The following is a 72,089-nucleotide window of genomic DNA, read 5'->3' as shown; positions in this document are numbered from 1 at the left end:
AAAGATGAGCCCTTCGCTTGTCGGCCGCTGCATCCCCCGGCCATTCTTTCATAACAAAGCTTTGCTGAAGCCTCTCGACAAAATCGTCCCAGTCTTCCCCAACATAGTACCATTCCTCTGTGCTACTGGTGGCCATTCTCGTGAGTCATAAATTCCCGTTTCTCGTCGCCAATGTAAAGTCCTTACTCTACAGTATGAAACCACACGAGGCACATTCTGGGGACAAGGTCACTCTGTGACCTTAACTCTTTATTCACAGGACTCCAAAGATGATGACCCTGCGTGGGACCTTCCTTTTTATACCTGTGTGATCAGGTAAGGAGTGTGCATCTAGGTTGAGTGTATACAGTAATACAGTGGTGTTGCATTGTGGTTACATACGTGACAGTTAGAAGACACTTCTTCACACTCAAGGGGTGCTAGAAGTGTGGAACTCTCTTCCCACAAAAAAAACAATAGATGCCAGTTCAATAAATAATTTAAAATCTGAGAAGCATATATTTTTCTTAACCAAGGGTGTAAAGGTACAAGGAGCCAAGGTGGGTGGGTGGAGTTAACATACTGATCAGCCATGGTATTTAATGGTGGTACAGACTCGAGGAGCTGAATGGCCTCCTCCTGTTGCTCTGAGTCTCGACTTCAGCAAAGCGAGGATGCAGGGGAGTGTGTCGGACAGAGGATCGGCAGTTTAGGACGAGCAAGAGAGGAAAGTTCTAAAGAACATCGGCACAAAAAGCATCGATCAAAGTGAGGGACACAGAAGAAGAGTAAAATGGAGCGGGGGAAAAATGAGAGACTCAAATTATCTTACAATTGTAAGAAGAGAGGCTGAGCTCAGGTTCCAACATAATGTGGCCAAATGTATTGGAAATCTAGGGCAGATGCAGGTACAAAGGTGCCATGATTGTCCCATTATTCATTTGTCAAGATACGGTCAAGTTCCTTTCATTCGGAACTACTGTGGAAAATTACCAGATAAATTGCTGGGCTAATCATCATCATCGTAGGCAGTCCCTCGGAATCGAGGAAGACTTGCTTCCACTCCAAAAGTGAGTTCTCAGGTGACTGAACAGTCCAATACGGGAATTACAGTCTCTGTCACAGGTGGGACAGACAGTGGTTGAGGGAAAGGGAGGGTGGGACTGGTTTGCCGTATGCTCCTTCCGCTGCCTGCGCTTGGTTTCTGCATGCTCCCGGTGACGAGACTCGAGGTGCTCACCACCCTCCCGGATGCACTTCCTCCACTTAGGCGGTCTTTGGCCAGGGACTCCCAGGTGTCGGTGGGGATGTTGCATTTTATCAGGGAGGCTTTGAGGGTGTCCTTGTAATATTTCCTCTGCCCACCTGGGGCTCACTTGCCTTGTAGGAGTTCCGGGTAGAGCGCTTGCTTTGGGAGTCTCGCGTCTGGCATGTGAACTATGTGGCAGATCGAGTGTGGTCAGTGCTTCAATGCTGGGGATGTTGGCTTGGACGAGGACCTTAACATTGGTGCATCTGCCCTCCCAGGGAATTTGTTGGATCTTGCGTAGACATCGTTGGTGGTATTTCTCCAGCGACTTGATGTGTCTACCGTACATGGTCCATGTTTCTGAGCCATACAGGAGGGCGGGTATTACTACAGCCCTGTAGACCATGAACTTGGTGGCAATTTTGAGGGCCTTGTCTTCAAACACTCTTTTCCTCAGGCGGCCGAAGGCTGCACTGACGCACTGGAGACGGTGTTGGATCTCGTCGTCAATGCCTGCTCTTGTGCCTTGATGACCCCGAGATGCAGAATGCCCACAGCGCTTGGTCTGCCCTCCAGGCCTCCATAACCAGTGCCTGCAAAGAGACGCTCAGCCACTCAACCAGGAAACACCAGGACTGGTTTGATGAGAATGATTAGGAGATCCAAGAGTAAATAGATTGCAAGCGCTGGGCATTTATGAGCCTTAAACAACAACCCAACTCGGGAGCAGCAAAGCAGCATTACAAACAGCTCAAGGCTGAGGTCCAACAAAAAACCCGGGACCTAAAGAACAGGTGGTGGATGGAGAAAGCACAGGAGATACAGGAACTGGCCGAAAGCCATGATGTCCGAGGATTCTTCATCGCAGTCAAGGCCACCTATGGTCTAAACATCCAAGGCCCCACCCCACTGCTGGCCAAGAATGGGGAAACACTCATCAAGGACACCGAGGCAGTCAGGGCTGCCTCGGTGAATGGAGCACTTTGAAGATCTCCTCAATCCAGACTCTGCCTTTGACTCGTGTGTTCACAACTCCATTCCGCAGCATGCTACCCGCCACCACCTCAGTAAGACCACAACACTGCATAGAAACATAGAAAATAGGTGCAAGAGTAGGCCATTTGGCCCTTCAAGCCTGCACCACCATTCAATAAGATCATGGCTGATCATTCACCTCAGTACCCCTTTCCTGCTTTCTCTCCATACCACTTGATCCCTTTAACCACAAGGGCCACATCTAACTCTCTCTTGAATATATCCAACGAACTGGCATCAACAACTCTCTGCAGTAGGGAATTCCACAGGTTAACAACTCTCTGAGTGAAGAAGTTTCTTCTCATCTCAGTCCTAAATGGCTTACCCCTTATCCTTAGACTGTGTCCCCTGGTTCTGGACTTCCCCAACATCGGGAACATTCTTCCTGCATCTAACCTGTCCAGTCCCGTCAGAATTTTATATGTTTCTATGTGATCCCCTCTCATCCTTCTAAACTCCAGTGAATACAGGCCCAGTCGATCCAGTCTCTCCTCATATGTCAGTCCTGCCATCCCGGGAATCAGTCTGGTGAACCTTTGCTGCACTCCCTCAATAGCAAGAACATCCTTCCTCAGATTAGGAGACCAAAACTGAACACAATATTCCAGGTGAGGCCTCACCAAGGCCCTGTACAACTGCAGTAAGACCTCCCTGCTCCTATACTCAAAACCCCTAGCTATGAAGGCCAACAGGGAAAGGGTCCACAGCCAGATAGGGAATGGAAGACCAACAGGAAGAGCAGTGCAAGGAAGGTAGTGCAGGAGTCCCCTGTGGTCATCCCCCTGCAAAACAGATACACAGCTTTGGGTACTGTTGAGGGGGATGACTCATCAGGGGAGGGCAGCAGCAGCCAAGTTCATGGCACCGTGGCTGGCTCTGCTGCACAGGAGGGCAGGAAAAAGAGTGGGAGAGCAATAGTGATTGGGGATTCAATGGTGAGGGGAATAGATAGGCGTTTCTGCGGCCGCAACCGAGACTCCAGGATGGTATGTTGCCTCCCTGGTGCAAGGGTCAAGGATGTCTCGGAGCGGGTGCAGGACATTCTAAAAAGGGAGGGAGAACAGCCAGTTGTCGTGGTGCACATTGGTACCAACGACATAGGTAAAAAGAGGGATGAGGTCCTACGAAACGAATTTAAGGAGCTAGGAGCTAAATTAAAAGTAGGACCTCAAAAGTAGTAATCTCGGGATTGCTACCAGTGCCACGTGATAGTCAGAGTAGGAATCGCAGGATAGCGCAGATGAATACGTGGCTTGAGCAGTGGTGCAACAGGGAGGGATTCAAATTCCTGCGGCATTGAAACCGGTTCTGGGGGAGGTGGGACCAGTACAAACCGGACGGTCTGCACCTGGGCAGGACCGGAACCAATGTCCTAGGGGGAGTGTTTGCTAGTGCTGTTGGGGAGGATTTAAACTGATATGGCAGGGGGATGGGAACCAATGCAGGGAGACAGAGGGAAACAAAAAGGAGGCAAAAGCAAAAGACAGAAAGGAGATGAGGAAAAGTGGAGGGCAGAGAAACCCAAGGCAAAGAACAAAAAGGGCCACTGTACAGCAAAATTCTAAAAGGACAAAGGGTGTTAAAAGAACAAGCCTGAAGGCTTTGTGTCTTAATGCAAGGAGTATCCGCAATAAAGTGGATGAATTAACTGTGCAAATAGATGTTAACAAATATGATGTGATTGGGATTACGGAAACGTGGCTCCAGGATGATCAGGGCTGGGAACTCAACATCCAGGGGTATTCAACATTCAGGAAAGATAGAATAAAAGGAAAAGGAGGTGGGGTAGCATTGCTGGTTAAGGAGCAAATTAAGGCAATAGTTCGGAAGGACATTAGCTTGGATGATGTGGAATCTATATGGGTAGAGCTGCAGAATACCAAAGGACAAAAAACGTTAGTGGGAGTTGTGTACAGACCTCCAAACAGTAGTAGTGATGTTGGGGAGGGCATCAAACATGAAATTAGGGGTGCGTGCAATAAAGGTGCAGCAGTTATAATGGGTGACTTTAATATGCACATAGATTGGGTTAACCAAACTGGAAGCAATACGGTAGAGGAGGATTTCCTGGAGTGCATAAGGGATGGTTTTTTAGACCAATATGTCGAGGAACCAACTAGGGGGGAGGCCATCTTAGACTGGGTGTTGTGTAATGAGAGAGGATTAATTAGCAATCTCGTTGTGCGAGGCCCCTTGGGGAAGAGTGACCATAATATGGTGGAATTCTGCATTAGGATGGAGAATGAAACAGTTAATTCAGAGACCATGGTCCAGAACTTAAAGAAGGGTAACTTTGAAGGTATGAGGCGTGAATTGGCTAGGATAGATTGGCGAATGATACTGAAGGGGTTGACTGTGGATGGGCAATGGCAGACATTTAGAGACCGCATGGATGAACTACAACAATTGTACATTCCTGTCTGTCGTAAAAATAAAAAAGGGAAGGTGGCTCAACCGTGGCTATCAAGGGAAATCAGGGATAGCATTAAAGCCAAGGAAGTGGCATACAAATTGGCCAGAAATAGCAGAGAACCCGGGGACTGGGAGAAATTTAGAACTCAGCAGAGGAGGACAAAGGGTTTGATTAGGGCAGGGAAAATGGAGTATGAGAAGAAGCTTGCAGGGAACATTAAGACGGATTGCAAAAGTTTCTATAGATATGTAAAGAGAAAAAGGTTAGTAAAGACAAACGTAGGTCCCCTGCAGTCAGAATCAGGGGAAGTCATAACGGGGAACAAAGAAATGGCGGACCAATTGAACAAGTACTTTGGTTCGGTATTCACTGAGGAGGACACAAACAACCTTCCAGATATAAAAGGGGTCGGAGGGTCTAGTAAGGAGGAGGAACTGAGGGAAATCCTTATTAGTCAGGAAATTGTGTTGGGGAAATTGATGGGATTGAAGGCCGATAAATCCCCAGGGCCTGATGGACTGCATCCCAGAGTACTTAAGGAAGTGGCCTTGGAAATAGTGGATGCATTGACAGTCATTTTCCAACATTCCATTGACTCTGGATCAGTTCCTATGGAGTGGAGGGTAGCCAATGTAACCCCACTTTTTAAAAAAGGAGGGAGAGAGAAAACAGGGAATTACAGACCGGTCAGCCTGACATCGGTAGTGGCTAAAATGATGGAATCAATTATTAAGGATATCATCGCAGTGCATTTGGAAAGAGGTAATATGATAGGCCCAAGTCAGCATGGATTTGTGAAAGGGAAATCATGCTTGACAAATCTTCTGGAATTTTTTGAGGATGTTTCCAGTAGAGTGGACAAGGGAGAACCAGTTGATGTGGTATATTTGGACTTTCAGAAGGCTTTCGACAAGGTCCCACACAAGAGATTAATGTGCAAAGTTAAAGCACATGGGATTGGGGGTAGTGTGCTGACATGGATTGAGAACTGGTTGTCAGACAGGAAGCAAAGAGTAGGAGTAAATGGGGACTTTTCAGAATGGCAGGCAGTGACTAGTGGGGTTCTGTGCTGGGGCCCCAGCTGTTTACACTGTACATTAATGATTTAGACGAGGGGATTAAATGTAGTATCTCCAAATTTGCGGATGACACTAAGTTGGGTGGCAGTGTGAGCTGCGAGGAGGATTCTATGAGGCTGCAGAGCGACTTGGATAGGTTAGGTGAGTGGGCAAATGCATGGCAGATGAAGTATAATGTGGATAAATGTGAGGTTATCCACTTTGGTGGTAAAAACAGAGAGACAGACTATTATCTGAATGGTGACAGATTAGGAAAAGGGCAGGTGCAAAGAGACCTGGGTGTCATGGTACATCAGTCATTGAAGGTTGGCATGCAGGTACAGCAGGCGGTTAAGAAAGCAAATGGCATGTTGGCCTTCATAGCGAGGGGATTTGAGTACAAGGGCAGGGAGGTGTTGCTACAATTGTACAGGGCCTTGGTGAGGCCACACCTGGAGTATTGTGTACAGTTTTGGTCTCCTAACCTGAGGAAGGACATTCTTGCTATTGAGGGAGTGCAGCGAAGGTTCACCAGACTGATTCCCGGGATGGCGGGACTGACTTATCAAGAAAGACTGGATCAACTGGGCTTGTATTCACTGGAGTTCAGAAGAATGAGAGGGGACCTCATAGAAACGTTTAAAATTCTGACGGGGTTAGACAGGTTAGATGCAGGAAGAATGTTCCCAATGTTGGGGAAGTCCAGAACCAGGGGACACAGTCTAAGGATAAGGGGGAAGCCATTTAGGACCGAGATGAGGAGGAATTTCTTCACCCAGAGAGTGGTGAACCTGTGGAATTCTCTACCACAGAAAGTTGTTGAGGCCAATTCACTAAATATATTCAAAAAGGAGTTAGATGAAGTCCTTACTGCTAGGGGAATCAAGGGGTATGGTGAGAAAGCAGGAATGGGGTACTGAAGTTGCATGTTCAGCCATGAACTCATTGAATGGCGGTGCAGGCTAGAAGGGCCGAATGGCCTACTCCTGCACCTATTTTCTATGTTTCTATGTTTCTATACCATTTTCTTCCCCGCCTGCTGTACCTGTATGCCAACTTTCAATGACTGATGTACCATGACAACCAGGTCTCGTTACACCTCCCCTTTTCCTAATCTGCCACCATTTAGATAATATTCTGTTTTCGTGTTTTTGCCCCCAAAGTGGATAACCTCACATTTATCCACATTATACTGCATCTGCCATGCATTTGCCCACTCACCGAACCTGTCCAAGTCACCCTGCAGCCTCTTAAAGTCCTCCTCACAGCTCACAACGCCACCCAGTTTAGTGTCATCTGCAAACTTGGAGATATTACACTCAATTCCTTCATCTAAATCATTAATATATATTGTAAATAGCTGGGGTCCCAGCACTGAGCCCTGCGGCACCCCACTAGTCACTGCCTGCCATTCTGAAAAGGAGCCATTTATCCCGACTCTCTGCTTCCTGTCTGCCAACCAGTTCTCTATCCACGTCAGTAAATTACCCGCAATACCATGTGCTTTAATTTTGCACACCAATCTCTTGTGTGGGACCTTGTCAAAAGCCTTTTGAAAGTCCAAATACACCACATCCACTGGTTCTCCCTTGTCCACTTTACTAGTTACATCCTCAAAAAATTCCAGAAGATTTGTTGAGCATGATTTCCCCTTCATAAATCCATGCTGACTTGGACCGATCCTGTCACTGCTTTCCAAATGCGCTGTTATTTCATCTTTAATAATTGATTCCAACATTTTCCCCACTACTGATGTCAGTCTAACCAGTCTATAATTCCCCGTTTTTTCTCTCCCTCCTTTCTTAAAAAATTATGTTACATTAGCTACCCTCCAGTCCACAGGAACTGATCCAGAGTCTATAGACTGTTGGAAAATGATCACTATTTCTAGAGCCACTTCCTTAATACTCTGGGATGCAGACTAACAGGCCCTGGGGATTTATCGGCATTCAATCCCATCAATTTCCCACCTAAAAAGGATATCCTTCAGTTCTTCCTTCTCACTAGACCCTCGGTCCCCTAGTACTTCCGGAAGTTTATTTGTGTCTTCCTTCGTGATGACATAACCAAAGTATTTGTTTAACTGGTCTGCCATTTCTTTGTTCCCCATTATAAAGTCACCTGAATCTGACTACAAGCGACCTTCGTTTGTTTTCACTAATCTTTTTCTCTTCACATATCTATAGAAGCTTTTGCAGTCAGTTTTTATGTTGCCAGCAAGTTTCCTCTCATACTCTATTTTCCCCCTTCTTAATTAAACCCTTAGTCCTCCTCTGCTGAATTCTAAATTTCTCTCAGTCCTCAGGTTTGCTGCTTTTTCTGGTCAATTTATATGCCTCTTCCTTGGATTTACTATCCTTAATTTCCCTTGTTAGCCATGGTTGAACCACCTTCCTCGTTTTATTTTTACTCCAGACAGGGATGTACAATTGTTGAAGTTCATCCATGTGATCTTTAAATGTTTGCCATTGCCTATCCACCGTCAACCCTCTAAGTATCATTTGCCAGTCTATTCTAGCCAATTCACGTCTCATACCATTGAAGTTACCTTTCCTTAAGTTCAAGATCCTAGTCTTTGAATTAACTGTGTCACTCTCCATCTTAATAAGGAATTTTACCATATTATGGTCACTCTTCCCCAAGGGGCCTCGCACAACAAGATTGCTAATTAGTCCTTTCTCATTACACATCACCCAGTCTAGGATGGCCATCCCTTTAGTTGGTTCCTCGACATATTGGTCCAGAAAACCATCCCTAATACACTCCAGGAAATCTCCTCCACCGCATTGCTACCAGTTTGGTTAGCCCAGTCTATATGTAGATTAAAGTCGCCCATGATAACTGCTGTACCTTTATTGCACGCATCCCTAATTTCTTGTTTGATGCTGTCCCCAACCTCACTACTACTGTTTGGTGGTCAGTACATAACTCCCACTAACGTTTACTGCCCTTTGGTATTCCGCAGCTCCACCCATACAGATTCCACATCATCCAGGCTAATGTCCTTCCTTACTATTGCGCTAATTTTCTCATGAGGTAGAAAAAGCCATAAGACAGCTTAAAAGGAACAAGGCTACGGGTGCGGATGGAATCCCTGCTGAGGCACTGAAGTATGGCGGAAAGGCACTGTTGGCACGAATACATGACCTCATCTCTCTCATCTGGAGGGAGGAGAGCATGCCGGGAGATCTCAGGGATGCGGTGATAGTGACCATCTTTAAAAAAGGGGACAATTCCGACTGCGGCAACTACAGAGGAATCTCCCTGTTATCAGCCACTGGTAATCATTTTAAACACTTCAATTAATTCACCCCTTAATCTTCTATACCCAGGGGTATACAAGCCTAGTCTGTGCAACTTGTCCTCATAATCATGGCATGATATCGTATAGGAGGCCATTCGGCCCATCGTGCCTGTGCCGGCTCCTTGAACGAGCTCTCCAGTTAGTCCCACTCCCCCTGCTCTTTCCCCACAGCCCTGCAAATTTTTCACCTTCAAGAATTTATCCAGTTCCCGTTTGAAAGTTACTGTTGAATCTGCGTTCCAGACCACTGCAACATTTTCTCTTCATCTCTCCCCCTCTGGTTCTTCTGCCAATTATCTTCACTGCGTGTCCTTTGGTTACTGACCCTCCTGCCGCTGGAAACCGTTGCTCCCTTTTACTCTACCAAAACCCATCACGGCTTTGAACACTTCTATTAAATCTCCTCTTAACGTTCTCTGCTCTGAGGAGAACAAGTCCAGCTTCTCCAGTCTCTCCAGGTAACTGAAGTCCCTCATCCTGATCATCATCATCATAGGCGGTCCCTCGAAACGAGGATGACTTGCTTCCACGCCAAAAAAAAGGACGAGGTCACAGGTGTTTCGAATGAAGAACCCGAACTACATCCTGAAGGGTGGAAGATGCCTGTGGGTGGATTTTCTGAACGTGTGGTGGCCGTTGCACACCAGCCACCACACGGGCTTGACAGAGCTAGGTCTTGGTCCAGTGGCAAGGGTTATCCAAGACGACTGGAGACCAGCTCTGCTGCACGGACCTAGTGCGCGCACATATCGCAGTGTGGGCTGGGCCCGTGCTGCCCCTGGGCCCCTGTCTCCAAACTCACGCCTCCCCTGGGCCCCGATCACATCCCTCCACGATCTCTCGCCGCTCCTTCGCCCCGATCTCGCCGCTCCTGCTGCATCTGCCCACGCTCCAATCAATGACCTGGACCTTGCCATGCCTGGTCCAGGCCGGTGAGGTAACTTTCCAGGTACCGTTCCAGTCAATCTCCTCCGCACCCTCTCCAAGGACTTTGACATCCTTCTTATAGCGCAGTGCCCAGATTTGGGGACAATATTCCAGCTGAGGCTTAACCAATGTTCTATAAAGTTTTAGCATAACCTCCTTGCTATTTGAACTCTATGCCATCTATTTATAAAGCTCAGGATCCCGTGTGCCGTTTTAACAGCCTTCGCAACCTGTCCTGCCACCTTCAAAGGTCTGTGCATGTGATTCCCCCAGAACGCTCTGTTCCTGTGCCCCCTTTAAAACTGTAGCACCAAGTTCCCCGCTAAGCTGCACTGCATCTTGACTTGGGCATATTTTCTTCCCTTTTCTCCTGAAGGTGCTGTCTCTGGTTGGGGTAGTCTTGCACAGCTGTGGTTTCTAGTTGTTCTTGACGTCTGGTTGACATTGGCAAGGCTGCTTTCATTGGTCGATCCCCAGTTGCTGTGCAAAGATGGTGTTGGGCCTTCACCTTGAATCGCTGGCAGTTCTTGCGAGGATGGTGCTAAGTAAGGTGTGGACCTAACAATGATGAAGAAACGTCGATATATGCTCAATCAGGGTGGTGTGCAACTTGGAGGCGAATGTTTATAGAAATACATAATGCACGGAAACAGGCCATTCGGCCCAACGGGTCTTATGCTCCACTCGAGCCTCTTCCTAACGCTCCTTCATCTCACCCTATCACCATATCCTTCTATTCCTTTCTCCCTCATCTGTTTATCCAACTTCCCCTTAAATACATCGATACTATTCACCTCAACCACTCCCCGTGGGAGCGAGTTCCACATTCTCACCACTCTCCTGAGTTTCAGTGTTGCTCCTGAATTCCCTGGTGGATTTATCAGTGACTGTCTTATATTGATGGCCCCTAGTTCTGGTCTCCCCCACAAGTGGAAACATCTTGGGGGAGAAATTCGGTCGTGCCTTATAGCAACATAGAAACATAGAAAATAGGTGCAGGAGTAGGCCATTCGGCACTTCGAGCCTGCACCACCATTCAGTAAGATCATGGCTGATCATTCACCTCAGAACCCCTTTCCTGCTGTAGAAACATAGAAAATAGATGCAGGAGTAAGCATTTGGGACGGTGACCCAGACGGAGCGGCAATAATAGCGCCGTGAAAAAGTTTGTGCCTCCGTCCAGAAATTGGTGCGAATCAGTTGAAGAGCTGACAGGGGGCACTAAATCAACGGTTGCACACCAGAGCTGGGGGGGGGGGGCGGGTGGCAAAGAAAATGCCAGCACTAAATTTTACCGAGTCACTGCGCATGCGCCGAACTCTGATTCAGATCCCGGTAAAAGCCAAATCTTGAAGGCACGGCATAGTAATGAACCCATTCGAGTTTTCAAACACACTTTTTCTCAAGCTGAACTCTTATGTCTGTCTGCCGCTGCAAACTGGGAGGCTCACACACCGTGCTCTGTGTAAACGTGGCACTGACTGTGACCTCCGAGGGAAGCACTTCCTCATCCCTTTACGTAGCCGCCAGTTACCGACTCTGCAAGCCCGGACCGACTGTTTTTCCAGACGTTGTTATTGGCGGGGGGGGGGGGGCTCAATGAGGCGGCCGCACCGAATTTACCGTCCGGGGCGCAAACGTGGGCTTTGCACCAGGACTGATGTCAGGATCGGAGCGATCGTCAGCAGCCGGGCGCAAACGGTTTGTGCCCCCGGTGAGCCGCCAATGAATTTTCGGGCGGGGCGCTAAACACTGCGCGCCCGGTCAGTAACCTCTTACACTCTCGCCCCCACTGGCCGCTAACTGAGGCATTAGGCAACCGGAAATCCTGCCCCTTCTCTACGTCTACCCTATCGAACCCTTTCATAATTATAAAGACCTCCATCGGGCCTTCTCTTTTCTAGAGAAATGAACCCCAGCCTGCTCCGTCTTTCAGATGGAGGGCACTGTGGGACTGTGCCGACTGGGGAGCTTCAGCAATCATGAAACACAGAAAGTTAGTGCAGCAAGTAATCAGGAAGGCAAATGGAATGTTGGCCTTTATTGCAAGGGGGATAGAGTATAAAAGCAGTGAAGTCCTGCTACAACTGTACAGGGCACTGGTGAGGCCACACCTGGAGTACTGCGTGCAGATTTAGTCTATGTATTTAAGGAAGGATATACTTGCATTGGAGGCTGTTCAGAGAAGGTTCACGAGGTTGATTCTGGAGATGAGGGGGTTGACTTATGAGGATAGGTTGAATAGGTTGGGCCCGTATTCATTGGAGTTCAGAAGACTGAGAGGTGATCTTATCGAAACATATAAAATACTGAGGGGGCTCGACAAGGTGGATGCAGAGAGAATATTTCCACTGATAGGGGAAACTAAAACTCGGGAGCATAGTTTCAGAATAAAGAGCCAGCCATTTAAAACTGAGATGAGGAGGAATTTCTTCTCTCAGTGGGTTGTAAATCTGTGGAATTCTCTGCCCCAGAGAACTGTAGAGGCTGGATCATTGAGTATATTTAAGGCAGAGATAGACAGATTTTTGAGCGATAAGGTAATAAAGGGTTATGGGGAGCGGGCGGGGAAGTGGAGCTGAGTCCATGATCAGATCAGCCATGATCTTATTAAATGACGGAGCAGGCTCGAAGGGCCAAATGGCCTACTCCTATTTCTTAAGTTCTTATGTTCTTATCCTGATGGGATTTTCAGGGCCAATGGGAATGTATTTCGCCTGAGGAGGCTGAAAAATGCAGCGTTGGTGGCAAACCAGGACTTCCCCCCTCCACGCATGGTGTACCCACAAATCTGTACCCCTAACGGCCTCGCTGACCTTTGTTTTTCTTCGTTCATCACTACCAGATGCAGCAGTCTCCTTCCTTGGGTGCAATCCGTGGCTCAGTGGGTAGCACTCTCGCCTATGAGTCCAAAGCTTGTGGGTTCAAGTCCCACTCCAGGGACTTAAGCACTAAATCTAGGCTTACACTCCAGTGCAGTACTGAGGGGCTGTCTTTCGGATGAGATGTCAAACCGAGGCCCCGTCTGCTCTCTCAAGTGGCTGTAAAAGATCCCACAGCCACTATTTCGAAGAAGAGCAGTGGAGTTATCCCCGGTGTCCTGGGCCAACATTTATCCCTCAATTAACAAAGCTAAAACAGATTATCTGGTCATTTATCTCATTGCTGTTTGTGGGAGCTTGCTATGCGCAAATTTGCTGTTGCGTTTCCTTATATTTGAACAGTGACTACACTTTAAAAGTACTTCAGTAGCTGTAAAGAACTTTGGGACATCCTGAGGCTGAGAAAGGCGCTATATAAATGCAAGTTAATTTGTTCTTTTTCTCTCAGCAAACGCTGCACTATCCCACAGGGAGTGGGTCTGGTGCATGGTGCTTGGGGAACTTTAAGACCAATATCCCAGGGGTAAGAAAACGGACTGGGACGATCCAGGGGGAACTGCTCATCACTTTTTTCCAAAGGTCAGTTGCGATCTGCCGAATGTCGAGACACACGGTTATGCATTTAATGAGTAGGGTTCATAAGAACATAAGAAATAGGAGCAGGAGTTGGTCATTTGGCCCCTTGAGCCTGCTCCGCCATTCAATAACATCATGGCTGATCTGATCATGGGCTCAGCTCCACTTCCCCACCCGCTCTCCATCACCCTTTACTCCCTTATCGCTCAAAAATCTGTCTCTCTCCGCCTTAAATATATTCAATGACCCAGCCTCCACAGCTCTCTGGGGCAGAGAATTCCACAGATTTACAACCCTCTGAGAGAAGAAATTCCTCCTCATCTCAGTTTTAAATGAGCGGCCCCTTATTCTGAGACGATGTCCCCCAGTTTTAGTTTCCCCTATGAGTGGAAACATCCTCTCTGCATCCACCCTGTCGAGCCCCCTCATTATCTTATATGTTTCAATAAGATCACCTCTCATTCTTCTGAACTCCAATGTGTATCGGCCCAACCTACTCAACCTCTCTTCATAAGTCAACCTCCTCATCTCCCGAACCCCTCAAAGCCATAACCACACGGCCGTGACCAGCGTGTCTCACGTGTCTCAGCGAGTTGCTCCGTGCAGTCTCCCCGCCACCGCCCAGTGAGCTGATTATTTCCCTGGTTAATGTGAGTGCAGCTTACCCACTCTCCATTACGTCAAGTAGCTGCTGTTGAAGAGAAATGTGGAGAAACACACTGCTCTAAGTACTGAGCCAAGCGCACTTCATGCTGCACTCAAAGAAGTGAAGAGGAGTGACTGGGGCAAACAAGAACTCTCTTCTGAAATTGTAGTCTTTTCTGATTTTTTAAAATGTTTATTTCGAAACATCAGCAGGAAATACACGTTAAAGTGGATCCTTAGCCAAGGAAGACTTGCATTCTTATAGCTCCTTCCTTATCCTGTTTCGATTTAAAAATTCTCCTCCTTGTTTTCAAATCCCACCATTGGCCTCGCCCTCTCCCTATCTCTGGAACCTCCTCCAGCCCCACAACCCCCCGAGATCTCTGCGCTCCTCCAAATCTGGCCTCTTGAGCATCCCCCGATTTCCATCGCTCCACCATCGGCGGCCGTGCCTTCAGCTGCCTGGGCCCCAAGCTCTGGAACTCCCTCCCTGAACTTCTCCTATCTCCTTTAAGACACACCTTAAAACTTTGACCAAGCTTTTGCTCACCTGCCCTAATATCTCCTTATGTGGCTCAGTGTCAAATTTTGTTCCTGTGAAACGCTTTGGCACGTTTTATTACGTCAAAGGCGCTATATAAATGGGAATTGTTGTATGTTGTCTGACAGATATGTCTTGAATCGCTTCACGTTCTATAAACTACTTTGAAGTACAGACTGTGTTGTCTTGCAGGCCGGCGCAGCGGCTGATTTTCACACAGCAAGATCCCACAAACAGCAAGGCGATGAATATGTGGTTAGTTTATTTTTTTGGTGTTGATTAAGGAATGTTGAGCGGGGCACCTGTCCGCTGCCCTTCAAACACCGCATTCCCCTGAACAGGGCCTCGGTCAAACACCTTGGTCTGGAGTTTCCTGCCTGGACGCAACCCGGAAGTTAAGCAACGCCTTGCTTTCAAAATTCTCATCCTTGTTTTCAAATCCCTCCATGGCCTCACCCCTCCCTATCTCTGTAATCTCCTCCAGCCCCACAATCCCCCGAGATGTCTGCGCTCCTCTAATTCTGCCCTCTTGAGCATCCCTGATTATAATCGCTCCACCATCGGTGGCTGTGCCTTCTGTTGACTGGGCCCCAAGCCCTGGAACTCCCTCCCTAAACCTCTCTGCCGCTCTACCTCTCTTTCCTTCTTCAAGACGCCGCTTAAAACCTACCTCTTTGACCAAGCTATTGGTCACCTGCCCTAATTTCTCCTTATGTGGCTTGGTGTCAAATTCTTTGTCTCATAATACTTCTGTGAAGCGCCCTGGGATGTTTCACCACGTTAAAGGTGCTATATAGCATCATCCCAGTCTCAAGAGACTGCGCCCGAACTTAAGATCTGCGCAAATCAGCGTCAAAAATTCAGGGCCAAATAAACTCTGAACCCACACCAGGATAGTTCTTCTTTGAGTCTGAGGTGTAGAAATTGGCCTGCTTAGCGCCTCCCATTATCGCCTTCGGGGGGTGATAACGGGGCGCCAACGACTTATCGACGGGGCGCGGCGAGATGAGCGACTCCCGCTACATTCGGCAGAAGGTGTGCAGCGGCGGTACGGCGTTGCGCCACGATCGCCTGCGCCCGGGGATCGTGACCTCAGCGCCCCGGTAGCGTCCCGGACCCCAACTTGGGTTCCGCCCTCCTGCAGCGTCGCCGGGCGACAACACCGGCAGCTGTAGGAGGCGATCGTCGGGAGGCCGAGCGCTATGAGGGGCGGGGCTTAAAGGCGAGGTGTTCAAGGTAAGGAAGGAATAATTTTTTCCCCTTGCTCTCTTTGATTTTATTCCCAGCTTTCTCCCCCCCCGCCCCCCCGGTCGATCAGCCCGGCACTCTGCTGCAGTGCATTGGGGCTGATCGGGCCGGATTGGGCCTGCCGGCGGCGAGAAGGTAAGTTTTTCTTAAGCAGAGCTTGCAGCCATGGCCCTTCCCTTTAAGGAAGGGAACCTCCAAACACAGCAGCGATGCATGGCCCAGTGTGTACATGATTTACAAGACAACAGGCTGTTGAATGAAACACAAAATACAGAGCAGGTCTCCTTGAGAATCATTTAAAAAAAAGGCTAAAAGAAATTGCAATTAAAAGATCAGAAAAATGACTTTCTCTCCTGCTGAGCCTGAGAATCTGGTGGCCATGTTAGTGGATGGCTCCTGAGCCAACTCGACCGGACGCCGCTCAGGTCTGAGGGTCGGGGGTGAGCTGTGACAGATTGGAGCTCGCAGTTAGTCTTGATGCTACAACTGCGGTGAATCAGAAGTGGCCATCAAACAACACAGTCACGAAAGGCGGAACTTTCTGCAAATAGATGTCCCAATGGCCAGGTGGATAGAGGCACTGCCCAAGGTAATACTCACCCAAAGCAGGCCAGACTGTTCCGGCTTTAATTGTCCTGATTTGGGCTTCTCCAGATATCATAATAATCATGAGAACTTTTATTCATATAGCACCTTTAATGTAGTAAAATGTCCCAAGGCGCTTCACAACAGTGTTACACGACAAAACAGATAGATTTGACACCGAGCCACATCAGAAGAAAGTAAGGCAGATGACCAAAAGCTTGTTTGAAGGGGTAGGTTTTAAGGAGCATCTTATAGGAGGAAAGGGAGGTAGGGAGGCAGAGGGGTTTAGGGAGGGAGTTCCAGAGCTTAGGGCCCAAACAGCTGAAGGCTGATATGCAAAAGGACAGATCCCGTAGGTGAGAGCGTTGATACTGTCGAAGAACCAAAGCCTTTGTGACAAAGGGACAACATGAACAGCAAGTCAGGTGATGTACATGCACAACAACGTGTATTTATATAGCGGCGTTAGTGTAGCAAACCCAGTTAGGGTTGTCCACTCTGCTTGGGCAGTGTCCTAGGACCAACCATCTTCAGCTGCTTCATCAATGACCTTCCCTCCATCATAAGGTCAGCAGTGGGGATGTTCGCTGATGACTGCACAGTGTTCAGTGCCATTCACAACTCCTCAGATAATGGAGCATTCCATGCCCGCAGGCAGCAAGAGCTGGACGACATTCAGTCTTGGTCTGATAAGTGGCAAGTAACATTCGTCACACAAGTGCCAGGCAATGACCATCCTCAACAAGCGAGAGTCTAACCACCGCCCCTTGATATTCAACGGCATTACCATCGCCGAATCCCGGGTCACCATTAACCAGAAACTTACTGGACCAGTCACATAAATACTGTGGCAACAAGAGCAGGTCAGAGGCTGGGTACTCTGCAGCAAGTATCTTACCTCCTGACTCCCCAAAGCCTTTCCACCATCGACAAGGCACAAGTCAGGAGTGTGATGGAATGCTCCCCACTTGCCTGGGTGAGTGCAGCTCCAACAACACTGAAGAAGCTCGACACCATCCAGGACAAAGCAGCCCGCTTGATTGGCCCCCCATCCACCACCTTCAACATTCACTCCCTCCACCACCGGCGCACCGTGGCTGCAGTGTGTACCATCTACAAGATGCACTGCAGCAACTCGCCAAGGCTTCTTTGACAGCACGTCCCAAACCCGTAACCTCTACCACCTAGAAGGACAAGGGCAGCAGGCGCATGGGAGCACCACCACCTTCACGTTCCCCTCCAAGTTACACACCATCCTGACTTGGAAATATATCGACCGTTCCTTCATCGTCGCTGGGTCACAATCCTGGAACTCCCTCCCTAACAGCACTGTGGGAGCACCTTCACCACATGAACTGCAGCGGTTCGAGAAGGCGGCTCACCACCACCTTCTCAAGGGGCAATTAGGGATGGGCAATAAATGCCGGCCTTACCAGCGACGGCCACATCCAGGAACGAATAAAATAAAACGACCCAAGGCATTTTCACAGGAGCATTATCGTAACGTGACACCGAGCCACATAAGGAGATATTCGGACAGGTGACCAAAAGCTTGGTCAAAGAGGTAGGTTTTAAGGAGCGTTTTAAAGGAGGAGACAGAGGTAGAGAACACTTTTATAGGAACAGGAGGAGGCCATTCAGCCTGTTCCACCATTCCATGGCTGATCTGTATCTTAACTCCATCCAACTGCGTTGGCTCTGTATCCTGCCATAGTTATAACAATATTGGACATGGGAACAAAGGTTGTGTTTACTGACAATTCATGAATCATCCAATCGAGTAACAAAGAGTCTGCTTGGTCTCTGATTGGCCGTGGAAAGGCGGGGCGGTGTGTGGATGGTGTGTTGGGTGGCCAATGGCGAGACTGCAGGGGCGGGGCGGACGGAGGCAGATGGTCATGTGATGAAACCTCCAGCAATACACCCAGGTAGAGCGGGAATCCCCAGCTGGATAGAATCCGCTCACTGAGCAAATGGCTGCCCTTTGAACCTGGAATTAGTCTGGTCTGTACCACTCCAGGTGGTGCCCTTACCATTGGAGGGAGCCAGCTTTGGGGTTTGTAAGCGAATCATGCAGAGGGGGTTCACAACCAGGGGGCATAGATTTAAATTAATTGGTAGGAGGTTTAGACGGGAGTTGAGGAGAACTTCTTTCACCCAGAGAGTGGTGGGGGTCTGGAACTTACTGCCTGAAAGGGTGGTAGAGGCAGAAACCCTCACCACATTTAAAAAGTACTTGGATGTGCACTTGAAGTGCCGTAACCTGCAGGGCTACAGACCTAGAGCTGGAAAGTGGGATTAGGCTGGGTAGCTCTTTGTCGGCTGACGCGGACATGATGGGCCGAAATGGCCTCCTTCCGTGCTGTAAACTTCAATAATTCTATGATATGAAAAGAACCAAAAACCACCCAGATCCTTTTATTTACTAGGCACTCTGCTTTTCCTGCTCGTTTTAATGGGTTTTTTGTTTAACTCGACCGTCTCTGTAAGCTCTCAGGATGGAAGCTGGATTTTAACCTTCAGCACCTGGAATTTCAAGGTATTGTGTAATGTTTTGGCAAGAGCTTAATCAGTGCAGAATGAAACTTTTTTCTTTCAAATTCCCAGCTCTTGGGAGTCCTAGAATACCAGCTTCTTCATATCTCGCTCTCGTCAGCCTGACAGGCACTCTCAAAGCACACAAGGCACCCACAGTACACGTACAGCTCGGGTAATTAATTGCACCTTCTGGGGCCAGACACAGCCCTCTATTGACTTTTCAGGGAGACCTGTTTCTCTAGGCTTGAGTCCAACACAAACCATTAAGAGGAGAGTCGAGTTGACTTTAAGTAAAGTGAACAATTCAGTTTGCCCCTCTGCATGACATATTACCTGTTACAGAATCATGGAATGTTGCAGCACAGAACGAAGCCTTTTGGCTCACTGGGGTTGTGCTAGCATGCTGTACCCTCCGTGGCTCAGTGGGTAGCACTCTCTGGCTCGCTCTCGCCTCAGAGTCAGAAGGTTGTGGGTTCAAGTCCCACTCCAGAGACTTAAGCCCAAAAATCTAGGCTGACACTCCCAGTGCAGTGCCGACGGAGCGCCGCAGTGTCAGAGGTGCCGTCTTTCGGATGAGACCTTAAACTGAGGCCTCGTCTGCTCTCTCAGCGGCACTTAAATGTGGGTATAGTAGCATAGTGGATGTGTTACTGGTCTAGTAAGCCAGAGACCTGGACAAATGATCCAGAGGCATGAGTTCAAATCCCACCACGGCAGCTGTGGAATTTAAATTCAGTTAATTAAATAAATCTGGTACAAACAGCTATTATCAGTAATGGTGACCATGGGGTACTGAAATGCATGATCATATTGAATGGTGGTGCAGCCTCGAAGGGCCGAATGGCCGACTCCTGCACCTATTTTCTATGTTTCTATGAAACTACCAGATTGTCGTAAAAACCCATCTGGTTCACTAATGCCCTTCAGGGAAGGAAATCTGCTGCTCTTACCCTGTCTGGCCTGTATGTGACTCCAGACCTACAGCTATGTGGTTGACTTTAAACTGCCCTCTGAAATGGCCCTAGCGAGCCACTCAGTTGTATACGGCAGCTCACCGCCACCTTCTCACGACCAATAAATACCGGCCTTGCCAGAGACACCCACATCCCGTGAATGTATAAATAGAAAAAACAAATCCCACAGCCACTATTTCGAAGAAGAGCAGAGGAGTTCTCCCCGCTGTCCCGGGGCCAATATGTATCCCTCAACCAACATCATTAAAATAGATAATCTGGTCATTATCACATCGCTGTTTGTGGGAGCTTGCTGTACCCAGATTGGCCTCTGCGTTTCCTACATGTCAACAGTGTCTGCATTTCCAAAAGTACATCATTGGCTGTACATAGAAACAGAAAATAGGAGCAATAGGAAGCCATTCAATATGATCAAAACTGTAAAGTGCTTTGTGAGGTTATGAAAAGTGATATATAAATGCAAGTCTTTCTTTCTTTGCAAGAGCTCTCCAATTAATCCCACCCATCCCCTGCTCTTTCCCCGTAGCCCTGCAAATTTTCCTTTTCAACGATATATCCAATTCCCTTTTGAAAGTCACTATTGAATCTGCTCCCACCGCCCTTTCAGGCAGCGCGTTCCCGATCACAACAACTCGCTGTGTAACTAAATCTCCCCTCATCTCCCCCCGCCCTGGTTCAATCGGAAGTGGTAAACCTGACCGATTGATTGATTTTTTTTTCCCTCCATCCCTAGCCTGGGGGTGTGCCAGACGAATGTGTCACTACTTCAATCATCAAAAACTTGCATTCATACAACGCCTTCACCACAGTAAAACATTCCAAGGCCCTTCACGAGAGCGATTATAAGGGGTCGGCCATTTAGGACTGAGATGAGGAGAAACTTCTTCACTCAGAGAGTTGTTAACCTGTAGAATTCCCTGCCGCAGTACTGAGGGAGTATCGCACTGTCGGAGGGGCAGTACTGAGGGAGTGCCGCACTGTCGGAGGGGCAGTACTGAGGGAGAGCTGCACTGTCAGAGGGGCAGTACTGAGGGAGTGCCGCACTGTTGGAGGGGCAGTACTGAGGGAGTGCTGCACTGACGGAGGGGCAGTACTGAGGGAGTGCTGCACTGTCGGAGGGGCAGTACTGAGGGAGAGCTGCACTGTCAGAGGGGCAGTACTGAGGGAGTGCCGCACTGTTGGAGGGGCAGTACTGAGGGAGTGCCGCACTGTCGGAGGGGCAGTACTGAGGGAGTGCTGCACTGTCGGAGGGGCAGTACTGAGGGAGAGCTGCACTGTCAGAGGGGCAGTACTGAGGGAGTGCCGCACTGTTGGAGGGGCAGTACTGAGGGAGTGCCGCACTGTTGGAGGGGCAGTACTGAGGGAGAGCTGCACTGTCAGAGGGGCAGTACTGAGGGAGTGCTGCACTGTCAGAGGGGCAGTATTGATGCCAGTTCATTAGATAGATTCAAGAGAGAGTTAAATATGGTCCTTATGGCTAAAGGGATCAAGGGGTATGGAGAGAAAGCAGGAAAGGGGTACTGAGGGAATGATCAGCCATGATCTTATTGAATGGTGGTGCAGTCTCGAAGGGCCGAATGGCCTACTCCTGCACCTATTTTTCCAGGTTTCTATGGTATCAGACAAAAATTGACACTGAGCCGCATCGGGGGATATTAGGACAGGTGACCGAAAGCTTGGTCAAAAAGGTAGGTTTGTAGGAGACTCTTGAAGGAGGAGAGAGAGGTGGAGCGATGGAGAGGTTTAGGAAAGGAGTTCCAGAGCTTGGGGTGTTGACTTGCTCCTGACATTGATCCAGTCTGACCCTGCATCCCATTGTTCCTGTCGTCATGGCTCAACTTGAAGTAACTCGCAGGACTAACCCTTCACATTTCATTCTGCATCTTCACCCTCTATTAGGACGCCCTTCATTAATTTCCTATCAGTCTTTTCCGAGACAGAATGACGTGAGTGCGATCACTAATTGGACAGCTCTCCCAAAGAGCCAGCACAGGCAGAATGGGCCCAATGGCGTCCTTCTGTGCCGTGGATGGGAATTACCGGAGAAGGCCTCGAGCGGAAGGCCCCACCATTGCAGATTTTTTGTTCTCCCGCTGGGAGATTACGCAAACACAACGCTTTCTTAATCAAAGACTGCATTCTCTGCCTCCCCTTTTCTTAATTTCGTGACTTAAAAGCCAGCCGTTGCTGACCCCGAGACTCTCAGACTTATTTGGCAGTTTCAGTTGACGGTTGGGACTGTGAGGCCGTGCCGGTGCTTGATGTCGAGGGCAAGAATTCCCAGCTGTTGCCGTCGAGACACACTGTTTCTTTATGTGGCCACTGGCGAGCTACCAGACTGAGAGGTGAGGAGTAAAGTCATTCCGAGCTTGGAGGGGCGCCCCCAGGCAATGTTTTGTCAACCTTGCCAGGGCTCAGTGTCTTACGCAGTTTAAACGAGTGCTCTTTTCATCGGAGAAGGGTTCCCACTAACCAGAGACTGCAGCAGGCAATCCGGGCCGTCAATCCCGGTGACAATACTGAGGGAGCGCCGCGCTGTCGGAGGGGCAGTACTGAGGGAGCGCTCGGAGGGACAGTACTGAGGGAGCGCTCGGAGGGGCAGTACTGAGGGAGCACCGCACTGTCGGAGGGGCAGTACTGAGGGAGCGCTCGGAGGGGCAGTACTGAGGGAGCGCTCGGAGGGGCAGTACTGAGGGAGCGCCGCACTGTCGGAGGGGCAGTACTGAGGGAGTGCCGCACTGTTGGAGGGGCAGTACTGAGGGAGTGCTGCACTGTCGGAGGGGCAGTACTGAGGGAGTGCCACACTGTTGGAGGGGCAGTACTGAGGGAGTGCTGCACTGTCGGAGGGGCAGTACTGAGGGAATGCAGCACTGTCGGAGGGGCAGTACTGTGGGAGCGCCGCACTGTCGAAAGGGCAGTACTGAGGGCGTGCTGCACTGTTGGAGGGCCAGTACTGAGAGCGTGATGCACTGTCGGAGGGGCAGTATTGAGGGAGCGCTGCACTGTCGGAGGGGCAGTATTGAGAGCGTGATGCACTGTCGGAGGGGCAGTACTGAGAGAGTATCGCACTGTCGGCGGGGCAGTACTGAGGGAGAGCTGCCCTGTCAGAGGGGCAAAACTGAGGTAGTGCCGCACTGTCCGAGTAGCAGTACTGAGGGAGTGCTGCACTGTCGGATGGGCAGTACTGAGGGAGAGCTGCACTGTTGGAGGGGCAGAACTGATTGAGTGATGCAAGGTCAGAGGGACAGTACTGAGGGCGTGATGCACTGTCGGAGAGGCAGTACTGAGGGAGCACCGCACTCTCGGAGGGGCAGTACTGAGGGAGTGCTGACCTGTAGGAGGGGCAGTACTGAGGGTGTGCCGCACTGTCGGAGGGGTAGTACTGAGGGAGTGCCGCACTGTTGGAGGGGCAAAACTGAGGAAGTGCCGCACTGTCGGAGGGGTAGTACTGAGGGAGTGCTGCAGTGTCGGAAGGACAGTACTGAGAGCGTGATACACTGTCGGAGGGGACGCACTGAGGGAGTGCTGAACTGTAGGAGGGGCAGTACTGAGGGTGTGCCACACTGTCGGAGGGGTAGTACTGAAGGAGTGCTGCACTGTCGGAGGTGCAATATTGAGGGAGTGCTGCACTGTCAGAGGGGCCGTACTGAGGGAGCGCTGCACTGTCGGAGGGTCAGTACTGAGGGAGTGCTGCACTGTTGGAGGGGCAGTACTGAGGGAGTGCTGCACTTTCGGAGGGGCAGTACTGAGGGAGTACTGCACTGTTGGAGGGGCAGTACTGAGGGAGTGCTGCACTGTCGGAGGGGCAGTACTGAGGGAGTGCAGCACTGTCGGAGAGGCAGTACTGAGGGAGTATCGCATTGTCGGAGCGTCAGTACTGAGGGAGTGCTGCACTTTCGGAGGGGCAGTACTGAGGGAGCGCTGCACTGTCGGAGGGGCAGTCTTGAGGGATTGCTGCACTGTCGGACGTGCGGTATTGAGGGAGGGCCGCACTGTCGGAGGGGCAGTACTGAGGGAGTGCTACAGTGTCGGAGGGGCATTACTGAGACAGTAATACACTGTCGGAGGGCCAGTACTGACAGCGTGATGCACTGTCTGATGGGCAGTACTGAGGGAGCGCTGCACTGTCGGAGGGGCAGTACTGAGGGAGTATCGTACTGTCGGAGGGCCAGTTCTGAGGAAGTGCTGCACTGTCGGAGGTGCAGTACTGAGGGAATGCCGCACTGTCGGAGGGGCAGTACTGAGGGAGCGCAGCACTGTTGGAGGGGCAGTACTGAGGGAGTGCCGCAATGTCGGAGGGGCAAAACTGAAAGAGTGCCGCGCTGTCGGAGGGGCGGTACTGAGGGTGTGCCGCACTGTCGGAGGGGTAGTACTGAGGGAGTGCCGCACTGTTGGAGGGGCAAAACTGAGGAAGTGCCGCACCGTCGGTGGGGTAGTACTGAGGGAGTGCTGCAGTGTCGGAGGGATAGTACTGAGAGCGTGATACACTGTCGGAGGGGACGCACTGAGGGAGTGCTGAACTGTAGGAGGGGCAGTACTGAGGGTGTGCCGCACTGTCGGAGGGGTAGTATTGAGGGAGTGCTGCACTGTCGGAGGTGCAATATTGCGGGAGTGCTGCACTGTCGGTGGGGCAGTACTGAGGGAGCGCTGCACTGTCAGAGGGGCCGTACTGAGGGAGTGCTGCACTGTCGGAGGGGCAGTACTGAGGGAGTGCTGCACTGTCGGAGGGGCAGTACTGAGGAAGTGCCAAACTGTCGGAGAGGCAGTACTGAGGGAGTGCTGCACTGTCGGAGGGGCAGTACTGAGGGAGTGCTGCACTGTCGGAGGGTCAGTACTGAGGGAGTGCTGCACTGTTGGAGGGGCAATACTGAGGGAGTTCTGCACTTTCGGAGGGGCAGTACTGAGGGAGTACCGCACTGTCGGAGGGGTGGTACTGAGGGAGCGCCGCACTGTCGGAGGGGCGGTACTGAGGGAGTGCTGTACTGTCGGAGAGGCAGTTCTGCGGGTGCATCGCACTGTCGGAGGGGTAGTACTGACGGAGTGCCGCACTGTCAGAGGGGAGGTCCTGAAGGAATGGTGCACTGTCGGAGGGGCAGTACTGAGGGAGTATCACACTGTCGGAGGGGCAGTACTGAGGGAGTATCGCACTGTCAGAGGGGTAGTTCTGAGAGCGTGATGCACTGTCGGAGAGGCAAAACTGAGGGACTGCCGCAAATGTCGGAGGGGAAGTACTGAGTAAATGCTTCACTGTCGGAGGGGCAGTACTGAGGGAGAGCTGCACTGTCAAAGGGGCAGTACTGAGAGAGTATCGAACTGTCGGAGTGTCAGATCTGAGGAAGTGCTGCACTATCGGAGGGGCAGTACTGAGGGAGTGCCGCACTGTCGGAGGGGTAGTACTGAGGGAGTGCCGCACTGTCGGAGGGGTAGTACTGATGGAGTGCCGCACTGTCGGAGGGACAGTACTGAGGGAGTGCCGCACTGTCGGAGGAGCAAAACTGAGGGAGTGCCGCACTGTCGGAGGAGCAAAACTGAGAGAGTGCCGCACTGTCGGAGGGGTAATACTGCGGGAGCGCCGCACTGTCGGAAGTGCAGTACTGAGGGAGTGCTGTACTGTCGGAGGGGCAGGTCTGCGGGTGCGTCGCACTGTCGGAGGTGCAGTACTGAGGGAGTGCTGCACTGTCGGAGGGGCAGTACTGAGGGAGTGCTGCACTGTCGGAGCGGCAGTACTGAGGGAGTGCTACACTGTCGGAGGGGCAGTACTGAGGGAGTGCTGAACTGTTGGACGGGCAGCACTGAGGGAGCGCTGCACTGTCGGAGGGCCAGTATTGAAGAAGCGCAGCACTGTCGGAGGGGCAGTACTGAGGGAGTGACGCACTGTCGGAGGGGTAGTACTGAGGGAGTGCCGCACTGTCGGAAGGGCAGTACTGAGGGAGCGCCGCACTGTCGGAGGGGCAGTACTGAGGGAGTGCCGCACTGTCGGAGGAGCAAAACTGAGGGAGTGCCGCACTGTCGGAGGAGCAAAACTGAGAGAGTGCCGCACTGTCGGAGGGGTAATACTGCGGGAGCGCCGCACTGTCGGAAGTGCAGTACTGAGGGAGTGCTGTACTGTCGGAGGGGCAGGTCTGCGGGTGCGTCGCACTGTCGGAGGTGCAGTACTGAGGGAGTGCTGCACTGTTGGAGGGGCAGTACTGAGGGAGTGCTGCACTGTCGGAGGGGCAGTACTGAGGGAGTGCTGCACTGTCGGAGCGGCAGTACTGAGGGAGTGCTGCACTGTCGGAGGGGCAGTACTGAGGGAGTGCTGCACTGTCGGAGGGGCAGTACTGAGGGAGCGCTGCACTGTCGGAGGGCCAGTACTGAGGGAGTGACGCACTGTCGGAGGGGTAGTACTGACAGAGTGCCGCAATGTCAGAGGAGCAGTACTGAGGGAATGCCGCACTGTCGGAGGGGCAGTATTGGGGGAGTGCTGCACTGTTGGACGGGCTGTATTGAGGAAGCGCTGCACTGTCGGAGGGGCAGTACTGAGGGAGCGCTGTACTGTCGGAGGGGCAGTATTGAGGAAGCGCTGCACTGTTGGAGGGGCAAAACTGAAGGAGTGCCCTACTGTCGGAGGGGTAGTACTGACGGAGTGACGCACTGTCGGAGGGGCAAAACTGAAGGAGTGCCCTACTGTCGGAGGGGCAGTACTGAGGGAGTGACGCACTGTCGGAGGGGCAAAACTGAAGGAGAGCCCTACTGTCGGAGGGGTAGTACTGACGGAGTGCCGCACTGTCAGAGGGGAAGTCCTGAGGGAATGCTGCACTGTCGGAGGGGTAGTACTGAGGGAGTGCTGCACTGTTGGAGCGGCAGTACTGAGCGAGCGCTGCACTGTTGGAGGGCAGTACTGAGGAAGTTATGCACTGTTGGAGGGCAGTACTGAGTAAATGCTTCACTGTCGGAGGAGCAGTACTGAGGGAGAGTTGCACTGTCGGAGGAGCAAAACTGAGAGAGTGCCGCACTGTTGGAGGGGAAGTACTGAGGGTCTGCTGCACTGTCGGAGGGGCAGTACTGAGGGAGCGCTGCACAGTATGAGGGACAGTACTGAGGGAGCGCCGTACTGTCGGAGGGGCAGTACTGAGGGAGTGCTGCACTGTCGGAGGGGCAGTGCTGAGGGAGCACCGTACTGTCTGAGGGGCAGTACTGAGTGAGTGCTGCTCTGTCGGAGGGGCAGTACTGAGGAAGTGCCAAACTGTCGGAGAGGCAGTACTGAGGGAGTGCTGCACTGTCGGAGGGGCAGTACTGTGGGAGTGCCGCACTGTCGGAGGGGTGGTACTGAGGGAGCGCCGCACTGTCGGAGGGGCGGTACTGAGGGAGTGCTGTACTGTCGGAGAGGCAGTTCTGCGGGTGCATCGCACTGTCGGAGGGGTAGTACTGACGGAGTGCCGCACTGTCAAAGGGGAGGTCCTGAAGGAATGGTGCACTGTCGGAGGGGCAGTACTGAGGGAGAGCTGCACTGTCGGAGGGGCAGTACTGAGGGAGTATCGCACTGTCGGAGGGGCAGTACTGAGGGAGTATCGCACTGTCGGAGGGGCAGTACTGAGGGAATGCTGCACCGTCGGACAGGCAGTACTGAGGGAGTATCGCACTATTGGAGGGGCAGTACTGAGGGAATGCAGCACTGTCGGAGGGGCAGTACTGAGGGAGTGCTGCACCGTCGGACGGGCAGTACTGAGGGAGTATCGCACTGTCGGAGGGGCAGTACTGAGGAAGCGCCGCACTGTCAGAGGGGAAGTACTGAGTAAATGCTTCACTGTCGGAGGGGCAGTACTGAGGGAGAGCTGCACTGTCAAAGGGGCAGTACTGAGAGAGTATCGAACTGTCGGAGTGTCAGATCTGAGGAAGTGCTGCACTGTCGGAGGGGCAGTACTGAGGGAGTGCCGCACTGTCGGAGGGGCAGTACTGAGGGAGAGTTGCACTGTCGGAGGAGCAAAACTGAGAGAGTGCCGCACTGTTGGAGGGGAAGTACTGAGGGTCTGCTGCACTGTCGGAGGGGCAGTACTGAGGGAGCGCTGCACAGTATGAAGGACAGTACTGAGGGAGCGCCGTACTGTCGGAGGGGCAGTACTGAGGGAGTGCTGCACTGTCGGAGGGGCAGTGCTGAGGGAGCACCGTACTGTCTGAGGGGCAGTACTGAGTGAGTGCTGCTCTGTCGGAGGGGCAGTACTGAGGGAGTGCTGCACTGTCGGAGGGGCAGTACTGTGGGAGTGCCGCACTGTCGGAGGGGTGGTACTGAGGGAGCGCCGCACTGTCGGAGGGGCGGTACTGAGGGAGTGCTGTACTGTCGGAGAGGCAGTTCTGCGGGTGCATCGCACTGTCGGAGGGGTAGTACTGACGGAGTGCCGCACTGTCAAAGGGGAGGTCCTGAAGGAATGGTGCACTGTCGGAGGGGCAGTACTGAGGGAGAGCTGCACTGTCAAAGGGGCAGTACTGAGAGAGTATCGCACTGTCGGAGTGTCAGATCTGAGGAAGTGCTGCACTATCGGAGGGGCAGTACTGAGGGAGTGCCGCACTGTCGGAGGGGCAGTACAGAGGGAGTGCCGCACTGTCGGAGGGGTAGTACTGAGGGAGTGCCGCACTGTCGGAGGGGCAGTACTGAGGGAGCGCCGCACTGTCGGAGGGGCAGTACTGAGGGAGTGCCGCACTGTCGGAGGAGCAAAACTGAGGGAGTGCCGCACTGTCGGAGGAGCAAAACTGAGAGAGTGCCGCACTGTCGGAGGGGTAATACTGAGGGAGTTCCGCACTGTCGGAGGGGAAGTACTGAGGGAATGCTGCACTGTCGGAGGGGCTGTACTGAGGGAGAGCTGCACTGTCAGAGGGGCAGTACTGAGGGAATGCTGCACTGTCGGAGGGGCAGTACTGAGGGAGAGCTGCACTGTCAGAGGGGCAGTACTGAGAGAGCGCCGAACTGTCGGAGGGGCAGTACTGAGGGAGTGCTGCACTGTCGGAGGGGCAGTACTGAGGCAGCACTGTACTGTCTGAGGGGCAGTACTGAGTGAGTGCTGCTCTGTCGGAGGGGCAGTACTGAGGAAGTGCCAAACTGTTGGAGAGGCAGTACTGAGGGAGTGCTGCACTGTCGGAGGGGCAGTACTGAGGGAGTGCTGTACTGTGCGGAGGGGCAGTTCTGCGGGTGCGTCGCACTGTCGGAGGTGCAGTACTGAGGGAGTGCTGCACTGTCGGAGGGGCAGTACTGAGGGAGTGCTGCACTGTCGGAGAGGCAGTACTGAGGGAGCGCTGCACTGTCGGAGGGGCTGTACTGAGGGAGCGCCGCACTGTCGGAGGGGCAGTACTGAGGGAGTGCTGTACTGTTGGAGGGGCAGTACTGAGGGAATGCTGCACTATCGGAGGGGCAGTACTGAGGGAGTGCTGCAGTGTCAGAGGGGCAGTACTGAGGGAGTGCAGTGCTCCCTCTATACACCACTGGATCATCAGCCCAGATTCCCACGGCCCTTTGTGTGAAGAAGTGCTTCCTGACATCACCCCTGAACGGCCTGGCTCTAATGTTAAGCTGACGCCTCCTTGTTCTGGGCTCCCCCACCGGCGGGAATAGTCTCTCTCGCTCTACCCTATCGAATACTTTAAATCAATTAGATCACTCCTTAATCTTCTTTAGTCATGGAGATGATTTAGATATTAAATTAATGGCATAACCATATGGAGTTGGTCGGAATCAGCGGCTGGGCCGGGCCAGCTGTAGATTTTTGCAGCCCAGCCACTGCCCTGTTCTCCGCAGGCTACCAGTGATGCCTCACCAGTAACTGGCCCCAGATGGTGACTGGCAGCGGGCTGTTCAACTGCAGAGTGCATCGTGGCTAAACGCAATATTGTCCTCACGGAGGGGTACCTTCCAGCAGGGGATTACTGGGACATTTGTAGATATGAGTTGAGCTTCCACATGTACGCAGGAGACCCCCATCTCCACCTCTCCAGCATCTCTCTGAACCCCTCCACTGCCTCCGTGTTGTCCGACCGATGGTCCGACATTTGGTGTTGGACAAGTCTCGATTTCCTCCAGTTTAACATTGGGGAGACTGAAGCTATTGACTATGTCCTACCTTAAATTCCCTGGACACTGTCGCATAAGAACATAAGAAATAGGAGCAGGATTGGGCCATTTGGCCCCTCGAACCTGCTCCGCCATTCAATAATATAATGGCTGATCTGATCATGGACTCAGCTCCACTTCCCTGCCCGCTCTCCATAACCCTTTACTCTCTTATCGCTCAAAAATCTGTCTATCTCCACCTTAAATGTATTCAATGACCCAGCCTTCATAGCTCTCTGAGGCAACGAATTCCACAGATTTACAACCCTCTGAGAGAAGAAATTCCTCCTCATCTCAGTTTTAAATGGGCTGCCCCTTATTCTGAGACTATGTCCCCTAGTTCTAGTTTCCCCTATGAGTGGAAATATCCTCTCTGCATCCATCTTGTCGAGCCCCCTCATTATCTTATATGTTTCAATAAGATCACCTCTCATTCTTCTGAACTCCCATGAGTAGAGGCCCAACCTACTTAACTTTCCTCATAAGTCAACCCCCTCATCTCCGGAATCAACCTAGTGAACCTTCTCTGAACAGCCTCCAATGCAAGTATATCCTTCCTTAAATACGGAGACCAAAACTACGCAGGTGTGGCCTCATCAATACCCTGTACAGTTGTAGCTTCTTCTTTGCTTTTATACTATTGCTATTGAGGGAGTGCAGCGAAAGTTCACCAGACTGATTCCCTGGATGGCAGGACTGACATATGAAGAAAGACTGGATCGACTAGGCTTATATTCACTGGAATTTAGAAGAATGAAAGAGGATCGCATAGAAACATATAAGATTCTGACACGATTGGATAGGTTAGATGCAGGAAGAATTTTCCCAATGTTGGGGAAGTCCAGAACCAGGGATAACAGTCTAAGGATAAGGGGTAAGCCATTTAGGACCGAGATGAGGAGAAACTTCTTCATTCAGAGAATTGTGAACCTGTGGAATTCTCTACCACAGAAAGTTGTTGAGGCCAGTTTGGTAGATATATTCAAAAGGGAGTTAGATGTGGCCCTTACAGCTAAAGGGATCAAGGGGTATGGAGAGAAAACAGGAATGGGGTACTGAGATGAATGATCAGCCATGATCATATTGAATGGTGATGCAGGCTCGAAGGGCCGAATGGCCTACTCCTGCACCTATTTTCTATGTTTCTGTGTTTCTATGTTTCTATACTCTATCTCCCTTGCAATAAAGGCCAACATTCCATTTGCCTTCCTGATTGCTTGCTGTGCCTGCATACTAACTTTTTGACTGAATCAATTGTTGGCAACGCTCCTTCCTCATTGACCGTTAACTGAGCTTCTGAAACCCATATCCTCTCCATCACCAAGATCGTCTATTTTCACCTCTGTAACATCGCCTGTCTGCGCTCCTGCCTCGGCCCAGCTATGGCTGAAACCCTCATCCATCTAACCTCCAGACTCAACTATTCCAATACTCTCCTGGTCGTACTTCCATCTTCCACCGTCTGTAAACTTCACCCTCATCCTAACTCGTAGCAAGTCCCGCTCACCCATCACCCCCTGTTCTTGTTGACCTAAATTGGCTTCCGGTCGGGCAAAGCCTCGATTTTAAAATTCTCATTGTGATGTTCAAATCCGGACATTACCTCACTCCCTATCTCTGTAACCTCCACCAGCCCGACAACCCTCCGAGATCACTGTGCTCCTCCAATTCTGGCCCCTTGCACATCCCCCATTTCCATCGCTCCACCATTGGCCGTGTCTTCTGCTGCCGAAGCCCTAAGCTCTGGAACTCCCTCCCGAAACCTCTCCGCCTCTCTCTAATCCTTAAAACCTACCTCGTTGACAAAGCTTTTGGTATCAGCTCCTAATATCTGCTTCTTTGGCTCGGTGTCAAATTTTGTTTGAGAACGCTTCTGTCTCACCACATTAAAGGCGCTATATAAATACAAGTTGTTGTTGTTGTTGTGGAGATGTTTCTTGTTGAGGTTAAAGATGCCTATTTTTCTGTCAGCTCGTTCCGTCACATTGGCCATTCCTTTGAGGCTGGGAATTAACCTCGTTGCTCCTCTTTACCGTCAGGGCACCCTGCTTTCCTCTGGAGACACAGTTTGATTTGACTGGCACTTTATCCCAGCATGACGCTGCACCTTTAAGACGCCACAACATGATCAGATGCCAGCTGTTTGATCTCATCCCCCCCCCCAGTCAGAAATGTTACGAAGTGCTCTCGCTGTGAGCTGCTGGTAATTGCAAGGAATACCCTCCTAGCTTCTTGATAATGTTGGCGCAGGTCATGTTAAGAATGGGATAGGGTTTCTGAAAGCAAGATCTCGAGATTTCCTTTGATTGATTTAGCTGCTCGGACTGTAACGATGACTTCAGTTCTTCTTGTCAGTGAGAGTGTGTCAGAAAACCCCACTGCTACAGCACCAGTTCAATCCTACAACACAGAATTGTTGTAGCTAGAATGTACTCGACCAGACCAACATCCCCAGCATCGAAGCACTGACCACACTCGACCAGCTCCGTTGACACAGAGCATTGCAGCAGCAACAGCAAACACCTCAAAAAGATATGGGTGCAGATATTGTCCTTTTTATTTCAGTGCACTATTACATAGAATTACAGCCCAGAAACAGGCCATTGGGCCCCACCGCACCGTGCCGGTGTTTATGCTCCACACCAGCCCTCTCCCACCCCTCTTCATCTCACCCCATCACCATATCCTTCTATTCCTTTCTCCCTCATGTGTTTATCCAGCCTCCCCTTAAATGCATCGATACTATTCACCTCAACCCCTCCCTGTGGGAGCGAGTTCCATATTCTCACCAAACCTAGAGCTTCACCAAAAAAGCTTCTCTTGAGTTCCCGATTGGATTTATAGGTGATGGAGAGAACTTTCTAAATCACTGGTTTGGCCTTAGCTGGAGAATTGCAGACAATTCCGGGCACCGCACTTCAAGAAAGATGTAAAGGCCCTGGAAAGGGTACAGAGTGGGTTTTCCGGGAATGAGGGACTTCAGTTATGGGGAGAGGTTGGAAACGTTCGGACGGTTCTCTTGGGAACAGAAAAGTTGCAGAGGCAACCTAATAGAGGTTTGCAAGATGATGAGAGGTAGATAGAGGGTGGTGGCGGTCTGGAACTCACTGCCTGAAAGGGTGGTAGAGGCAGAAACCCTCACCACATTTAAAAAGTACCAGGATGTGCACTTGAAGTGTCGTAACCTACAGGGCTACGGACCCAGAGCTGGAAAGTGGGATTAGGCTGGGTAGCTCCTGGTCGGCCAGCGCGGATAAGAGGGGCTGAAATGGCCTCCTTCCGTGCTGTAAATGATTCTATGAAAAACCTGGCGGATGGGTCAGTAACTAGAGGTCATAGATTCAAAATCATTGGAAAAACAGGAGCGATGAGAAGAAATGTTTTCACCCAGCGTTGTGGGGATCTGGAATGCTGGACCTGAAAAGGTGGCGGAGGCTGATTCTATCAGTAGTTTTAAAAGGGAGTTGGACAGGGGCTTGAGAATGAGGAACTTACAGGGTTATGGGCAAAAAGCGGGGGTGTGGGACTGAGCGCGACTGCTCTGTCAAAGAGCCTGCACAGAACGATGGGCCGAATGGCCTCCTTCTGTGCTGTAAGTCTCTATGACTCTATGATTTCTATTTTCTATTGATGGCCCCTCTAGTTCTGGTCTCCCCCACAAGTGGACACATCTTCTCTACCTTCTCCCTATCGAGCCACTTCATAATTTGAAAGACTTCTATCAGATCACCCCTCAGCCTTTCCCGATAAACTGTGGGGTTTCTCGATTATATACACGCCACCCGAGACCATCACCTGGGAGAGACAAAAAACAGATTAAAAAACACAGGCCAACTTAGCAACAGAAAAAAATCCAGCAAATTCCTCTTTGACCACCTTCGGAGATCGAAACTAATCTAGGAGATCACTCTGGACCTAATTAATGCTATACAATAAATAACAGAAAATGCTGGAAATACTCAGCAGGTCAGGTAGCATCTGTGGAGAGGGAGGGGATCGGAGGGAGAGAGAGAGGGGGGAGAGAGGGGATTGGAGAGAGAGTGTAGAGGGAGAGAGAGGGCATCGGTGGGAGAGAGAGAGGGGGGGGCTAGAGAGAGGGGATCGGAGGGAGGGAGTAGGGTGAAATCAGAGGGGGGAGAAAGAGGGGATGAGAGAGAGAGAGGGGAAGAGATTGGGGATCGGAGGGAGAGAGAGAGGGGGAAGAGAGAGGGGATGAGAGAGAGCAAGAGGGGGGAGAGAAAGGGGATGAGAGAGAGAAAGGGGTAGAGAGTGCGGGTCAGAGGGAGAGAGAGGGGGGAGAGAGGGGATGAGAGAGAGAGAGAACATAAGAACATAAGAAATATGAGAGGGGAAAAGAGTGGGGATCGGAGGGAGAGAGAGAGGGGGAAGAGCGAGGGGATGAGAGAGAGAGAGAGAGAGAGGGGGGGAGTACGGGGATGAGAGAGAGAAAGGGGAAGAGAGTGGGGATCAGAGGGAGAGAGAGAGGGGGAAGAGCGAGGGGATGAGAGAGAGAGAGAGAGGGGGTGAGTACGGGGATGAGAGAGAGAAAGGGGAAGAGAGTGGGGATCAGAGGGAGAGAGAGGGGGAAATCAGATGGGTGGAGAGAAGGTCAGGAACTCAGTGGGGGTGGGGTGAGAGATAGTATAATGAGATAGCATTTTCTGTTTCTATTTACTGTATAGTATCAATTAAGGCCAGGGTATGGAGAGCACAGTGGGGCAGGGGAAGAACCTGATCCGGCTCTAAAGGCGGGATTGAGAGTGAGAATATGATCTGGATGGTAAGACTGGATGAAATCCGGAAGTCACGAGACTGGCACCATTCATTTCATACTCAATAAACCTGGTAACAATCCGTGACCACAAACAATTCCCCATCTATAGAAGGCGGGGGGGGCGGCGGCGGGGATGGTAGGTCAGGAACTTGTTGGGGTGAAAAGGTCATGAATTCATTGGGGAGGAACTTGGGCAGGGGGAGAAAGTCAGCAACCTGGGGGGGGGGGGGGGTGCAGGGGAAGAGTCTCAGGAACTTGGGCAGGGGGAGGTGGGACAGGTACTTGTTTAGGGTGGGGGGCCCTGTCTGTTCCAAGTGAGCTCTGTTCTGTCTGGAGTCGGCAGTCAGAATGGCTCGGATTACACTTTGGAAAGTCACTGATTAATTAGGCTGTGCGATTCTAACGACACATTCCGGAGAAACTGCTGGGTGTGTCTTGTCCTCCAAGGGGACCAATCAGCAATCAGGACTTGTGATCAAGGGCCCACTCAGAGCTTTAGGTGTTGCAAATTAACAAGTCCAAGAACAAAAGGGAAGGTCTGTGATAGGGTGAAAGGCAGGAGAGATTAAAGGGGGTTGATTTATGAGGAAAGGTTGAGGAGGTTGGGTCTCTACTCATTGGAATTCAGAAGAATGAGAGGTGATCTTATCGAAACGTATAAGATGATGAGGGGGCTTGACAAGGTGGATGCAGAGAGGATGTTTCCACTGATGGGGGAGACTAGAACTAGAGGGCATGATCTTAGAATAAGGGGCCACCCATTTAAAACTGAGATGAAGAAGAATTTCTTCTCTCAGAGGGTTGTAAATCTGTGGAAATCACTGCCTCAGAGAGCTGTGGAGGCAGGGCCATTGAATAAATTTAAGACAGAGATAGACAGTTTCTTAAACGATAAGGAGATAAGGGGTTATGGGGAGCGGGCGGGGAAGTAGACCTGAGTCCATGATCGGATCAGCCATGATTGTATTAAATGGCGGAGCAGGCTCGAGGAGCCGAATGACCTACTCCTGTTCCTATTTCTTATTTTCTTGTGTTCTTATGTATTCCGGAGAAACTGCTGGGTGTGTCTTGTCCTCCAAGGGGACCAATCAGCAATCAGGACTTGTGATCAAGGGCCCAATCAGAGCTTTAGGTGTTGCAAATTAACAAGCCCAAGAACAAAAAGGAAGGGCTGTGATAGGGTGGAAGGCAGGAGAGATTAAATGACAATAGGGGAAGATGGGGCAAGGTGGAAGGAGATGGTAATGGGACGAGTCAATACCTCGGTCCTTTCTGGGTTGTATGCTTCACTTACACACGTGTTTACCAGTTGATTTGCAGCAATGTCTATCCCTCACGTCTCCAGCACTCAGACACACAGACTGGCACGGAGGGTGATGTCTGATATCGGCACATGCCACCGTGAGCCCTATAAAATTTAGATTGATCATTTTGTTTATTACGAAGTAAATCTGTCAGAACCCAAACAATAATTAACAACTAGAAATAATTTGTGAAGGATTAGCTTGAAAAACAATTTGTCCATCAATGTAAATCCCTGCCATCTGTTGGGAAGAGGTCTCCAGACAGAGCTGCATGAAGATTGTCCAGCTGCTGGAATCAGTGATGGGAACAGCTGGAGGCAGCATTAAAGGTGCATTCAGGCATTATCTATGTGGCTAACAGAAAATGCATGTTCTACGGTAAAAAGCAAAGCTTGCGCGCAGTGCCTTTCATGACGTCCCAAAGCGCTTGACAGCAAAGAAGTACTTTTTGAAGAGCAGCCATTGTTGTAATGTGGCCAAAACTAGTGGGAGGACAGAAGATTGGGAAGCTTTTAAAAGCCAGCAAAGAATACCTAAAAAAACTGATTAAGAAAGGGAAGATAGACTATGAAAGTAAACTAGCACGAAATATAAAAACAGATAGCGAGAGTTTCTACAGGTATATAAAAAGGAAAAGAGTGGCTAAAGTAAATGTTGGTTCCTTAGAGGACAAGACCGGGGAATTAGTAATGGGGAACATGGAGATGGCAGAAACTCTGAACAAATATTTTGTATCAGTCTTTACAGTAGAGGACACTAACAATATTCCAACAGTGGATAGTCAAGGGGCAATAGGGGGAGAGGAACTTAACACAATCACAATCACCAAGGAGGTGGTACTCAGTAAGATAACGGGACTAAAGGCGGATAAGTCCCATGGACCGGAAGGCTTGCATCCTCGGGTCTTAAGAGAAGTAGCGGCAGGGATTGTGGATGCATTGGTTGTAATTTACCAAAATTCCCTGGATTCTGGGGAGGTTCCAGCAGATTAGAAAACTGCAAATGTAATGCCCCTATTTAAAAAGGAGGCAGACAAAAAGCAGGAAACTATAGACCAGTTAGCCTAACATCTGTGGTTGGGAAAATGTTGGAGTCCATTATTAAAGAAGCAGTAGCAGGACATTTGGATAAGCAAAATTCGGTCAGGCAGAGTCATCATGGATTTATGAAGGGGAAGTCATGTGTGACAAATTTGCTGGAATTCTTTGAGGATGTAACGAACAGGGTGGATGAAGGGGAACCAGTGGATGTGATGTATTTGGACTTCCAGAAGGCATTTGACAAGGTGCCACATAAAAGGTTACTGCACAAGATAAAAGTTCATGGGGTTGGGAGCAATATATTAGCATAGATAGAGGATTGGCTAACTAACAGAAAACAGAGAGTCGGGATAAATGGTTCATTCTCGGGTTGGTAACCAGTAACTAGTGGGGTGCCGCAGGGATCAGTGCTGGGACCCCAACTATTTACAATCTATATTAACGAATTGGATGAAGGGACCGAGTGTAATGTAGCCAAGTTTGCTGATGATGCAAAGGTGGGAGGAAAAGCAATGTGTGAGGAGGACACAAAAAATCTGCAAAAGGACATAGACAGGCTAAGTGAGTGGGCAAAAATTTGGCAGATGGAGTATAATGTTGGGAAGTGTGAGGTCAAGCATTTTGGCAGAAAAAAATCAAAGAGCAAGTTATTATTTAAATGGAGAAAGTTTGCAAAGTGCTGCAGTACAGTGGGACCTGGAGATACTTGTGTATGAAACACAAAAGGATAGTATGCAGGTACAGCAAGTGATCAGGAAGGCCAATGGAATCTTGGCCTTTATTGCAAAGAGGATGGAGTATAAAAGCAGGGAAGCCTTGCTACAATTATACAGGGTATTGGTGAGGCCACACCTCGAATACTGCGTGTAGTTTTGGTTTCCATATTTAAGAAAGGATATACTTGTTTTGGAGGCAGTTCAGAGAAGGTTCACTAAGTTAATTCCGGGGATGAGGGGTTTGATTTATGAGGAAAGGTTGAGTAGGTTGGGCCTCTACTCATTGGAATCCAGAAGAATGAGAGGTGATCTTATCGAAACGTGTAAGATTATGAGGGATTTCGACAAGGCTTGACAGAGAGTATGTTTCCACTAATGGGGGAGATTAGAACTAGAGGGCATGATCTTAGAATAAGGGGCCGCCCATTTAAAACAGAGATGGGGAGGAATTTCTTCTCTCAGAGGGTGTAAATCTGTGGAATTCGCTGCCTCAGGGAGCTGTGGAAGCTGGGACATTGAATAAATTTAAGACAGCAATAGACACTTTCTTAACCAATAAGGGAATAAAGGGTTATGGGGAGTGGCAGGGAAGTGGTCCCGAGTCCATGATCGGATCAGCTATGATCGTATTTAATGGCGGAGCAGGCTCGAGGGGCCATATGGCCTACTCCTGCCTCTATTTCTTATGTTCTTAACATGGCAATCAATTTGCACAGAGCAAGCTCCCACAAACAGCAGTGTGATAATGATCAGATAATCTGTTCTAGTGATGTTGGTTGAGGGATGAATAGTGGCCCCAGGACACCGGGGATAACTCCCCCTGCTCTTCTATAGTGGGGATCACCTGAGAGAGCAGACGGGGCCTCGGTTTAACTTTTCATCTGAAAGATGGTACCTCCGACAGTGCGGCGCTCCCTCAGTGCTCAAGTCACTGGAGGGGGACTTGAACTTACAACCTTAAAACTCAATGGGGGAGTGCTGCTAACTGAGTAGGCTGACACCTAGTAGGGCTGAAGTAGGGCTTCCTCTCGGGTAGAAGTGCTCTACATGTACTTGTACATGTAAGTTTGTAATTGAGAAATCCAAGGCTCATAATGCAAGAGACTGGGTATAAGAGGAGAGAGGATGAGGTGAGGCAACAACAACTTTAATGCAGCAATACTTCCCAGTGTGTTTCACAGGAGAGTTATCGGACAACATTTGACACCGAGCCACTTCGGGTCTAACTTTCGGATTGCATCCAGGCAGGAAACTCCAGACCAAGATGTATGACCGAGGCCCTGTTCAGGGGAATGCTGAACTTCCCATTGCGATGTTTGAAGGGCAGCGGACAGGTGCCCCGTTCAACATTCCTTAATCAACACCAAAAAATACACCACATATTCATCGCCTTGCTGTTTGTGGGATCTTGCTGTGTGCAAATCAGCCACTGCGCCGGCCTGCAAGACAACACAGTCTGTACTTCAAAGTAATTTATAGAACGTGAAGTGTTTCAAGGCATTTCTGTCAGAAAACAATAATGACTTGTATTTATATAGCGCCTTTAACGTAGTAAAACATCCCAAGACGCTTCACAGGAGCGTAATCAGACAAAATTTGACACCGAACCACAGAAGAAGATATTATGGCAGGTGACGGAGGTAAGTTTTAAGGAGCGTCTGAAAGGAGAGAGAGGTAGAGAGGCGGAGAGGTTTAGGGAGGGAGTTCCAGAGCTTGGGGCCCAGGCAGCTGAAGACACGGCCACCGATGGTGGGACCAGAATTATAGATCAGAGATCTCGGGGGGGGTTGTGGGGCTGAAGGAGGTTACAGAGATAGGGAGGGGTGAGGCCATGGAGGGATTTGAAAGCAAGGATGAGAATTTTGCTGGACAAGTAGCATTAGCTCAAGGCGTATGTTCCAATTTGGGTTTCTCCCCACAAAACCTGCTGACCTCTTGAATCATAATGACAGCCCCTCTGGCTACCTTGGCCGTACTCTCTGGATGTCTCCAGCACCTTAAATCCTCTTGAATCCCTCTGATGGGACCTTTGGTTACTTCTCCAAATTCTCCCACTTGGTGCTCGATGTCAGCTTCTCCTCTCTGCTGCGCCTTGGGTCATTTTCTTTGTTAAAGCTATTCACCATTTGTTCTTTGTAGTTGCTCTTGTGGAGGTGCTGGTGATTCCCTGGAAGAACAGATGCACCAACGTCAGGGTTCTCGAGCAGGCTAACATCGCCAGCATTCAAGCACTGACCACACTGGACCAGCTCCGCTGGTCGAGCCACATTGTTTGCATCCCCGACGCAAGACTCCCAAAGCAAGCGCTCTACTCGGAAGTCCTACACGGCAAGCGAGTCCCAGGTGGGCAAAGGAAACGTTTCAAGGACACCCTCAAAGCCTCCTTGATAAAATGCAACATCCCTACCGACACCTGGTAGTCCCTGGCCAAAGACCGCGCTAAGTGGAGGAAGTGCATCCGGGAGGGCGCTGAGCACCTCAAGTCTCGTCGCCGAGGGCCTGCAGAAACCAAGCGCAGGCAGCGGAAGGAGCGTGCGGCAAACCAGACTCCCCACCCACCCTTTCCTCAGTGACTGTCTGTCCCACCTGTGACAGAGACTGTAATTCCCGTATTGGATTGTTCAGTCACCTGAGGACTCACTTTTAGAGTGGAAGCAAGTCTTCCTCGATTCCGAGGGACTGCCTATGATGATGATGCTGGTGATCATTACTGGACTGTGTTTACACCCACAGAATGAGTCCCAGGTTCTCTGCCGTGCATTGATTAGGGTGCTCAGATCCAACAACTAACCTCTAAACCCCTTGATGGAAAATACCAGGCAATGCCCTTCATGTTCTGGTGCCTCTCTCACAGACGGAAGTTAACACACCAGTGCATTTTTTAAAAATACATTCATGGGATGTGGGCGTCGCTGGCAAGGCCGGCATTTATTGCCCATCCCTAATTGCCCCTTGAGAAGGTGGTGGTGAGCCACCTTTTTGAACCGCTGCAGTCCGTGTGGTGAAGGTGCTCCCACAGTGCGGTTAGGGAGGGAGTTCCAGGATTTTGACCCAGCGACGATGGAGGAACGGCCGATATATTTCCAAGTCAGGATGGTGTGTGACTTGGAGGGGAACGTGGAGGTGGTGGTGTTCCCATGCGCCTGCTGCCCTTGTCCTTCTAGGTTGTAGAGGTCGCGGGTTTGGGAGGTGCTGCCGAAGAAGCCTTGGCGAGTTGCTGCAGTGCATCTTGTAGATGGTGCACACTGCAGCCACGGTGCGCCGGTGGTGGAGGGAGTGAATGTTGAAGGTGGTGGATGGGGTGCCGATCAAGGGGACTGCTTTGTCCTGGATGGTGTCGAGCTTCTTGAGTGTTGTTGGAGCTGCAATTCATCCAGGCAAGTGGGGAGCATTCCATCACACTCCTGACTTGTGCCTTGTAGATGGTGGAAAGGCTTTGGGGAGTCAGGAGGTGAGATACTCACCACAGAATACCCAGCCTCTGACCTGCTCTTGTTTATGTGGTTGGCCCAGTTAAGTTTCTGGTCAAAGGTCACCCCCTGGATTTTGATGGTGGGGTATTTGGCGATGGTAATGCCTTTGAATGTTAGATGCTCTCTTGTTGGAGCCTGGCACTTGTGCAACACGAATGTCACTTGCCACTTATCAGCCCAAGCCTGAATGTCGTCCAGGTCTTGCTGCATGTTGGCATGGAATGCTCCATTATCTGAGGAGTAGCAAATAGAACTGAACACTGTGCAGTCATCAGCGAACACCCCCACTGCTGACCTTCTTAATGGAGGGAAGGTCATTGATGAAGAAGCTGAAGATGGTTGGGCCTTGGACACTGCCCTGAGGAAAACCATGTTATATTTGGGCTAAAATTATGTTATATTTGAACAGATGAAATACGACACAGAATCTGGTCATCTGACGAGATGTAAAACCGTGGCCCAGTTTCCAGTTCAAGGGCTGCCCCTCCCCCCACCCCCACAACCCCCCCACCCTGCCTCTACCTCCACCTGCTCAAGAGCACGGAGTCCAATTATTGCACCCGCTACTGCTGCCCGAGCCCAGCTGCCTCAGCCCAGACCAAGGTTAAAACCTTGGCTTTCTGCTCCACTTATTGGAAGTCCAAAATATAACCTAGTCACTCATAAACCTAATGGGGAATTCGGGAGAAACTTCTTTACCCAGAGAGCGGTGAGAATGTGGAACTCGCTGCCACTGGGAGTGGTTGAGGTGAATGGTATAGATGCATTTATGGGGAAGCTAGAATATAAGAACATAAGAAATAGGAGCAGGAGTCAGCCATTCGGCCCCTCGAACCTGCTCCACCATTTAATAAGTTCATGGCTGATCATCAACCTCAACTCCACTTTCCTGCCCGCTTCCCATATTCCTTAATTCCTTTAGTGTCCAAAAATCTATCAGTCTCTGTCTTGAATATACTCAACAACTGAGCATCCACAGCCCCCTGGGGTGGAGAATTCCAAAGATTCACCACCCTCTAAGTGAACAAACTTCTGCTCATCTCAGTCCTAAATGGCCGACCCCTTATCCTGAGACTGTGCCCTCTAGGTCTAGACTCTCCAGCCCGGGGAAACAGCCTCTCAGCATCTACCCTGTCAAGCACTCTCAGAATTTTAGACATTTCAGTGAGATAACCTCTCATTTTTTTAAACTCCAGAGAGTATAGGCCCATTCTACTCAAACCCTCCTCATGGGGCATATCATAGGCGGTCCCTCGTATCGAGGATGACTTGCTTTCGCACCGAAAAGGGATGAGTTCACAGGTGTTTCAATGAAGGACCTAATATTCCAGGTCCCGAACTACATGTTGAAGGGTGGAAGATGCCTGTGCGTGGATTTTTTTAACGTGGGGTGACCGTTGCACACCAGCCACCACACGGGCTTGACAGAGCTAGGTCTTGGTCCAGTGGCAAGGGTTACCCAAGACGACTGGAGACCAAGCTCTGCTGCACGGACCTAGTGCGCACACATATCGCAGTGTGGGCTGGGCCCGTGCTGCCCCTGGGCCCTCGTCTCTCCTGGGTCCCGATCACGTTGCTCCACGATCACTCTCATTGCAGATAAGCAAATCAGTGAGAAAGGAATCGAAGGATATGCTGATAGGGTGAGATGAAGAGGGAATGGAGGAGGCTCGTGTGAAGCATAAACACCGGCACGGTCCCGTTGGATCGAATGGCCTGCATCTGTGCTATACACTCGATGTAACCCGATGTACGGTCCACGTAACAGTGGGCACTGGCTCTACCCACAAGGCTACGAGAGGAGCCATTCCGGATGGAGCAGGAAGGGAGGAGACAATTGGGACCTCAAATTATTTATTTCAGTGTCTTCAAAGACATTTCCATGGGGAGATGACGGTTAAGCTGGGCTTGTAATGAGTTTCTGGCCAGCACGCTGCAGTTGATAAACTGCGAGGCTTAGTGCAGATACAACACCGATCGACACGGAGCTATGGAGCGGCTCAGAAATCCCATTAACTTGCTCCTGCCTCTCAATCTGCAATATCTAATCTTTGGTTCAACAGTTATGACACTGACCACAGTCCCAGTGCAGAGAGAGATCTGAGCAATATTATCTGCCTGCACTGCACAGGTCCCTTCACTGTATAGCACTGCCCTAATTAAGTGGAAATGGAATATGACTCATCTCAGTGTCTGGTATACCATTGTTCGCTATTTCTCGGTTAAATCAATAACAACAACGTGTATTTATATAGCGCCTATAACGAAGTAAGACGTCCCAAGGCGCTTCACAGGAGCGTTATCAGACACCGAGCCACATAAGGGGACAAATTTAGTGTGAAGGGCACAGAGGGTGCAGAATTCTTGAAATGCATTCAAGAGGACATTTTTAGTCTGTATGTAGCAAGCTCAACATGAGAGGGGGCGGTCTTGTTTTTAGTTTTGGGGAATGAAGCTGGGCAGGTTGAAGGGGTACTCGTGGGAGAGCACTTGGGTGCCAGTGACCATAATTCAGTCAGATTCAAGTTGGTTATGGATAACGACAAGGATAGGCCTGGAATAAAAGTTCCGAATTGGGGAAAAGCTAATTTTGCTAAGTTAAGGAGTGATTTGGACATAGTGAACTGCAAACAGCTACTTGTGGGTAAATCAGTGTCGGAACAGTGGGAGGCATTCAAGGAGGAGATCCGGAAGGCTCAGGCCAAACATGTGCCCTTAAAGAAAAAGGCTGGGAAAAATAATTCTGGAGCCCACTGGATGTCTAGGGACTTACAGGGGAGGATTAAGAAAAAAAAGGACGCTTATATCATATACCAACGACTAAATACTATAGAATGTTTAGAGGAATACAGAAAGTTAAGAGGCAAAATTAAAAAAAGGATATCAGGAATGCTAAGAGAGAGCACGAGAAATTCTTGGACAGTAAAATTAAGGAAACCCTAAGATGTTCAATAAATATATTAAAATTAAGAGGGTAACTAAAGAAAGGGTAGGGCCTATTAGAGACCATGAGGGTAATCTTTGTGTGGAGGTGGAAGATGTTGGGAGGGTTCTTAACAAATACTTTGCATCTGTTTTCACAAAGGAAAGGGGCAATGCAGATACTGCTATCGAAGAGGAGTGTGATATTCTGGATGAAATAAATATAGTGGGAGAGGAAATATTAAAGGGTTTAGCAGCTTTGAAAGTAGATAAGTCCCCAGGCCCGGATGAAATGCGTCCCAGGCTGTTGAGCGAAGTAAAAGAGGAAATAGCAGAGGCCTTGACAATCATTTTCCAGTCCTCTTTGGATCTGGGCATGGTGCCGGAGGATTGGAGGTCTGCTAATGTTCAAGAAGGGAGAAAGGGATAGGCCGAGTAATTACAGGCCTGTCAGCCTAACCTCAGTGGTGGGAAAATTATTGGAAAAAATCCTGAAAGACAGGATAAATCTACATTTGGAAAGGCAAGGATTAATTAGGGACAGTCAGCACGGATTTAAGGGAAGATTGTGTTTGACTAACCTGATTGAATTTTTTGAGGAGGTAACCAAGAGGGTCGATGAGGGTAGTGCGTACGATGTAGTATATATGGATTCTAGCAAGGCTTTTGATAAGGTGCTACATGGTAGATTGATCATGAAGGTTAAAGCCCATGGGATACAGAGCAAAGTGTCAAGTTGGATCCAAAATTGGCTTGGAGATAGGAAGCAAAGGGTAATGATTGATGGATGTTATTGTGACCCCATTTCTAGTGGGGTTCCGCAGGGCTCAGTACTGGGACTCTTGCTTTTTGTGGTATATTATCGATTTAGATTTGAATATAGGGAGTATGATAGGTTAGGTGAGTGGGCAAATGCATGGCAGATGAAGTATAATGTGGATAAATGTGAGGTTATCCACTTTGGTGGTAAAAACAGAGAGACAGACTATTATCTGAATGGTGACAGATTAGGAAAAGGGGAGGTGCAACGAGACCTGGGTGTCATGGTACATCAGTCATTGAAGGTTGGCATGCAGGTACAGCAGGCGGTTAAGAAAGCAAATGGCATGTTGGCCTTCATAGCGAGGGGATTTGAGTACAGGGGCAGGGAGGTGTTGCTACAGTTGAACAGGGCCTTGGTGAGGCCACACCTGGAGTATTGTTTACAGTTTTGGTCTTCTAACTTGAGGAAGGGCATTCTTGCTATTGAGGGAGTGCAGCGAAGATTCACCAGACTGATTCCCGGGATGGCGGGACTGACCTATCAAGAAAGACTGGATTCACTGGAGTTCAGAAGAATGAGAGGGGATCTCATAGAAACGTTTAAAATTCTGACGGGTTTCGACAGGTTAGATGCAGGAAGAATGTTCCCAGTGTTGGGGAAGTCCAGAACCAGGGGTCACAGTCTAAGGATAAGGGGTAAGCCATTTAGGACCGAGATGAGGAGAAACTTCTTCACCCAGAGAGTGGTGAACCTGTGGAATTCTCTACCACAGAAAGTTGTTGAGGCCAATTCACTAAATATATTCAAAAAAGAGTTAGATGTAGTCCTTACTACTCGGGGGATCAAGGGGTATGGCGAGAAAGCAGGAATGGGGTACTGAGGTTGCATGTTCAGCCATGAACTCATTGAATGGCGGTGCAGGCTCGAAGGGCCGAATGGCCTACTCCTGCACCTATTTTCTATGTTTCTATGTTTCTATGTTTCTATGATTATGAAGTTTGCAGATGACACTAAAATTGGCTGTGTGGTTGATAATGAAGAGGAAAGTCATGGGCTGCAGGAGGATATCAATCTACTGGTCAGGTGGGCAGAGCAGTGGCAAATGGAATTTAATTTAGAGAAGTGTGAGGTGATGCACTTTGGGAGGGCTAATAAGGAAAGGTATAAACATTAAGCAGTAGGCCACTTAATAGTGTAGATGAACAAAGGAACCTTGGAGTGCTTTTCCACAGATGAATTACAACAATTGTACATTCCTGTCTGGCGTAAAAATAAAAAAGGGAAGGTGGCTCAACCGTGGCTATCTAGGGAAATCAGGGATAGTATTAAAGCCAAGGAAATGGCATACAAATTGGCCAGAAATAGCAGCGAACCTGGGGACTGGGAGAAATTTAGAACTCAGCAGAGGAGGACAAAGGGTTTGATTAGGGCAGGGAAAATGGAGTACGAGAAGAAGCTTGCAGGGAACATTAAGGCGGATTGCAAAAGTTTCTATAGGTATGTAAAGAGAAAAAGGTTAGTAAAGACAAACGTAGGTCCCCTGCAGTCAGAATCAGGGGAAGTCATAACGGGGAACAAAGAAATGGCAGACCAATTGAACAAGTACTTTGGTTCAGTATTCACTAAGGAGGACACAAACAACCTTCCGGATATAAAAGTGGTCAGAGGGTCTATTAAGGAGGAGGAACTGAGGGAAATCTTTATTAGTCGGGAAATTGTGTTGGGGAAATTGATGGGATTGAAGGCCGATAAATCCCCAGGGCCTGATGGACTGCATCCCAGAGTACTTAAGGAGGTGGCCTTGGAAATAGCGGATGCATTGACAGTCATTTTCCAACATTCCATTGACTCTGGATCAGTTCCTATCGAGTGGAGGGTAGCCAATGTAACCCCACTTTTTAAAAAAGGAGGGAGAGAGAAAGCAGGGAATTATAGACCGGTCAGCCTGACCTCAGTAGTGGGTAAAATGATGGAATCAATTATTAAGGATGTCATAGCAGCGCATTTGGAAAATGGTGACATGATAGGTCCAAGTCAGCATGGATTTGTGAAAGGGAGATCATGCTTGACAAATCTTCTGGAATTTTTTGAGGATGTTTCCAATAAAGTGGACAAAGGAGTACCAGTTGATGTGGTATATTTGGACTTTCAGAAGGCTTTCGACAAGGTCCCACACAAGAGATTAATGTGCAAAGTTAAAGCACATGGGATTGGGGGTAGTGTGCTGACGTGGATTGAGAACTGGTTGTCAGACAGGAAGCAAAGAGTAGGAGTAAATGGGTACTTTTCGGAATGGCAGGCAGTGACTAGTGGGGTACCGCAGGGTTCTGTGCTGGGGCCCCAGCTGTTTACATTGTACATTAATGATTTAGACGAGGGGATTAAATGTAGTATCTCCAAATTTGCGGATGACACTAAGTTGGGTGGCAGTGTGAGCTGCGAGGAGGATGCTATGAGGCTACAGAGTGACTTGGATAGGTTAGGTGAGTGGGCAAATGCGTGGCAGATGAAGTATAATGTGGATAAATGTGAGGTTATCCATTTTGGTGGTAAAAACAGAGAGACAGACTATTATCTGAATGGTGACAGATTAGGAAAAGGGAAGGTGCAACGAGACCTGGGTGTCATGGTACATCAGTCATTGAAGGTTGGCATGCAGGTACAGCAGGCGGTTAAGAAAGCAAATGGCATGTTGGCCTTCATAGCGAGGGGATTTGAGTACAGGGGCAGGGAGGTGTTGCTACAGTTGTACAGGGCCTTGGTGAGGCCACACCTGGAGTATTGTGTACAGTTTTGGTCTCCTAACTTGAGGAAGGACATACTTGCTATTGAGGGAGTGCAGCGAAGATTCACCAGACTGATTCCCGGGATGGTGGGACTGACCTATCAAGAAAGACTGGATCAACTGGGCTTGTATTCACTGGAGTTCAGAAGAGTGAGAGGGGACCTCATAGAAACGTTTAAAATTCTGACGGGTTTGGACAGGTTGGATGCAGGAAGAATGTTCCCAATGTTGGGGAAGTCCAGAACCAGGGGTCACAGTCTAAGGATAAGGGGTAAGCCATTTAGGACCGAGATAAGGAGAAACTTCTTCACCCAGAGAGTGGTGAACCTGTGGAATTCTCTACCACAGGAAGTAGTTGAGGCCAATTCACTAAATATATTCAAAAGGGAGTTAGATGAAGTCCTTACTACTCGGGGGATCAAGGGGTATGGCGTGAAAGCAGGAAGTGGGTACTGAAGTTTCATGTTCAGCCATGAACTCATTGAATGGCGGTGCAGGCTAGAAGGGCTGAATGGCCTGCTCCTGCACCTATTTTCTATGTTTCTATGTTTCTATCCCTGAAAGTAGCAGGCCAGGTGGATAAGGTGGTTAATGCTTGCCTTTATTGGCCAAGGCATAGAATATAAGAGTAGGGAGGTTATGCTTAAATTGTATAATACTTTGGTTAGGCCACAGCTGGAGTATTGCACGCAGTTCTGGTCACCGTATTGTAGGAAGGACATGATTGCAGTAGAGAGGGTGCAGAGGAGATTTACTAGGATGCTGCCTGGAATGGAGAATCTTAGTTATGAGGACAGATTGGATAGGCTGGGTTTGTTCTCATTGGCACAGAGGAGGTTGAGAGGAGGCCTTATTGAGGTGTACAAAATATTGAGGGGCCTGGACATAGTGGATAGAAAGGGCCTATTTCCGTTGGTGGAAGGGTCTATTACGAGGGGGCATAGTTTTAAGGTGGTTGGTGGAAGGTTTAGAGGGGATTTGAGGGGGCTTCATTACGCAGAAGGTTGTGGGGATCTGGAACTCGCTGCCTGGAAGAGTGGTGGATGCAGAAACCCTCACCACTTTTAAGAGATGGTTGGATGGGCACTTAAAGTGCAGCAACCTGCAGGGTTACGGACCTAGAGCTGGTAATTGGGATTAGACTGGATGACCTTTTGTTGGACGGCGCAGATATAATGGTTAAGTACTGCAGGGAATAGAATACATCCAGGGTGATCTCTTGAACTAGTTTCGATCGCCTGGATGGGTCAGAGAGGAATTTTCCCAGATTTTTTCTCCCGGAATTGGCCTGTGTTTTTATCTGTTTTTTGCCTCTCCCAGGAGATCGCATGGCTCCGGTTGGGGTGTAGTGTAGAATGTTTCAGTGTAAGGGGTGTCACAGTTGTGTGAGGCGGACTGGTTGGACTGGGTGCTCTTTACCTTTCCGTCATTGTTCATAGGTTTATATGTAACCTTCAGGGCTGCTGACCGAGGGCCGTGCGGCTCTTTGTCGGCCGGCGTGGACACGATGGGCCGAAATGACCTCCTCCTGCGCTGTAAATTTCTATGTTTCCATATTAGGACAGATGATCAAAAGCATGATCAGAGAGGCGGAGAGGTTTAGGGAGGGAATTCCAGAGCTTGGAGCCCAGGCAGCTGAAGGCATGGTCGCCGATGGTGAAGCGATTATAATCGGGGAAGCTCAAGAGACCAGAATAGGAGGAGCGCAGACATCTCGGGGGGGTTGTAGGGCTAGAGGAAATGACAGAGATAGGGAGGGGTGAGGCCATGGAGGGATTTGAACACAAGGATGAGAATTTTAAAATCAAGGTGTTGCCGGACCGGGAGCCAATGTCGGTCAGCGAGCACAGGAGGTGATGGGTGAACGGGACTGAATGGTGAAAGTTTAGGAAAAGGGGAGGTGCAACGAGACCTGGGTGTCATGGTACATCAGTCATTGAAAGTTGGCATGCAGGTACAGCAGGCGGTGAAATGGCAAATGGCATGTTGGCCTTCATAGCGAGAGGATTTGAGTATAAAAGCAGAGAGGTCTTACTGCAGTTGTACAGGGCCTTGGTGAGGCCACACCTTGAATATTGTGTACAGTTTTGGTCTCCTAATCTGAGGAAGGACATTCTTGCTATTGAGGGAGTGCAGTGAAGGTTCACCAGACTGATTCCCGGGATGGCAGGACTGACATATGAAGAAAGACTGGATCGACTAGGTTTATTTTCACTGGAATTTAGAAGAATGAGAGAGGATCACAAAGAAACATATAAAATTCTGACGGGTTTGGACAGGTTAGATGCAGGAAGAATGTTTCCGATGTTTGGGAAGTCCAGAACCCGGGGACACAGTCTAAGGATAAGGGGTAAGCCATTTAGGACTGAGGTGAGGAGAAACTTCTTCACTCAGAGAATTATGAACCTGTGGAATTCTCTACCACAGAAAGTTGTTGATGCCAGTTCGTTAGATATATTCAAAAGGGAGTTAGATGTGGCCCTTATGGCTAAAGGGGTATGGAGAGAAAGCAGGAAAGGGGTGCTGAGGTGAATGATCAGCCATGACCTTATTGAATGGTGGTGCAGGCTCGAAGGGCCGAATGGCCTACTCCTGCACCTATTTTCTATGTTTCTATGATTTGGTGTGAGTTAGGATATGGGGCAGCCGAGCTTTGGATGAGGTGAAGTTTACGGAGGGTTTGTGAGGTGTTCCCACACTGATCATTGCCTCTCCACCCCACTGTGAGAATAACCACAGAGCTTTTAGTTTTCTTGCTCCTTTTGCTCACCTCATCGCCATGTTCCTGTGCCTTGCACAAGTGCCCAATCTTGGTGTGTGAGCCGAGCCAGTCTCAGCGGCCTGTGGTGAACCTCTTTTATCCTTTACCGGTCTGCTTGGTGTCTGCCCCGTCTCCTGAACCATGTAGTGTGAACGGCATTGTCCTGCCCAGCAACCCAGCTTTCAAGGTTATGTACTCTCAGGTTCATGCAGTTTGCAGCATTCTTGCCCCTGAGTCAGAAGGCCGTGGGTTCAATTCCCACTCCAGAGACTTGAGCACAAATATCTAGTCTGACATTCCCAATGTTTATAACACAAAAGACATTTTAAAAATTCTTTTTTTTAGCATTATCCTCTGCAGAAGCATCTTTTAGGAACATAGGAACAGGAGGAGGCCAGTCAATCCCTCAAGCCTGTTCTGCCATTCAATGGGATCATGGCTGATCTGCGATCTAACTCCATAATGGAGCCCCAAATTCACCACCATTTAGCTCCATGTTTTTGGAGCCAACAGTGTTTTTGGAGCTAACTTTATTTTGCAAATTTCGCCAATGGCCGTTTTTTTTTAAAGTACCGTTTTTCTGACGTCACTCGGGGGTCAAACCCACCCGTGACGCCATTCTTGCCCGCTTTTGCGAGTTTTGCCAATAAGGATTTTTTTTAAGGACGGCGCTGGGTCCACTTTGTAAAACCTAAACTTACCAAGTCGGAGTCCGATCGGAATCGGCGTTACCGACACCAAATTGGGAAACGGGGCTGAGTTATAGCTTTTGGATGGAGGGAACAAAACTTATATTATATGTAAACGACTTAAAATGTGCGGCGGGAAAAGACAAACTTTATTGTCGTTGAAAAAAGTGAAACTGCGAGAGGTGTTTAAGTTCCACCACCCAATCCCATCTCCGCTGCTCACCGGGCTCGGCATGGAGGTGCACAGGGTCGGCGCACCTGGTGGTAGGATCACTCCCTCGGCCGAACACAGGCGCTCAGCGCTCAGCGCCCAGCGCCCAAAGAAGCCCCGGGGTGGGGAGATGGAAGCCCGAGCTCCTGTGTCCGGCCGAGGGAGCAATCCTGCCGGCCGGAGCTTCGACCCTGGGTGCCTCGAGCCCAGTGAGCAGCGGAGGAGAAGGGGACATCAACAGTTCGGTGCAAGCAGTTAATTTGTACACTGAGCCCCCAGTGTTGATTCTCTGTTGTTGTATTCTCTGGACGAAATCTCTGCCCACTCGCAATTCGCCTCGAGTCGAGTGGCGCGCATGCGCAGAGCGGGTCCAGGGTGTCAACCTTTTGGAGGGAAGGCTGTGTTTGATTTTTGTGAGTACTGAATTCGTTGTGAAGGAAGTTTAAGCACTCGGGGCACTTTGAACAGTGCCAAATCTGCTGCATGCATATTGTATGCTGGCTTTTCGAAGGAGAAGGTTAATTCGGCAGCAATATCTGAAGCATCAGGGAGCTTGCAGACTGATGGGGAGGGGGCCTTTCCCAGACTGTGTGTACAGAGCGAGGCGCTCATACCTGCACCTGAGTAAGGCAAAGTGCGTTTGAAGGCTGCAGAGATATGCCAGCTTACAAAGGCAGACATACAGCCGAGAAGCGGGAGGGGGACTGCACTGCCTGCAGGGGTGAAAGTGACTGCAGCACTTGCCTTCCATGCCTTCGGCTCCTTTCAAGCCTCAACTGGGGACATATGCTGCATCTCGCGGCATGCTACACACGGCTGCTACGCCAGGTGACTGCTGCACTGTATGCACGCAGGGACGACTTCGTCAAGTTCCCGATGAACAGGGAGGCACAGCGTGAAAGGGCTATAGGCTTCTCCAGAATTGCTGGCTTCCCCAAGGTACAGTGGGGATGTGTGACTGTACACACATCGCCCTGCGGGCACCATTAGACAATGCGGCGGTTTACCGGACCCAAAAGGGTGCAACTCCCTTAACGTGTAGATCCTCTGCGACCATATGCAGCGTATCACGGCAGTGGATGCCAAATATCCAGGGAGCACCCATGATGCCTTTCATCTTACATGAGAGCGCTGTTTCTGTTATGTTTCAGCAGCAGCCAGAAGGGCAGAGCTGGATGCTGGGGGACAAAGGTTACAGGCTCGCCTCCTGCCACCTGACCGCCCCCCCCCCCCCCTTCTGCAAAACGTGGATAGAAGGTGGGCGTCGCTACAATATCTGCCACATAGCCATGCGCAACATCGTTGAGAAGACAACTGGAGTGCGAAAGCAGCGTAGTCGATGCCTGGCCCACTCTGGAGGCTGCGTGCACTACTCCCCTGACCAGGTCGGTCACTTCACTGGCGTCTGCTGCATGCTGCACAACTTAGCCAGCATGAGGGAACAGGCACTGGACACTGAAGAACCACCTCAGGCGAGAGGAGGGGAGGGAGGAGGGGGCTGCTGACGAGGAGGAGGAGGAGGAGGAGGAGCAGCAGCTAGAGGAGGAGGACGAGGAATCCATGCCACCACTTCAACCCGCAGGGCGACGATGGCGGAGGTGGAGGAGGCCTCATGGACCTTTCGCCATTGTAAGAGCGTTGCATCAGCAGCGAATCCTTGAACGCTTTGCTGCATGAAGGCTGAGCGGCACGTTTGATCATTGTGTCCCACCTGTTGACTATTTGCACCTGTTATTCTGAAAAAATTATGCTGTGTTGGTTTACTTGAAAGTTTAAGTTTATTAAACATTTGTACACTTGTACTTCATTTTAATAAGAATTGTTGTAACAAACTTTAAACTTTTCAATTCAAATCACGTAAGTAACAGTAAAAGATCAAAAGAACAGCAAAACATCAACAACAGCAGCAAACAAACCTTAGCTGCAGCCATCTCTCCACCCCCTGAGTCAAACACCGCTGGGCCACCTGCCCTTCTTGCCCTCCTCCCTCCTGTTCCTGCCACTACCCTTGGCTGTTGGCGCAGCCTTAGCCCTATTGTCAGTGAGCCGAAGGTATTTTTTACTGTCTCAGGTACGGCGCTGCACCTTGCTTGATAGACCCAGGAGACGGCAATCTGCAAGGCCCTGCTTGGGCCCCTTCGGCCTGGGGATCAACCGGCACAGGACTTAAGGTTGGCTTGGGGATTGGAGTGGGAGTGGAATCAATTGATGGCGTCAAACACCGCTGGGCAATGACAGCCTGGGTGTGTTCCCGTATTGCAGCAGCTATCTCCGATATTCCCTCCCTAATCTCTCCCGACGGTATGCTGCCATTCCTCCCGATAGTCCTGCTACTTGTAAGAACATAAGAACATAAGAAATAGGAGCAGGAGTAGGCCATACGGCCCCTCGAGCCTGCTCCACCATTCAATAAGATCATGGCTGATCTGATCATGGACTCAGCTCCACTTCCCTGCCCGCTCCCCATAACCCCTTATCCCCTTATCGTCTAAGAAACCGTCAAACTCTGTCTTAAATTTATTCAATGTCCCAGCTTCCATAGCTCTCCGAGGCAGCGAATTCCACAGATTTACAACCCTCTGAGAAAATAATTTCTCCTCAGCTCAGTTTTAAATGGGCGGCCCCTTATTCTAAGATTATGCCCTCTAGTTCTAGTCTCCCCCATCAGTGGAAACATCCTCTCTGCATCCACCTTGTCAAGCCCCCTCATAATCTTACACGTTTCGATAAGATCATCTCTCATTCTTCTGAATTCCAATGAGTAGAGGCACAACCTACTCAACCTTTCCTCATAAGTCAACCCCCTCATCCCCGGAATCAACCGAGTGAACCTTCTCTGAACTGCCTCCAAAGCAAGTATATCCTTTCGTAAATATGGAAACCAAAACTGTACGCAGTATTCCAGGTGTGGCCTCACCAATACCCTGTATAACTGTAGCAAGACTTCCCTGCTCTTATACTCCAGCCCCTTTGCAATAAAAGCCAACATTCCATTGGCCTTCCTGATCACTTGCTGTACCTGCGTACTATCCTTTTGTGTTTCATGCACAAGTACCCCCAGCCGACAGTGCCGCTATTTCTCCCCTCATCCCACCCATGGTATCAATGAGAGATCTGGTAAGCTCAATGCTGTCCCCGCTCATTCCCATGAGCTCTGCCACGTCTGGTGGATCATGCATTTCAGGAGAGCGCTGTTGAACTCCCCTTCCCCTCGTCACCCGTACCCTGGGTGTGGTGTGCTGCAACCCCCTGGGACCCGCCATGACACCGGAGGCTGGACGCGGTGAGAGCTTGTCCTTCATTAATGGATGCGTGTGCAACATCTGCAAAATATAACAGAACAGACGAATGGTTAGCAGAAGGGGAGGTGGCAGGGTGACATGAGTAGGCTCACATAGCGCAGGCTCATTTGAAGGACCACGATGAATGATAGCACATTGCATAATCCGAAGCGTAGCTGACGGAGAGTACATCCCATTTAAACCGAAGCGTAGCCCACACAGTACTTTTAGCTGACCCAGACTGTGGAATATGAAGTACTTACCCTCTCTCTGGAAGTTTGCGCAAGGGTGGTCCATCTTTTGGAGCCAGCACCAATCATACCAGCGACCCTCATTTCTAAGGGTGTTAGTGGCTGTATATTTTGGCACACCTCCACCAGTTTTTGTCCGCTCAGAATTGTTGTGTGACAACTTCTTCTGCAAAGATGAAAACACAACTTTTTAAGAGAGGGGCCTTCTGCTCTTGTGGCACACACAGATAGTTGCATTTACAATTCCAGTAATTGCAGTGCATACATAAAAATATTAATTACATGAACTGCTTGGCCAAGGTCCTGCCACTTCTTGCAGCACTGCTTGCCATCCCTCTGGATGGACGGCACCACCGCAAACTCCTCGGCAACATGGTCCCAAACTTTATTTATTGCCATGGGTTTAAGTTCACCGGCACCCTTGCCAATCTGCTGCCATCTCCTTTCAATGGCATCTACCAGGGCCTCATTGTCGTCTTCGCTAAATTTCTTGGCTCTTCGACATAGAAACATAGAAACTAGGTGCAGGAGTAGGCCATTCGGCCCTTCGAGCCTGCACCACCATTCAATAAGATCATGGCCAATCCTTCACCTCAGTACCCCTTTCCCGTTTTCTCTCCATACCCCTTGATCCCTTTAGACGTAAGGGCCATATCTAACTCCCTCTTGAATACATCCAATGAACTGGCATCAACAACTGTCTGCGGCAGGGGATTCCACAGGTTAACAACTCTCTGAGTGAAGAAGTTTCTCCTCATCTCAGTCCTAAATGGCCTACCCCTTATCCTAAGACTGTGTAACCTGGTTCTGGACTTCCCAAACATCGGGAACATTCTTCCCGCATCTAACCTGTCCCGTCCCATCAGAATCTTATAAGTTTCTATGAGATCCCCTCTCATCCTTCTAAACTCCAGTATATAAAGGCCCACTTGATCCAGTCTCTCCTCATATGTCAGTCCAGCCATCCCGGAAATCAGTCTGGTGAACCTTCGCTGCACTCCCTCAAGAGCAAGAACATCCTTCCTCAGATTAGGGGACCAAAACTGAACACAATATTCCAGGTGAGGCCTCACCAAGGCCCTATACAATTGCAGTAAGACCTCCCTGCTCCTATACTCAAATCGCCTAGCTATGAAGGCCAACATACCATTTGCCTTCTTCACCGCCTGCTGTATCTGTATGCCAACCTTCAATGACTGATGAACCATGACACCCAGGTCACGTTGCACCTCCCCTTTTCGTAATCTGCCGCCATTCAGATAATATTCTGCCTTCGTGTTTTTGCCACCAAAATGGATAACCTCACATTTATCCACATTATACTGCATCTGCCATGCATTTGTCCACTCACCTAACCTGTCCAAGTCACCCTGCAGCCTCTTAGCATCCTCCTCACAGCTCACACCGCCACCCAGTTTAGTGTCATCTGCAAACTTGGAGATATTACACTCAATTCCTTCATCTAAATCATTGATGTATATTGTAAAGAGCTGGAGTCCCAGCACTGAGCCCTGCGGCACCCCACTAGTCACTGCCTCCCATCCTGAAAAGGACCCGTTTATCCGGACTCTCTGCTTCCTGCCTGCCAACCAGTTCCCTATCCACGTCAGTACATTACCCCCAATACCATGTGCTTTCATTTTGCACACCAATCTCTTGTGAGGGACCTTGTCAAAAGCCTTTTGAAAGTCCAAATACACCACATCCACTGGTTTTCCCTTGTCCACTCTACTAGTTACATCCTCAAAAAATTCCATAAGATTTGTCAAGCATGATTTCCCTTTCATAAATCCATGCTGACTTGGACCGATCCTGTCACTGCTTTCCAAATGTGTTGCTATTTCATCCTTAATGATTGATTCCAACATTTTCCCCACTACTGATGTCAGGCTAACCGGTATATAATTACCGTTTTCTCTCTCCCTCCTTTTTTAAATAGTGGTGTTACATTAGCTACCCTCCAGTCCATAGGAACTGATCCACAGTTGATAGACTGTTGGAAAATGATCACCAATGCATCCACTATTTCTAGGGCCACTTCCTGAAGTACTCTGGGATGCAAACAATCAGGCCCCGAGGATTTATCGGCCTTCAATCCCATCAATTTCCCCAACACAATTTCCCCCCTAATTAGGATATCCTTCAATTCCTCCTTCTCACTCGACCCTCGGTCCCTTAGTATATCCGGAAGGTTATTTGTGTCTTCCTTCGTGAAGACAGAACCAAAGCATTTGTTCAATTGGTCTGCCATTTCTTTGTTCCCCATTATAAATTCACCCGAGTCCAACTGCAAAGAACCTACATTTGTCTTCACTACTCTTTTTCTCTTCACACATCTATAGAAGCTTTTGCTGTCAGTTTTTATGTTCCTGGCAAGCTTCCTCTCGTACTCTATTTTCCCCCTCCTAATTAAACCCTTTGTCCTCCTGTGCTGAATTCTAAATTTCTCCCAGTCCTCTGGTTTGCTGTTTTTTCTGGATCTAACACTATCCTTAATTTCCCTTGTTAGCCACGGTTGAGCCACCTTCCCTGTTTTATTTTTACTCCAGACAGGGATGTACAATTGTTGAAGTTCATCCATGTGATCTATAAATGTTTGCCATTGCCTATCCACCGTCAACCCTTTAAGTATCACTCGCCAGTCTATTCTAGCCAATGCACACCTCATGCTGTCGAAGTTAGCTTTCCTTAAGTTCAGGACCCTAGTTTCTGATTTATATGTGTCACTTTCCATCTTAATAAAGAATTCTACCATATTATGGTCACTCTTCCCCAAGGGGCCTCGCAGAACAAGATTGCTAATTAGTCCCTTCTCATTACACATCACCCAGTCAAGGATGGCCAGCTCTCTAGTTGATTCCTCGACATATTGGTCAAGAAAACCATCTCTAATAGGCTCCAGGAAATCCTCCTCCACCGCATTGCTACCAGTTTGGTTAGCCCAATCTATATGTAAATTAAAGTCGCCCATGATAACTGCTGTACCTTTATTGCACACATTCCTTATTTCTTGTTTGATGCTGTCCCCAACCTCACTACTCCTGTTTGGTGGCCTGTACACAACTCCCACCAGTGTTTTCTGCCCTTTGGTGTTCCGTAGCTCCACCCATACCGATTCCACATCATCCAAACAAATGTCCTTCCTTATTATTGCATTAATTTCCTCTTTAACCAGCAACGCCACCCCGCCTCCTTTTCCTTTCTGTCTATCTTTCCTAAATGTTGAATACCCCTGGATGTTGAGTTCCCAGCCTTGGTCACCCTGGAGCCATGTCTCCGTGATGCCAATTACATCATATCCATTAACTGCTGTCTGCGCAGTTAATTCGTCCACCTTATTCCGAATACTCCTCACATTGAGATTCAGGCTCCATTTTTAGGATATTTAGTTCTCAATCTCCTTTTTGGTTTGGGTTTTAATGGACTCCTGTGTTTTTCACACCACAGGTGTCAAGCCAAAATCAAATGCGTTTCCTCTTTTTAGCTTTACAGCTCCGATTTCAGGTACTCACAGATCTGCTCAAAAGCTCCTTACAAATGGCAGACTCGTCATGTGGAAAACAGGAGGATGTCCCCCCCCCGCGCATGCGTAGAGAACAGGCCTCGTTTTTTCGGCGCTCAAAACCAATTTTGTCGAAACTTCGGACTTTTTTTGGCGCTATTTTGGATTTAAAAAACAGCAGTTAAGCTGAACTAGCGGCAAAAAAATGCAATATGGAATTCTAGGCCCCATATACCCCGCCTTTGGCCCATTAATACCATTAGTTAACAAAAAGCTATCAATCTCAGATTTAAAATTAACAATTGATCCGGCATCAATTGCCATTTGTGGAAGAGAGTTCCAAACGTCTACCACACTTTGTGTGTAGAAAAATAAAAAATTAAGACGTGCATTTCATCCACACTGCCTGCAGTGCTGCCTATCTTTGTGTCATCGGCAAATTTGGATATATGTCTTTCTATGACATCATGTAAGTCGTTAATAAATATTGTGAATAGTTGAGACCCCAACACAGATCCCTATGGGATCCGACTAGTCACATCCTGGCAATTGGAGAACTTACCCATTATTCCCACTCTCTGTCTCCTGCCGCTCAGCCAATTTCCTAACCAGGTCAATAATTTGCCCTCAATTCCGTGGGCTTCTACCTTAGCTAACCGTCTCTTATGTGGGACTTTATCAAATGCTTTCTGGAAGTCCATGTGAAGGACATTCATAGACGTTCCCCTGTCCACTACTTTAGTCACCTCATCCAAAAATTCAATCAGGTTTGTCAGGCGTGTCCTACCTTTCAAAAATCCACGCTGGCTCTCTCTGATCAACCGAACATTTTCAAGATGTTCAGTCACTCTTTTCGAACACTGAGACGTCAAACATGTTGAGATTGCAGCTGTCAGTCCGTGCCCCAGTCTCTATTGGTGTTATCATCATAGAATCATAGAATCATAGTATCATAGAAGTTTACAGCACGGAAGGAGGTCATTTCGGCCCATCGTGTCCGTGCTGACCAACAAGAGGCTATCCAGCCTAATCCCACTTTCCAGCTCTAGGTCCGTAGCCCTGTAGGTTACCCCACTTCAAGTGCACATCCAAGTACTTTTTAAATGTGGTGAGGGTTTCTGCCTCTACCACCTCTTCAGGCCGTGAGTTCCAGACCCCCACCACCCTCTGGGTGAAGAAACTTCCCCTCAAATCCCTTCTAAACCTTCTACCAATGACTTTAAATCTATGCCCCCTGGTTGTTGTCCCCTCTGCTAAGGGAAATAGGTCCTTCCTATCCACTCTATTCAGGCCCCTCATCATTTTATACACCTCGATGAGGTCTCCCCTCAGCCTCCTCTGTTCTAATGAAAACAAATCCAGCCTATCCAATCTGTTATTGAAGCATCCGTTGCACCAGGTGAACCAATGAATCAAGGTTGTTGCTAAGAATCATCGGGGCTGAAAGGATTTTTAAAGGTTTTCTCCTCCCCAATCCATGGGGCGGAGATCCAACAGAAAGTCAGGTCCGAGAAATGTTTTTTTCCAGCGGGGCGGTGTTCCGGGTGGATACGGGGCGGAAGTGGCCTTTGGCCGGGCCGGCTGCCCCTCCCAGTCATCGGCGCCACGCTGATGATGTCAGCATGACGCGGACGCGCCGTGCCGTGCTGACGCGTCGCAACGACCCTCCCCTTCAGTTAAAGGGGAGGGCCGCAGCGAGCTCTGCATGGGGTTTAGTTAGGTCCACTGGGCCACCAGGGAGGGTTTTGGCTGGGCCATAGAAGGGGGTGCCAGGCTGCCTGTTGTTGGCCCGGCCGAACCCGTGGCCGCCATTGACGGGTCGACCTGACAGTCGGCCGACAAATAAAAGTAAATGGCGTCCGCGACAGTGCGCCCTCCCCTTTAAGGACAGACGTGAAGTGGGTTTCTGCCTCTACCACCCTATCTCCCCTGGTTGTTGTCCCCTCTGCTAAGGAAAATAGGTCCTTCCTATCTACTCTATCGAGGCCCCTCATTACTTTATACAGAAATATTCCTCAGTCTCAGGTATTCCCCAAGTATTGTTTTCTTCACGAGCAACTGGGAGGAAGGTCACCCAGGAGGGCGCTGAGCACCTCGAGTCTCGTCGCCGAGTGCATGCAGAAAACAAGTGCAGGCAACAGAAGGAGCGTGCGGCAAACCAGTCCCACCCACCCTTTCCTTCAACCACTGTCTGTCCCACCTGTGACAGGGACCATGGCTCTCGTATTGGACCGTTCAGTCACCGAAGGACTCATTTTTCGAGTGGAAGCAAGTCTTCCTCGATTCCGAGGGACTGCCTGAGATGATGACGACACGAGTCCTTGGGCTGTATTTTCGGTTGGAGGATTCTTTCGGGCGATATTGGCGGCGGGGCAGTAAATTCTGGGTCATGAAATGGTTTGCGTCTTCAGCCACAAAGGTCAGCGGCTGGGCCCTGAGAGTGGGGCGGAGCGAAGCGCTGAGAGAGGCGTTCAACACCTTTCTCAGGGCGCAAGGCCGGCTGAGCAACTGAAAATCCTGAGCTAAAGAGCCTGCCTCGGAGCACCGTAAGCGAGGCTTCACTGAGGAAAAAAAATCGACACAAAACACAGAAAATATTCCCAATACCTTGAACACCCCACATTAGGATAAATCGCAAAAATAAAATTAAACAAAACAATCAAACATCTCAATCCTTCACTCGTCACCCACCGGGACAGCTCTGACAGCCTGGTTTTCCAGCCGGTCCCATCACGGCACAACTGCGGGGAGCTACAGGGTCAGCGTCAAACTAAAATCGAACGCTGTCAAAAGCGGTGATTGCTCCGCGGCCCCACAAAACCGACAGCAAATTTCCTGGCAGGGCGCTGGGAGCTGGCCACCCGCCCGGATATCATTCCCGCCGCCATTACGGGATATGGACCTAGAGCTGGTAATTGGGATTAGACTGGATGACCTTTTGTTGGACGGCGCAGATATAATGGTAAATACTGCAGGGAATCGAATACGGCCAGGGTGATCTCCTGGACTAGTTTCGATCGCCTGGATGGGTCGGAGAGGAATATTCCCAGATTTTCTTTTCCCGAAATTGGCCTGGGTTTTTATCTGGTTTTTGCCTCTCCCAGGAGATCACGTGGCTCCAGTTGGGGTGGAGTGTAGAATGTTTCAGTGTAAGGGGTATCGCAGTTGTGTGGGGCGGGACTGGTTGGGCTGGGTGCTCTTTACCTTTCCGCCATTGTTCATTGTTCATAGGTTTATATGTAACCTTTAGGGCTGCTGACCGAGGGCCGTGCGGCTCTTTGTCGGCCGGCACGGACACGATGGGCCGGAATGGCCTCTTTCTGCGCTGTAAATTTCCATATTTCTATTTCTATTACCGCCCCTCCGTGCGCAAACAGAGGCAGCAACTTAGCAAACATCCAGCCTCTTGTTAACATAGAAACATAGAAAATAGGTGCAGGAGTAGGCCATTCTGCCCTTCGAACCTGCACCACCATTCAATAAGATCATGGCTGATCATGGGACTTCAGTACCCCATTCCTGTTTTCTCTCCATACCCCTTGATCTCTTTAGCCGTAAGGGCCACATCTAACTCCCTCTTGAATATATCTAACGAACTCGGATCAACAACTTTCTGTGGTAGAGAATTCCACAGGTTAACAGCTCTCTGAGTGAAGAAGTTTCTCCTCATCTCGGTCCTAAATGGCTTACCCCTTATCCTTAGACTGTGACCCTTAGTTCTGGACTTCCCCAACATGGGGACCATCTAATCTGTCCAGTCCCGTCAGAATTTTATATGTTTCTCTGAGATCCCCTCTCATTCTTCTGAACTCCAGCGAATACAGGCCCAGTCGATCCAGTCTCTCCTCATATGTCAGTCCTGCCATCCCGGAAATCAGTCTGGTGAACCTTCGCTGCACTCCCCCAATAGCAAGAATGTCCTTCCTCAGATTAGGAGACCAAAACTGAACACAATATTCCATGAGAGGCCTCACCAAGGCCCTGTACAACTGCAGTAAGACCTCCCTGCTCCTATACTCAAATCCTCTCGCTATGAAGGCCAACATACCATTTGCCTTTTTCACCGCCTGCTGTACCTGTATGCCAACTTTCAATGACTGATGTGCATGACTCCCCTTTTCCTAATCTGCCGCCATTCAGATAATATTCTGCCTCCCTGTTTTTGTCACCAAAGTGGATAACCTCACATTCATAAAATGTAGTAACGATTCCTGAACGGTGCAAACCAGGCACAAGCAGAATATGTTTTTATAAGCCTTGGGTTTTCCTTCGTTCCTGTACTGTGACTTTGAATTTTGTCAGTAATCTTTGCCAAATCTAATGTACTGCACACAAAATCCAAGGGAATCCCGTGATTTATGCTTCCTCATTTTGAGAGCTCTGTGCCAAAGTACTTAGTTTATGAAAATAATCATTGAACTATGCTTTAAAGCACTTATGGGACAGTCGGCAAAGGGAACGATTCACTCCCGTCTGGTACTGTACGGCCCGCATGTGTCTCAGCGTCGGCTTCTGTACATAAAAGATTAAAGGAAAACGTTCATTTATATATTGCCTCTCATGACCACAGGACATCCCAATGTGCTTTACTGCCAACAATGTACTTTTGAAGCGTACTGACTGTTATAATGTCTGACATGTAGCAGCTAATTTGCGCACAGCAAGCTCCCACAAACAGCAATGTGATAATGACCAGACAATCTGTTTTAGTGATGTTGTTTGAGGGATTGACTATTGGCCCCAGGACACCGGGGATAACTCCCCTGCTTTTCTTCAAAATAATGCCATGGGATCTTTTACGTCCACTGAGAGAGCAAACAGAGCCTCGGTTTAATGTCTCATCCGAAAGACGGCACCTCTGACATTGCGGCACTCCCTCAGTACTGCAGTGGGAGTGTCTGCCTAGTGTGCTCAAGTCTCTGGTGTGGGACTTGAACCCACAACCTTCTGACCCAGCAGCAAGAGTGCTGCCCACTGAGCTACGGTTGACATTACAACACTGCAAAAGTGCTTTATTGGCTTTGAGACAGCCTGAGGTCATGAAAGGCGCTGTCCAAAGACAAATCCTTTCTGTGACACAAACCCTGAGACTTTGGGCTAAATGTTTTGGGGTTTAGCTCTGCCCGTTACTGCCAGATTCAGGTGAAAGAATGATGGCCACCGAAATATTGCCCGCTGCCGGCGGGTCCCGTGGTGGCTGCCACTTCCTGCAGGTTGGCAGCGCTACCGTTGCCTGCCCTCGCTGCAAGTATTGTAAGGAGTCGGGGCAGAAAAAAAATCAAACAGCAAATGGGGAATTATTTAAATGGGGAAAGATTGCAAAGTGCCGCAGTACAGCGGGACCTGGTACTTGTTCATGAAACACAAAAGGTTAGTGTGCAGGTACAGCAAGTGATCAGGAAGGCCAATGGCATATTGGCCTTTATTGCAAAGGGGATGGAGTATAAAAGCAGGGAAATCTTGCTACAGCTATACAGGGTATTGGTGAGACCACACCGGGAATACTGCGTGCAGTTTTGGTTTCCATATTTACGAAAGGATGTACTTACTTTGGAGGCAGTTCAGAGAATGTTCACTCGGTTGATTCCAGGGATGAGGGGGTTGACTTATGAGGAAAGGCTGAGTAGGTTGGGCCTCTACTCATTGGAATTCAGAAGAATGAGAGGTGATCTTATCGAAACGTATAAGATGATGAGGGGGCTTGACAAGGTGGATGCAGAGAGGATACTTCCATTGATAGGGGAGACTAGAACTAGAGGGCATGATCTTAGAATAAGGGGCCACCCATTTAAAACTGAGATGAGGAGGAATTTCTTCTCTCAGAGGGTTGTAAATCTGTGGAATTTGCTGCCTCAGAGAGCTGTGGCAGCCAGGACATTGAATAAATTTAAGGCAGAGATAGACAGTTTCTTAACCGATAAGGGGTTAAGGGGTTATGGGGAGCAGGCGGAGAAGTGGAGCTGAGTCCATGATCAGATCAGCCATGATCGTATTGAATGGCGGAGCAGGCTCGAGGGGCCGTATGGTCTACTCCTGCTCCTATTTCTTATGACCTCAATCAACGTGCAACGTCGCGTGTATGCCCGCTCATCCATTTTGGATTTTGCCACTCCTACAACCTCTCTCGCTAAACCTGCCCATGCGAGCAGCGGTTAAAAGTGATTCAGCAGCGTCAACGGCCGTGAGGGGTCTGGCAGGGGCTGGCCGATCGTAGATGAGGATGGAGGCCGACAAGTGGAAACCTCCTCAGACGGATGCCAGGACTTCAAATGATGCCTCCTTTGCCAAGGCTCTGCTATTATACTTTACAATTTTAAGTTTGTCCACGGCCAGATCGTCAAGTGGTGGTTCGACGTCAGGTGGTGTTTTTTCCCCCAGAGAATAGTGGACCTCTGGAACAGGCTGTCTTCTCGTGTGGTGGACACGGACTCGTTGAATTCCCTCAGTCGAAAGCTGGATTTGTTTGTGGCTGCAGATCACCTGTTACAGAAGGTAGGTACTGCAGGGAATTTAATGGCCAGAGTGATCTCCTGGACTAGTTTCAATCAACAGATGGCTCACAAGAACATAAGAATTAGGGGTAGGAGACGGCCATTTGGCCCCTCGAGCCTGCTCCGCCATTCAATAAGATCATGGCTGATCTGATCATGGACTCAGCTCCACTTCCCTGCCCGCTCCCCATAACCCCTTATTCCCTTATCGTTCAAAAATCTGTCGATCTCCACCTTAAATATATTCAATGACCCAGCCTCCACAGCTCTCTGGGGCAGAGAATTCCACGGATTTACAACCCTCTGAGAGAAGAAATTCCTCCTCATCACAGTTTTAAATGGGCGGCTCCTTATTCTATGTCCGCTAGTTTTAGTTTCCCCTATGAGTGGAAATTTCCTCTCTGCATCCACTTTGTCGAGCCCCCTCATTATCTTATGTTTTAATAAGACCACCTCTCATTCTTCTGAATTCCAGTGTTGAATATCCAAGATCCACTAAAAGCTATCACGATCACTACTCAGTTAAACACTTTCAAGAGTAACCATTGGGAAAAGATTAGTGTGACAGCAACCTTGATTTCAAAATTCTCATTCTTGTTTTCAAATCCCTCCATGTCCTCGCACCTCCCTATCTCTGTAATCACCTCCAGCCCCACAAACCCCCGGAGATGTCTGTGCTCCTCCAATCCAGCCCTCTTGAGCATCCCTGATTATAATCATTTGACCATTGACGGCCATGCCTTCTGTTGCCTAGACCCTAAGCTCTGGAACTCCCCCCCTAAATCTCTCCGCCTCTCTCTCTCCTCCTTTAAGACGCTCCTCTTTGACCGAGCTTTTGGTCACCTGTCCCTAATTTCTCCTTATGCTGGCTCGGTGTCAAATTTTTAGTCTCATAATATTCCTGTGAAGCGCTTTGGGACGTTTCATTAAGTTAGAGGCGCTATATAAATTCAAATTGCTGCTGTTGTTGACAGAGAACACAATGCAATCATTTCACGAACTAATAAAAGACCGACCAACGCGGGTGGCGGGTTATATTTTTGCAGCAAGTACGGCCCACTGTTCCAAACACGGCCCACACATTCGCTTCCTTCTTCCCCGTTCCCCTTCGCTGCTGGTGTGCAGCTGCCCTGACCTTCGGTCTCCCGCTGGGCTCAGCGCTGGAAAGAGTTTCACCACAAGAGCAACGCGAGGCTGATGTTAATCAGCAGGCTGACCAACGTACTGGTGGTTGCTTGCGCGCTCTCGACGGCTGGGCGTCAGCCTTGGTCGCCGCGGGCACCGGCAGGCTTCCAGCTCGCTCAAATTTTTAACCCTTCCTCTTTTAAGGGCCACCCGTTGCATGAAACACAAAAGGATAGTATGCAGGTACAGCAAGTGATCAGGAAGGCCAATGGTATCTTGGCCTTAATTGCAAAGGGGATGGAGTATAAAAGCAGGGAAGTCTTGCTACAGTTATACAGGGTATTGGTGAGGCCGCACCCGGAATACTGCGTGCAGTTTTGGTTTCCATATTTACGAAAGGATATACTTGCTTTGGAGGCAGTTCAGTGAAGGTTCACTAGGTTGAGTACGGGGATGAGGGGGTTGACTTATGAGGAAAGGTTGAGTAGGTTGGGCCTTTACTCATTGGAATTCAGAAGAATGAGAGGTGATTTTATCGAAACGTATAAGATTATGAGGGGGCTTGACAAGATGGCTGCAGAGAGGATGTTCCCACTGATGGGGGAGACTAGAACTAGAGGGCACGATCTTAGAATAAGGGGCCGCCCATTTAAAACTAAGATGAGGAGGAATTTCTTCTCTCAGAGGGTTGTAAAACTATGGAATTTGCTGCCTCAGAGAGCTGTGGAAGCTGGGACATTGAATAAATTTAAGGCAGAGATAGACAGTTTCTTAACCGATAAGGGGATAAGGGGTTCTGGGGAGCGGGCAGGGAAGTGGAGCTGAGTCCATGATCAGATCAGCCATGATCTTATTGAATGGTGGAGCAGGCTCAAGGGGCCGTATGGCCTACTCCTGCTCCTATTTCTTATGACCTCAATCACCGTGCAACGTCGCGTGTATGCCCGCTCATCCATTTTGGATTTTGCCACTCCTACAACCTCCCTCGCTAAACCTGCCCATGCGAGCAGCGGATAAAAGTGATTCAGCAGCGTCAACGGCCGTGAGGGGTCTGGCAGGGGCTGGCCGATCGTAGATGAGGATGGAGGCTGACAAGTGGAAACCTCCTCAGACGGATGCCAGGACTTCAAACGATGCCTCCTTTGCCAAGGCTCTGCTTTTATATTTTAGAATTTTAAGTTTGTCCACGGCCAGATCGTCAAGTGGTGGTTCGACGTCAGGTGGTGTTTTTTTCCCCAGAGAATAGTGGACCTCTGGAACAGGCTGTCCTCTTGTGTGGTGGACGCGGACTCGTTGAATTCCCTCAGTCGAAAGCTGGATTTGTTTGTGGCTGCAGATCACCTGTTACAGAAGGTAGGTACTGCAGGGAATTTAATGGACAGAGTGATCTCCTGGACTAGTTTCAATCAACCAGATGGCTCACAAGAACATAAGAATTAGGGGTAGGAGACGGCCATTTGGCCCCTCGAGCCTGCTCCGCCATTCAATAAGATCATGGCTGATCTGATCGTGGACTCAGCTCCACTTCCCCGCCCGTTTCCCATAACCCTTTACTCCCTTATCGTTCAAAAATCTGTCCATCTCCGCCTTAAATATATTCAATGACCCAGCCTCCACAGCTCTCTGAGGCAGAGAATTCCACAGATTTACAACCCTCTGAGAGAAGAAATTCCTCCTCATCTCAGTTTTAAATGGGCGGCTCCTTATTCTATGTCCGCTAGTTTTAGTTTCCCTTATGAGTGGAAATTTCCTCTCTGCATCCACTTTGTCGAGCCCCCTCATTATCTTATGTTTTAATAAGACCACCTCTCATTCTTCTGAATTCCAGTGTTGAATATCCAAGATCCACTAAAAGCTATCACGATCACTACTCAGTTAAACACTTTCAAGAGTAACCATTGGGAAAAGATTAGTGTGACAGCAACCTTGATTTCAAAATTCTCATTCTTGTTTTCAAATCCCTCCATGTCCTCGCACCTCCCTATCTCTGTAATCACCTCCAGCCCCACAAACCCCCGGAGATGTCTGTGCTCCTCCAATCCAGCCCTCTTGAGCATCCCTGATTATAATCATTTGACCATTGACGGCCATGCCTTCTGTTGCCTAGACCCTAAGCTCTGGAACTCCCCCCCTAAATCTCTCCGCCTCTCTCTCTCCTCCTTTAAGACGCTCCTTAAAAACTACCTCTTTGACCGAGCTTTTGGTTACCTGTCCCTAATTTCTCCTTATGCTGGCTCGGTGTCAAATTTTTAGTCTCATAATATTCCTGTGAAGCGCTTTGGGACGTTTCATTAAGTTAGAGGCGCTATATAAATTCAAATTGCTGCTGTTGTTGACAGAGAACACAATGCAATAATTTCACGAACTAATAAAAGACCGACCAACGTGGGTGGCGGGTGATATTTTTGCAGCAAGTACGGCCCACTGTTCCAAACACGGCCCACACATTCGCTTCCTTCTTCCCCGTTCCCCTTCGCTGCTGGTGTGCAGCTGCCCTGACCTTCGGTCTCCCGCTGGGCTCAGCGCTGGAAAGAGTTTCACCACAAGAGCAACGCGAGGCTGATGTTAATCAGCAGGCTGACCAACGTACTGGTGGTTGCTTGCGCGCTCTCGATGGCTGGGCGTCAGCCTTGGTCGCCGCGGGCACCGGCAGGCTTCCAGCTCGCTCAAATTTTTAACCCTTCCTCTTTTAAGGGCCACCCGTTGCATGAAACACAAAAGGATAGTATGCAGGTACAGCAAGTGATCAGGAAGGCCAATGGTATCTTGGTCTTAATTGCAAAGGAGATGGAGTATAAAAGCAGGGAAGTCTTGCTACAGTTATACAGGGTATTGGTGAGGCCGCACCCGGAATACTGCGTGCAGTTTTGGTTTCCATATTTACGAAAGGATATACTTGCTTTGGAGGCAGTTCAGTGAAGGTTCACTAGGTTGAGTACGGGGATGAGGGGGTTGACTTATGAGGAAAGGTTGAGTAGGTTGGGCCTTTACTCATTGGAATTCAGAAGAATGAGAGGTGATTTTATCGAAACGTATAAGATTATGAGGGGGCTTGACAAGATGGCTGCAGAGAGGATGTTCCCACTGATGGGGGAGACTAGAACTAGAGGGCACGATCTTAGAATAAGGGGCCGGCCATTTAAAACTAAGATGAGGAGGAATTTCTTCTCTCAGAGGGTTGTAAAACTATGGAATTTGCTGCCTCAGAGAGCTGTGGAAGCTGGGACATTGAATAAATTTAAGACAGAGATAGACAGTTTCTTAACCGATAAGGGATTTAGGGGTTATGGGGAGCAGGCGGGGAAGTGGAGCTGAGTCCATGATCGGATCAGCCATGATCTTATTGAATGGCGGAGCAGGCTCAAGGGGCCATATAGCCTACTCCTGTTCCTATTTCTTATGTTCTTATAAGATCCCTTATAGTAAAACCACGCTGTGACTTACAGAAAGAGTAAAGCGGTGTGTGCAGAACACGGCAGAAAATTGTACGCTGTTGTCTTGCCAACCCAAAGGGGGGGAAGGATTGATCAGTCGACAGCGATACAGTAATCGCCCTGTCACGGGGCTGTCACCGATCTCCTTTAGACTATCACACTCTCTTAACAACCGCCCAACGAAAAGTGGAACGATGAAATGAGGGAATGTTTACAAAAACTCTTTTCAAATGGAAATAAATGTAATTTAATCTTGCAATGTGAGGGGTGGGTGGTGAAAGCATTTGGTGCTGACTGTCGACAGATAATCATTCCTAGGGAGGAGAATTGTCTCATTCTAGTGCTTGATGAGGGAATCCTCTTTTATTCCCTCTTCTAAAATACAGTCCACGTTAATTGAGCGAAAATCAAATCCAAGCTGTTCCGAAGCTGCACGTGACAGAAAATCTATAATTGGAACTTTTATTGCAAACGTTTTTTTCACCACATTACAAAGTGCTCAGCACTCTGCGCTGATTATCAAGACCCCCGTGGTGTCCCTTTCTCTGCCTATGTAATGATCCGACACTACATTGATTGGGGAAGCTGGGAGTGTTCTGCACAGAGCAGAGAATGTTATGGGGAGATTTAACAGAGGTGTTAAAATCATGGACCATTGACCAGAAACTTAACTGGACCAGCCACATAAACACTGTGGCAAGTAAAGCAGGTCAGAGGCTGGGTATTCTGTGGCGAGTGACTCACCTCCTGACTCCCCAAAGCCTTTCCACCAGCTATAAGGCACAAGTCAGGAGTGTGATGGAATACTCTCCACTTGCCTGGATGAGTGCAGCTCCATCAATACTCAAGAAGCTCAACACCATCCAGGACAAAGCAGCCCCCTTGATCGGCACCCCATCCACCACCTTCAACATTCACTCCCTCCACCACCGGCGCACCGTGACCGCAGTGTGTACCATCTACAAGATGCACTGCAGCAACTCGCCAAGACTTCTTCGACAGCACCTCCCAAACCCGCGACCTCTACCACCTAGAAGGACAAGGGCAGCAGGCGCATGGGAACACCACCACCTCCACGTTCCCCTCCCAGTCACACACCATCCTGACTTGGAAATATATCGGCCGTTCCTTCATCGTCTCTGGGTCAAATCCTGGAACTCCCTCCCTAACAGCACTGTGGGAGCACCTTCACCACATGGACTGCAGCGGTTCAAGAAGGCGGCTCACCACCACCTTCTCAAGGGGCAGTTGGAGATGGGCAATAAATGCCGACCTTGCCAGCGAGACCCACATCCCGTGAATGATAAAAAAAGGGATTTGATCGAATAAATACAGAGGAACTGCTTGCACTGGCTGGTAACCAGAGGACACAGATTGAATATAATTAGCAGAAGAACCAGAGTGGGAGATGAGGAGAGCTTTTTTTTAATGCAGCGAGTTGTTGTGATCTGAAACACGCTGCCTGAAAGGGCGGTGGGAGCAGATTCAATAGCAACTTTCAAAAGGGAATTGGATAAGGACTTGAAATTGTCAGGGCAATGGGGAAAGAGCAGGGCAGTGGGACTAATAGGAGCCATCACAGGCAGGAAGGTTCTTTACGGTTTATAGTATAGAATCTTACAGCACAGAAGGAGGCCATTCGGTCCTTCCTGTCTGTGCTGGCTCTTTGAAAGAGCGATCCAATTGGTCCCACTCCCCCCGCTCTTTCCCCACAGCCCTGCAATTTGTTTCCCCTTCAAGTATATATCCAATTCCCTTTGGAAAGTTACTATTGAATCTGCTCCCACCGCCCTTTCAGGCAGCGCGCTCCCTGCGTGAAAACATTTTCCTCATCTCCACCTCTGGTTCTTTTGCCAGATACTGAAATCCTTTAGTTACCGACCCTCGTTATGTGCTGTATCAAAACCATTGATCGTTTCGAAACCCTCTATTGACTCTCTCCTCGGCCTTCTCTACAGAAAGGATAACAACCCCAGCCTGTCTAGACTCCCACATAACTGAAGTCCCTCATCCCTGGGACCGTTCTGGCAAATCTCTGCTCCTTCTCCAAGTCATTAAACATAAGAACATAAGAAATAGGAGCAGGAGTCGGCCATTTGGCCCCTCGAGCCTACTCCGCCATTCAATAAGATCATGGCAGACCTAATCATGACTCAGCTCCACTTCCCTGCCTGCTTCCCATAACCCTTTATTCCCTTATCACTCAAAAATCTGTCTATCTCCGCCTTAAATATATTCAAAGACTCAGCCTCCACAGCTCTCTGGGGCAGAGAATTCCAAAGATTTACAACCCTCTGAGAGAAGACATTCCTCCTCATCTCAGTTCCAAATGGGCGGCCCCTTATTCTGAGACTATGTCCCCTAGTTTTAGTTTCCCCTATGAGTGGAAATATCCTCTCTGCATCCACCTTGTCGAGCCCCCTCATTATCTTATATAAATGTTTCAATAAGATCACCTCTCATTCTTCTGAACTCCAATGAGTAGAGGCCCAACCTACTCAACCTATCTTCATAAGTCAACCCCCTCATCTCCGG

Source organism: Pristiophorus japonicus, chromosome 11 (assembly GCF_044704955.1).
Source record: "Pristiophorus japonicus isolate sPriJap1 chromosome 11, sPriJap1.hap1, whole genome shotgun sequence".
In the NCBI taxonomy this organism is placed as follows: domain Eukaryota; kingdom Metazoa; phylum Chordata; class Chondrichthyes; family Pristiophoridae; genus Pristiophorus; species Pristiophorus japonicus.
This window is presented reverse-complemented; position numbering follows the sequence as displayed.